The sequence below is a fragment of the Benincasa hispida genome, chromosome 10, assembly GCF_027475165.1.
Source record: "Benincasa hispida cultivar pf3 chromosome 10, pf3_genome.v1.1, whole genome shotgun sequence".
Lineage (NCBI taxonomy): Eukaryota > Viridiplantae > Streptophyta > Magnoliopsida > Cucurbitales > Cucurbitaceae > Benincasa > Benincasa hispida.
Window position 1 is genome coordinate 3,349,173 of NC_143487.1, and position 72,089 is coordinate 3,421,261.

General features: G+C 33.6%; 1 protein-coding gene across 2 annotated transcripts; it reads left to right on the plus strand.

Moving 5' to 3' along the window:
• Nucleotides 1-29,835: 29,835 nt before the first annotated feature.
• On the plus strand, nucleotides 29,836-34,337 carry BLH5 (BEL1-like homeodomain 5). Of its 2 annotated transcripts, none has more exons than XM_039044721.2 (5): nucleotides 29,836-29,972; nucleotides 30,395-31,491; nucleotides 32,084-32,463; nucleotides 32,585-32,645; nucleotides 33,362-34,337. In XM_039044721.2, the coding sequence occupies exons 2-5, from the start codon at nucleotides 30,697-30,699 to the stop codon at nucleotides 34,133-34,135; spliced, it is 2,010 nt and encodes a 669-aa protein (XP_038900649.1). In that variant the 5' UTR covers nucleotides 29,836-29,972; nucleotides 30,395-30,696; the 3' UTR covers nucleotides 34,136-34,337. The 2 variants fall into 2 exon arrangements, with proteins under 2 accessions (XP_038900649.1, XP_038900648.1); XM_039044720.2 differs by having other exon boundaries at nucleotides 29,943-30,092.
• The last annotated feature ends 37,752 nt before the right edge of the window (nucleotides 34,338-72,089 follow it).

Consider the following 72,089-nt stretch of genomic DNA (forward strand, 5'->3'; position numbering starts at 1 on the left):
ATATTAGAATGTTGTAAAGTAATTCAAATGTTTTTGTTGATTGGCGTACATATTTTGTGAGTAGTGGAATATCCATATTCCATATCTCACAATGCGTACAAGCCGCAGTGAAACAACAAAAAGGCCACATGCGCTTTGCCTCCTTACGGTTTCAGAATTCTGTGCTGTGTCTACTCCATGCCACGCTGGCACCTCTCTCTAGCATCCTCACATGCTTTTCTCCTATGCCCGCCCACGTGGCCCCACTCCCACCACTACACGACGTCGTTTCCAGGTCCCCAGGTTCCCCCCCAATTATCCCTTCTATAGGGCCACACCCTTAATAAAGTAACTTACAAGTACGAGTTGAAAATTTTTAGAATAAAAATGCACATTTTAAAAAACTTACAAACTAAATTGATGGAAATTTCATAAAAGAAAGTCAGTTTGTAGAATCAAGTATTTCAGTATTTTACGGATCGATTTGTGGTTCAATCAACCTAAAATTTTGACAATATATTCTTGACACGAGAATCTTCAATCTTGACAGTAGAGACTTCTTTTGAAGTTGCCAACGGTCAAATTACAGTGAGTATATAGTTGGTTGTCATTTCAAGTGAATATTTTTATAGTTTATTATTCTTTATTGTTGTCGTTTGTTGCCAAGATTTATTAATCTTGAGATATCTATTGTGTATACCTCTAATTGTGACTAAAGAGAATTCATTGTAACCTATTATTGATTATAGTGGAGATTTTGACTTCGATTTGTGTTTTATACTCCTCGCCTTGAAGGGATTTTTCTAGGTTGAAATTGCATGTTTGTATCCTTGATTGATTATTGCTATTGTTTCTAGTTGATTAATTTTCTATTAGATTCAAATAAAATAGGATAATCGATCCTAAAAACATAGTGTTTATCCCAACACAAAAATACTTATTCTTAAAAATTTAGAGACTCGAGATGTATATTTTGAAAACGTAAGGATCAAATATACTTATTATTTAAAATTTAGAGACAAACGATAAATTTCTCATCCATTTATTTTATAAACATCGTATTATTATTAAATGCTTCTCCATATCTATCATTGCAATGAATTTCACATAGAATTAAAAAATTTACTACAATAGCAAATTTGGAGAAAACGTGGAGGCCCACAATTGGTGGCCTGCCACCTGGATGCGCACATGGCTTTTCATAATTATCATTATTGTGATTATTATATTAATCCACTATCTAAGTTTCCTGTCCCCCTTAATTAAATCTTGGGTCAAAATGTATAACTCATTAGTCAATGTTACTCATTTCTGCACAGCTGGCCTAAATTTGCTTCATTACATTATTCATTAATTATTAACCTCAGAGTTTGGGACATACCCCCAACATAATTCATTTCAATTTGTCCACCTTTATTAGTGCAAAACACCCATTTCCTTTAATCTTCTTATTTGTAAGCATTATTCATTTAAACTACAGATTAATATGCGAGGAAAATTAATTGAGATTAGGAAAGGAACAGGATGGCCACTCACTAACAAAACTAAACCCTACAAGTCTTTTTATAGATACTATAATCTTTCAGTTCTGAAAATTTTATCAGGATGTAAATTAAAAATACAACTATCAAATCTTGATTTTTTTTTAATTTTTTTTTAAAAAAAATCCAATCTAAGACCAACAAAGAGGGAGACAATCGCTTATAACTTTTTTTTTTTTTTTTTTTTTTTTTTGTCTACCTTCTGATTTTTTCATAACAAAACATAATTTATTAAAACTTTTAAAAATATATTTTTTCTTAGGAAGTGATAGAGATCCTACCACATTGTATCTATTCAAAGGTAGAGATGTTTACGAGATATAGAAGAAATAGGTGTTGCATTTATAAAAATTTAAAATCTAAATTGATACATTGAGTAGCTCAGATTTTAAATTGATACAATTTTTAAAGTTTGGAACATAAATTTATATTTTTTCAAAACATTATATAATATTAGGTTCTGAAAAGAAATAGTAACACGACCTTTTAACAAACCTAATATAGGTTAGGTTTGACCTGAAATTAATTTATTTGGTCATTAAAAGAGAGTATTATTTTAATTTTAATTTTTTTTTTCATGATAAATTATTGCTTTGACGGCTAAATATCATTGGCAGTAGCTTGCCCATTTTCTTATCAAGTCCGTATCGACATACAAAAAAGTCGATATGAATATTGACAAAAGTCGATTATCTCAATAAATATTTGTGAATTTATAAAAATAAAAACTTCAGAAAATTTATTTGAATTATGAATAAACATGTTTCTTAACCATTAACATATTTATTATTTATATTATATTAATTATTTTTTAATCTTTTCTGATTTTTTTTTACGTCATGACAGGAGATGTTGATTCATTTGTGAAAATGTCATATGGAAATTTAATACTATGTAAAATTGTTTATTACTTAAATATATGGTTTTATTTGTATATATATTTAATTTGTGCTGGATAATGAGAAGGGGAGCACAATACAAAAGAGATATAATAACATTTGAATAGGACAAATCATAAGCGACATTATGGTAAAATAAAAGGCTTTGCAAGTGGGTCCATTCCACTTTCATTCTCAACCAAATTCAACACTCTGCTGATTAATTTTGAAAAAAGTTTAATTGCTGATTAATTTTGAAAAAAAGTTTAATATGATTGTAAACCCCAATTTTCCTATTGAATCTTGATTTGATTTGATTAGACCGATCATCAAGTGAAAATGACAATTTGACTTAAAACTATGAACTACAGATATGAACACAGATATAGATTCAAATATGATAGGATACGACAATACGTCCATTTCTAAAAAAAATTAGGATACTGATATGTTGGAGATACGTTTTTTCTCTTAAAAAGATTTAGGATATAGGTAAATTTAACATAAGATACTAAATATGATACATTAAATCCATGAAGATAAGAAAATGTCAAGTTAATGAAAATAGTACAAAATACAATACAAAAAACAATATCAGAGATATTGAAGTACAATAGTCAACATAATGCAATAGAAAAGGAACTCGTATTGATTAGAGAAGAAGAATGAGATTAGAGGAAGAGGTATGAAGATAAACGAAGATCTTAATTGTTAAATTGTTGAAGATAGTGAGTTATGTTTTGTTAGATTTTGTGGGGACTCAAATATGAAAATGAAGATTAGATGATTTTAGGGTTTGATCTTTTATTTATTTATTTTTCTTTAAGTTTTGGACTGGGGCGGTGAGCTTTTTAAACAGACTATTTGGTTTCGGGTTGGAAAATATTAGATGAATTGCTTATTTTTTTAAAAAAAAAATAATATCAACTTAAAAACAGATACACCAAATCGCGTGTCAAATATCATACGTATCTGATACGGATTTTTTATCTCACATGAAGTATTTATGTTTCATAGACTTAAAATAATGGAACAAACCCAATAAATGAACCAATGTCTGATTCATTAAAATGTTTTTTTTTAAAAAATTTTAAATTTGTACAAAATGAAATTCATGAACATTAATTAACCAAATTGATTATAGATTGAACCAATTTACTTTGACAGTTTTGTTCGATTTACGACATTGTCTATACCTTTACTTCTGGAACTTGGATAAATACTACATGAAATTGTGTATTCATATTATGGATTTGTAATTAAATTCTTATGATGTTAAAAATTAGAATGTACTCGTTATGATTCGATTAAAATCGTGTCATAAGTAATTTTTAAGATTTGATAAATAGTCATAAGTATTTTCTATATCTATAACATAGTATTTGAAAACGACAAAGTAAATTTGGAAGCAAAAATTCTTTAGCATTAGAGAATCTAAAGAGAAAGATGTTTACATAATAAATTAAATAAAGGCCCAATTAATGAAAATTATTGAATGGTTTGATGGAGTGAGTGTTGGAAACGAAACGGACATGGATTCAAAGGACAAGACGAGGAAGTTAACTGTTTGATAATCCAGAATTAGCCAAACCTCAAGCCTTCATAATTAAATATTTGTGTTTAATATATTGTTTGAGATGTGTTTTGATTTAATTTCCAAGGATGTTTTGATTTATAACATCGTGGTTCTCAATTATGATTGTATAAAGTAATCGAAATGGGATTAAATGATAAAATAGCAGCAAAAAATAAGATGAGAATATAAGGTTGGAAAGTTAAATAATTTGAATGAGAAGAGCAGACAAGTATTGGATGGCAACTCCCAACCTGACTCCGGCAGCCAATGCCAAACCCTAGTTGATGGCCCTCTCTTTCTCCTCTTTCATTCTATTCTATTACATTATTTCTCCAAATCCCTTGGTTTCCTTTTTTAAAACCAATTTATAAAGACTACTCATCTCCACAAATTTCACTTGCGTTTTAAACACTAAATAATCAATCACACCATTTTTAAAGTCAATTTCATCTAACTTAACCATAAATGAAATTAAGTGTTGTATTTTAACAATTTATTCATTTTTCATTCATTTGTTCACGGATTAAAATAATGCCCTAGAAATCTCATTCAACATATAACAGATATTTAGAATGAAAATTTATAGAGTTAAAATCCCAACACTTTTTAAGTTTTAAAATTGCTTTCTAACTTTGAGATGTAATTTTACTAAATTAAAAAATTATAATAAAAACCGGTATAACTTTACAAGTTTATGGTCAAAATTGATTTTTTTTTTTTTTTACTTTCTACGTAGAAGCCCTTAATTATAGGCCTATATTACATATTGTTTTCTACCCTCCATCTATTATTTACCATTAAGACCTCATCTACTATTTTTATAAAATAAAAAGCGAGAAGGTTTTGTGAATCTCCCCTATCCATGCATAGCTTAGGATTTCATGTATCTATGTACCCATTAATTGTTTGAATCCCTCATTTTTCTCCTTTTGCCCTAAAATTTCTCTTGTTTCTCACGTTTCTTCCTCTTCTTTTTCCCTTCTTCCCACTCCTTTTTTCTTCCACAGTCTTCACTACAAGAAATCGCCCTTCTCCCAAAGTCACAACTCGTCGGGAAAGGGTGGAAAATGCATCGGGAGAACCTCTCCCGACGAATAATGGATCATTGTGAGTTTGATGAGAAAAATCCGTCGAGAGGCATGAAACAAGGTGTCGAGAGTTAGTCGAAGAACTCCCAATGCCCTATATATGCGTCAAGAGTTCTTCAACTAACTCCTGATGCCTTGTTTCATGCAAACTCCCGACAGTTTGTTTTATTTGTCGGGAGTTATAGGAACTCCCATCCCAGTAAAATATGCGTGAGGAGTTTCTTCATTAGTTGAATATTGTCTTTTAAATTTTTTTAATTTATAATTTGTAATTTTTTTAAATTTGATCTAAATAACCTGTAAAACATAATTAACCAACTCAAACAGATTCACATAATAAATAAAACAAAGAAAACGAAGTCCATACTATGACAAATAAATGAAAAGTTACAATATCCAACAATGAAACAAAGTCGATACTAAATAAAACAAATTTGTTTTCACAAATATATAGAAGAAATAAAATGAAAACAACGTCAATAAATACAAAAAAGAAAACAACGTCTGGAACACAACATCTTGAACAATCGTCTAACCTCATTTCTGAACATCTTACAACAAAACAAAAACATTCAAATGTCATAATCTTTAAACATCCACAACACGTTCAAACTTCATAAATAAAACATCCACAAATATCATAATCGTCCAACCAAACTTCATAAATAAACAATCTAAACGAAACTTCATAAACAAGAACAAACACACATAAAACTCAATTTTCTCCTCAAAACAATCACAACCGAACTCGACCCACCCCCCACAACATATTCAAACTTCATAAACAAAAACGAACACACATAAAACTCAAACTTTCTCTCCAAAACAATCTCAACCAATCACAACCCACTATCTACAACACATTAGAACTTCATAAACATTCATAAACACACAAAAACTCCAAGTTCAATGACAAAACGAGTATAATCAAACTCTACCCACCCCATGACAAACATGAAACCTCCCGAACATAAAAAAAAACACAAAAATCTACAAATTTAACTCCAAAACGATTACAACCGAACTCTACGCACCCCCCACAACATATTCAAACTTCATAAACAAGAACGAACACATAAAACTCAAACTTTCCTTTGAGTTGATGCTGAGCTACTATCTGAGGAATAAAAAATTTAAAATAGTTTATGATGTATTTCAGTTAACATAATATATTTCAAAATATACTAACCTAAAGTGTCACCAACAAAAGATCCCGTGTTGCCTAGATATATCTCCTGGAATTCTTCATCAGCCTCCTGTTGCCTATTAGGGGTTGACATCGTATCTATACAAACACAAAAAAAAGATAAAACAATATTAAATTAATATGAAATACGTGTAAACAGAGAAAAAGAGAATTGAGTAGATATATGATTACTCATCATTGTAATCTAAATCAAATTATTCATCAACATTTAAACTGTTATTGGGAGATAATTGTTCTTCATCATCGTTTATGAAGTCATCATCGCCATGTCGAATAATTGGTTTTTCCACAACTATAGGATCAACGTCAACTCTGTATAAAGTAATCTCCTCAATGGTTTCATCCGCTCGGACTCCATCGACAATTTTTAGTAAATCTAGTTATGCATTTTCAACATCATCCACTTCTGATACATTCCATATTCGCTCATTTTAGACTACTTGAACAACTTTCCAATTGCTACCATATTTCATAAACTGGGATACTCATTTTCTATACTCCATTGATAACTTGTTCCTTAGTTTAATCCATTCTTTATTCATCCTTAAAAAAAAATATTTTCTGACCAACTTGTAATCCAAAACAATAACCTAGATTAGGACAAAGTACAAAGTCTTTAAGCATGAATTTTGATTAATTTAATAAACAATTCCAAGTTTGTTCGGAGAATTTAAAATTTTAAATAATTTCTAATAGGTGATTTGACTTTTTTTGTCCTAATGTTATTAATTTTTTTGCCCCTAAACTAAGTCCAAAATTAAGTAATAAGTAAAAGTGGTCCATTTTTTTCCCCTTGAAAACTAAAGTGTTTTTAGGGGTATAGAGTTTAGGGATACAAACATCATAGTAAATTAACAATAACATCCATAATATTAATTACATGTAACATCCATATTCCACAATTCACAATAACATCCACAATCCACCAAATTGCAGAAAATTGTACAGTAAAAACAATAAATGAGATGGATGCTAAATGACAATAATCCACCAAATTGCATAAATGGTAACATCCATAATAAATTGTAACATCCACAATTCACAATAATCCATAAAATTGCAGAAATTGTAACATCTATTATAGTAAATTAAGTAATCCCTAACCTTAAGAATTAAAGGGAAAAAAAAGACTCAATCCACAATAACATTCACAATCCATAATTTATAATTCACATTAGATTACCAACATGCTAGAAATTAAACATTACCAACATGCTAGAAATTAAATATTACCAACATTACCAACATTTTAGAAATTAAACATTACCAACATGGTAGAAATTAAACACAATAGCTTAAATTAATTCACAAAATAAGAGAAAATAAGTGAAATGGATGTGCGCGAACCTTAATGAAAGCTTGAAAATAAACAACAAATTCGCAAGCAATGAAGGGGGAAGGCGGCGGCGGACGACGGCACGAAGGGGGAAGGAGAAGGCGGCAGGCAGCAGCGTGGGCGAAGGGGGAGCGGCAGGGGAAGAGGGAGAAGGGGGAGCGGCGGGGGAAGAGGGAAAAAGGGGAAGGGAAGGAGAAGGCGACAGCGCGGGCAAAGGGGAAGAGAAGGGAGAGCGGCGGCTAGGGTTTTGATATTGAGAAGGGAAAAAAATGAAGGAGAAGGCCGCACGACGGGTGTCGGGAGATCTATCAAGAGTTTCTAAGGAACTCCCGACGATTAAATAAGGCGTTTGGAGTTCCTAAGGAACTTCCTACGATTAAAAGGAACTCCCAACGGGTAGCTTTAGGCCTCGGGAGTTCCGACGGGCCTTTACAACGTTGGGAGTTCCCTAGGAATTCTCGACGGTGCATTACAGCGTTGGGAGAGATTCTGTTTTCCGACGACCGATTTAGACATCGGGGAGCTCATTTTTCTTGTAGTGCTTCTTCATTCCCTCATTCAACTGGTCAACGACAAGATTTTCTTCCTTCAACAATTCTTCTACTTATTTCAAAATACGGAGAATCAGAAGCTTTAGTAATGATGCTTCCACGACCACTTCCTCCATCGTCTCAGACCAAAGCTCCACCGCCACCTCCTCATAAGTAAATCGATCATCCGTCTATTCTTTTATGCGTCTACTGGAACTTGCCCAAATTGCTGAAACGCTTCAACAAAAGTTGAAATCGCCAAAAAGCTTGGAGAATCAGTTATGAAGAATGAATATGGAGAAAATTTCGCTGGAAAGAAAAAAAAATTTGAAGCGTTTGCATGTGTCCGAGAAGGTATATGGAGAAGATGGAATGATTTTGGGCAATAATGTACTTCTTCAAATTTTTCGATATATATATATGTAATCTCTGTTTTATGATATATACACTAACATTGATTCCATTCATGATTTATATATAATTTTGTTTATTTAAAAATTATGTGATTTGAAAGTAAATTTGAAATTTTCACATTGATGGGGAATTAGCAAATTTCATTAGAGAGCTTACGTTAAATATTGATTTATTTGGGATTATGACTATTTAAATAGAATTTATGATATACACGGTTATATAAATGTAATTTATGATATATAGTGCGACTTATGTTGAACGTGTAATCAATCTTAATAGTATATTTCATATGTTGGTTGGAATATACTACAGACACAAGCGAAACCTAATTAGAACTTGAGATATATATACCAAATAATAAAGAATGAAATAGACATACATATTAGAACATCGGGAAATATATTATAGATACAAATGATTCCTAATTAGAAGTGCATACATATCAGAATACTTGAGATATATACACCAAATAAACAATGGAATATATTACAGACACAAACGCTATCTAATTATAATTACATACATATTAGAATACTTAGAGTATATATACCAAACAAACAATAAAACATATTACATGAAAACAAATAATACTCAAAACAAACAATGGAAAACATCACATAATATCAAAAATCAAACATGGAAAATGAGATGGAAGATAAAATTATATTGAATGGAATTTTTTCTCTCCAATTGAAAATGGAAAAAAATCATATTAAATGTATTTTCTCTCTCCAATTGAAAATAGAAAAAATTTCATATTGAATGCATTTTTTCTCTCCAAATAAATGTATATTCTCTCTCCAACGTTAAGGGAGCTTTTAGATATAGAAAAATGTATTAAAAAATGGATAAAAAATGATAAAATGATAAAATTGTCTAAAATTAATACTAAAAGTCTTCCCGGAAAAAATTCAAACTGGAAGGCATTCTTAAAAATATGGCTCAAAGATAAATTTTTATGTAAAAATCTTTTTTTCTTTTTTCAAAACTTGTAAAACATAAGAGAGAAAAAAAGTAAAAAAAGCATGAATTTGTTCCTAACAAACTTTTGAAAACATTTGGATCTTTTAAAGGGGGAGAAATATAAAATATTTAAGTTCTATTTGGAAAAATGGTAAAAATATTTTAAAATTATAAAAATCACAAATCGAATTTATATAATAGAAAATACTAATTAGTAAATGACAAAGTTACCCAAAAACAATAAAATTAAGTACAAACAAAGATGCAAAGATACATTGTTTCAAAAACAATACGAGTAACAAAAATACAGTCGATCTAGACATTCTAGAATCATAAATACATAGTATCTAAACATTCCAAAAGCAAAAATTAAAAATCACCCAATATGGTCCTTCCAGGTACCTATAGAAAGTGTGTATGGGAGGGAAGATGACAACCATGCGATGAGGGTCATTAGAAACTTATGAGTTTCTACAACAATGGACTTCCTCCAAGGTGAAAAAGAGCAAAGTTAATTTTACTAGTAAAGTTGTTGTTCACAAGTGAGTATTTGAAAGAATCGCAATTTTAGGATGATGTGATTATTGAAAATATGATTGTGTTTGACATTAAACCAATTTAGGGAGTTTCATCGTCTTCATTCCATGTGACCATTTTGCTCATAGGATCTTGAAAATCAACGTTAAACACCATCAGAATGTCATTGTTGAAAATGATATTAAAAGTATTGAAAACGATATTAAAAGTATAAACAAAAGCAGAAAACATGTGTGCAAGCAAAAAAATGTCGATGATCTGACAATGGTGGTCGTTAAAAGCTAAGCCAAGACAATGGAATTCAAGAAATGGTTGCAGAACCAATGATCGGAAACATGAGATTGAAGGAGAAAAAGAGATTTTGGGGGGCGACTAAGTAAATAACATGAAAAAAATGAGATTTAAGGTTTTTTTGTTATCTTACTTTAATAAATAATAAAGACGACGACGACGATGATGATATTAATATTAATATTAATAATAAACCGAGCTATATATATATATATATACATATATAAATTGGATAGAAAAATTACAAAGTTCTTTTTTATCGTGATTAATTCGATAAGTAGTTAAATAAAATTTGTTTTGATAATAAAATATAAATTTAAATATAATTTGGGGGAGAAGATTGAGTTCATTTGTTACTATTACACGGTAATCATAATTTCATTTACATTTAAGCTTTACACCGTATTTATAACTTTATCAACCATAAACCTACAAAAGAAACCTAACTCATTGTGGAGGCATAGCAAAAATAGTAAGACTGCAAAAGTAAATACTTATTTATTTGTAAATTAATGATATAATAATATAACACGATGATAATGAATAAAATATGGTTAAAAATACAAAAAAATGATAAAATTTAAATGAAATATACAGTTGGTTATGATAATATTTATAAGATATTAAGTAAAATCTTAATCCGAATTTTAAAAAACGAATAAAATAATGTAAAATCTAAAGATATATTATAAATTAAAATCAAAATGGTGATAAATAAATTAAAGATTGATTAATTCTGAATATGTTCTAAAAGTGGTTAAATCAAATAAAAACAAATAGCTAATTTGAATCTGAAATAGTTATCAAAATCTAATTTGAATATTAAAAATAAATTCAAATTCCAAAAGAGAGCGAAAATTATGGAGTGACGCTCATTTTCAATTTTGCAATTGGATCGGTTAGATTATGATATGATTAATTGGGTTATTAATTAAGCTCTCAAATTATATTTTATTTATATCCCAATTATTAATCAAGCTCTCCACCTACATCGTATTTATATCTTGGTTATTAATAAAGCTCTACACTTATACTGTATTTAATATTCCGGTCATACGAAGCAATTAATGACAAGTCAGATATTATCAAAATGTCAGCTAAAATAGTGACTAAATATGAAATATGTACAATTAAATCTAATAACATATATAAAACAATTTAAACTTTCAAAAATATGGAAAAGTATCAAGTTAATTTATTAAGAATATGTATAAAATAATGATATATATATATTGAAAGGTATTGTAACTAAAATGTGGAATGAGGGAATTAAACCTCAAACCTCAAGGTTAGTACAAGCATTATGCCAATTGAGCTACGCTCTTGTTGGTAATAAAAAACAATTTAAACATTTGAATAAATTTAAAATTTGATTAGATAAATGAATTATGATAATATTTGGATATTTAAAATATAAATTTGGTAGAAAAACTTGTATATTTAATAAGTGAGATTAATTAAAAAAAGTGGTTAAACAGAATCTAAAATAATAATAAAATTAGCATTGAAAAATCAAGAATGATGATTATTTTGAGAAAGGCGATTATGTTTAGTTTGATTAGAGGGAAAGTGGAAAAGTAAGACATCAACAAAAATTTGTGGCCAGGTCATGTGAGTTGCTATAAATTTTATTATTTGTCGATTTTGTCATTTTTCAAAACCAAACTCTAAAATATGTCTCCTGTTTTAAAACACAATAACCGGATAGAAACTAATGGGCCTGTCCAAGCTGAGTAGGCAACTGTTTGGGCTTCACTGGGCCGAATAGAATATGAAGGCCCGTTTGTAGGCTTCACGCATCCCGGTTCTCTTAAACAACAGCGAAAAGTAAAGGTGGTGGAAGTTTGAATCAATCTGCACGTTTCATTTTAGAAGGCAGAAAGAAAAAACAAAGAAACATTAAAAATATGTGTTAGAAGAAAGATAATAAAATAAAAAAGATAACATTGTATTGGACATAAAATGGTGTTTTTGACAAATGGTTTGTCGACACTTTTAGGAGCACATTAAGCTTTCCCTCTATTATTAAAAAAACATGTTACTACGAAAACCTTAGAGAGAACGAAAGTTGTTTACATATATATATATATGATTAATAAAATGAATTAATTTGTAATTGGGTGTGTCCGTTTTTTCCTCTCACACTTCAATTCCCTTAGTTAATCAATACAAGAGGTTCATGCATCTTCTTTCTTTGTTTCAAATCATTCATCCACCTCAACCTCTTTGGATTTATTCCTATGTTATGAATTCCCACCAAATTCTACTTTTGGGAATCATAATCATTTTAGATATATATGTTACCCAAAACACACTAAAATTTAATTTCAGCCCCTCATGTTAATTCCCCCCTTCCCCCCCCCCCCCCCCCCCCAAAAAAAAAAAAAAAAAAAAACTTTTTGTAATATACCCAATTTGCTATATGTGAGGTTTTAAATATGAATTTAGAAAATAGGAGGAAAATGAAATAGGGCCACGTTTATTCCTAAGTAAAATATAATAAATTAATGGTAATATAAAAGTAGCCCTATTTAATCAGGTTTGGTGTTATTTTGAAAGGGTAAGCGTGGCCTATATTTAAATGAAATCGAGTTTGGTTGGGGACGGCTACAGTGATATTTTTGGAAGATAATTTAAATGAATTTCACTTTCAGAGACTTTTTGAGGTATCATTCTATTTGAGTCTCTTGACAAAGATCAAAGGGCTATTTTAATGGGAGATAGAGAGAGATACAAAATTTTGACAGTGGTAGCTCTTTTTATTTGGGTAATTTTAGTGTTATGAAGAAAAAGCAATAAACTTTATTAAAATTTTCAAATCATCTTTATTAAAGTGGATTTGTATGCTTATGGACAAGTCTAAAAAGCTCTAATGAAGGGGTTAAACTATCGTTTTCCGATAGCGACACGACTAATTAGGGTTTTTGTGGTTCTGCAACGTGGACCAATAAAGTCTTGACAAGAAACTTGTAGGTCCCCACACCCTCCAGACATTGTTTTTTAATAATAATTTTATCTACAACAATACCAATTTTATCTATTTGCAAAATCACCCTGCTCGAAACCAATAATTAAATTTGGTTTTTATTTTTTTCCCCCACCCTCGGGTGACTCTGGTGGGCCCCACAGCCCCCTGAGATAAGCTCCTCGAATACGCCGAATCTTGAAGTGGGACCCACATTGGAGACACCATGCGCGACCCTCGACGCGTGTAAGAGCCGACGGATAACCCTGGTGGGACCCACAAGGGATAGTGGTTTCGTACGATGTGGGCCCGCTGATTTTCCGCAAAAGTCCAAGGCGAGTTGGCAAAAGTCGTACGGAGCACCTTGCGTGAAGAGAGTCACGTGAGCATGTCCTTGGGCCTACTTTTCAAGCAGCCCAATTAGGTCGCTTCTTGCTTTTATTTTTTTTTTTAATATGTTAAATTAGCCGAGTTCTTGAATGACGTGGCTGTTTATTAACTACTCGTGCATATTAAAATTTTCCTTTACATTTAAAAATTAATATCTACAATTCTCCCAACTAAAATTTTTTATTCTAATAAACCGTTGTGTCACGTTTGGGCATGGCTACCCTATTTTAGGTCAGGATCAATCATAATAATTTGACTTATGTATTCATCTCTTAAGTAAATATATATTTTTTCCCCTAAAATTTTTACTTTAGACTAAGATTATGTTGAAATAATTAGCAATGAAATAACTTGAGTTTCAAGGTTTTTTTTTTGTTGGGGAAGAAAACTTCGTAAAAGAATTAAAGAACTAGAGAGTGTTGGAACTGTAAAGCTACAATTAATTACATCAACCGAGATATTTGAAATACAAAAGCCACAAATATCTTTCAAACTAGAAGAGCCAAAACCATAAGATAAAATTATCTCAAAGCTAGCAGCAAATCGAGCAATAAGGTAAGTCACACTATTCTTGGTTTGAGGACAAAATAAGAAAGAGAAGATTCCCAAACTCTTCATAATATATACAATCTCATCAAGTGCATTTCACAATTTAGTTAAGTTTGAAAAGTAGTTGTTAATCAAATTTACCACCTCCTTGTGGATTCAACTAGTATGACAGGAGGGAGGGAAAGATTAAGAGAAGAAATGTTTTTTAGACCCTCAATGATGGCCTGGCCTCAAGCAATCTACCACTATTAAAACATCTTCTTGAACCTAGCACCATAAGAGATCTAAGGGAGCAATAGATGACCCAATTCAACCCACATTACTGCTTATAAGAGTTTAAAAAAACGTCGACATTCAACTTCTATTCGTTCGAACTGGGAGCACCATGAACCTTGACTCATCAGGCTCTTCACTTGGGTAGCCAACAACTCCACAACTTGTGTTATTAAATCGATAAATGAAGATAAATAATAAAGCATAAACAGTAAAGTATCAATACAGAGATTCATGTGGTTCATTAACAGTGTATCAATTATGTCGATGAACAGGATGAGAGAATAGTTTTTACTATTAGAAAGAATAGTATATATTACATGACAAATGTGCTTCTCATGCTCAAGAGTTTATATATCATACTTCTTTAGACTCTACGGTCAAAATCATAAATAGCGTAAATAACATGAATATGAATACAATTGAAATTCAAGAATCCGTACTTGGTAATTTGAAGTGTCAGATAATAGGTTCAAAACATGTCAACAACTTGCATATGAGATGTATTTTTTATTTTTGAAAAAAAATAAAAGAAAGAAAAAAAAAGTGAATTTCATCTCGAAGACTATATTATAATTTTTTTTCATACATATTTATGGATAAAATCTAGAAAAGAAATATTAACTGTAATCTTTATCTTAAACTTTTCTAATGATGCATCGATTTGTGCCTTGACGTTTAATGAAAAAAATAACAAATATTTGTTTGAAAATCACACATTTTGATATGTTGTCGTTTTCTTTCAAATTTCAAAATGTTTTTATTTGGTGTTCCCTCCTTTACTCAAAAGTGAAGGAAATGGAGAAGCACCCAATAAATATCTACGATTCCTATCTGAATTTTCATCTATATTAATTACAAAAAAATAAAGTAATAAATAATAATAAAAGAGTACCTATTACATCATTGAAATTACTTACACTTATCCGTTACCATAGATAATATCTTGAATTTCCATGTCCTTGAGAAGGTAGCTAGTATTTTTTTTTAAAGTACTATGTGGGGGTAGGAATTAATATTTTAACTAATTAAATTATACATTAAAAAAAACAAAACAAAAATTAGTTGAGCTACGGTGAAGTTAGTGGTTTATGAAAATGTATTTTTTTTTTTCAAAAAATAATGTCCAAGAACATGGGAGGAGAGTCAAATTCTATCCTTTTAGTAAAGAAGCTATGATTTATCTTATTAAACTATGTTAAAATTATAGATACTTGGTATCTAAGACTTCATTTGATAAATATACTTTTAATTTTTTTTTTTTTAAAATTGAGTTTGTAGACATTAATTTCACCTTTAAATTTTTTTGTTTTGTTATCTATTTTTATCAATATTTTAAAAAATCAAGTCAATTTTAAAAATTAAAAGAATAGTTTTAATTTTTTTTTTTTAGTTTGGTCTAGAATTCAACTTTTTAAGAAATATGCAAACCACGATAAAAAAATTGAAAGAAAATAAACTTAATTTTCTGATTATCAAACGCAGTCTAAATTTTTCTTTAATTCAACGATGAGATAGAACCATATCAATCTTTGAAATATAATGGACGTCTTACCTATTGAAGAGTAGGCGAGAATTTAAATTCAAATAATTGAAAATTTAAATCGGCTAAACTTTGTAAGTGGTCATTAATGATGCGTAAATGTAAGTAGGGGTTTTAATAGGTAGTCAAATAATTGAATGGTTTATTAACTCATCTTCGGGAAATGTTGGAATTCTTGAAGTACAAGTATTTCTATAATCTAATTTCTGAGACGTAATTAAAATTTCTCACGAAATTATACAAAACAAATTTTGGAAAAAGGAGAGAGAGAATTTTTCTTCTCAACAAATGGAGAGATATGAAAGAGTGAACTTTAAACTTGAGGTAATATATATATATATTTTTTTTGTTTTTAAGTAAAATGAGTGAGATATGTATATTTGAATCTCCGATCTGAAAAGAAAAAATATATGTCAATTAGTATTGGATGATCTTTACTTTGATTTATTTACTAATCCATATTAAAATTGGTATAATGACTCCCGAAATAGATATACTTTCCCTAAAATTTATAATGATGTATCTATATCTAGAGGTAGATGACCTACGTTCTCTCATGCATGGTTTTTGAGCTACTCTAGGATGATCTTTCATTTCATCGTGTGGGGAGAGATGTGAGGGGCATGCCTTCCTAATCGCCCTGTTGCCGAGCATGTTGACTTGGGCCTTGACCCATGTTAACTCTAGGCCCATTATGGTCTTGAGGAGCTATCTCTTTCTTGATTCATGTTATTTTATAGGTTCATTGCTCCGGTATATATCTCATGTGTCAATCATGTTCTTTGGTCCAAAATTGTCCATAACATGAATATTAATATATATGTGAGAGTTTTGAACCTAACTTAAATGGCCAAATAGAACGCAAACAATCAGCAGAATTAGTCGAAAGCAATAAAGAGCGAACAACAAGATATATAGTGGTTCGACCAATCTGGTCTACATCCACTTTGAGAACCAGCTTGAATCAGTTTTATTACGAGCAATGAAGAATTTACAATTACAGATAATCAACAATAATCACCAATCTGTAATTTTGATACCCACTGATACCGAGAGATCCGCACACGACGTCGTCTCTGAAATCGAGAACAACCCGCTGAAAAACAGCCCAAGTTGAGTGTACTGTTGCCCACCTCTGATCGGCGAACATACGTGCAGCCTCACTGTCGAACACAACCTACTGGACGTTGGAACACAATTGTCGCCGCCGGACGAAAACGGAAAACCACGCCAAACCCACGTTGGACAATACCACATCATAGAAACTAGTCTTGTTATAAAAGAGACTAGCATCATAAAATCATACAATTATATATTTACTGTCGATGAAATTAATCGTATATGCTAAATAAATAAAATTAGTGGTCCATTATTATTTAAGAGCAATGATTAGATGCCGTCTAATTCTATGCTCTTTATTTTTACCCACGACGAAAAAAAATTATTTTTTAAAAAAATAAAAAACAACCACATGACAATTTTTTATTTGACAACTACATAGATGCAACTTTCTTATTATTTAATTTTATATGATTGATTCATATAAGCTAACTTTTATTAAGTAGACAACGCATTTGAAATTAAAAAGAGAGTTGACAAAGATAGATGAGAGTAATCTCAAACATATGGATTGATTGTTCATGATGATGCTTGTGGTCCTTTTAAGTTTGTGTGATAAAAAGATTGTAAATAGCAATGGTTGAAGTGGTTAAAAGCAGATCGAAGTACTTTTTTTGATTTACATTATTTTGAATAGACTCCCAAATAAATTTAAATGAAAAAGAAAAAAACATTTTATCCCAACATTAATCATTAATTTAGACACAGTTGAAAATAACAAGGGACAAAATAACATTATTCACATAGTAGTACTTTGATCCATTTATTATTTGACCTCAACACATACCAAATATAATTACCAACACATACTACGTTCTTAGTCGTATATAATTAATAGTTTGTAACAAAACTGTTCATGAAACTTCACCATGCATTAAATCTATTGACTGTGACATTTTCCCCCTTCTCAACAGCAAATGGTAAAATGAACCATTGAATAATATATCTACATATATAACAACATGTATTCCGTGGTCCAATATAGCCCCTTGATGTTGGTAGCTATCAAGTTGTAACACTAGACAACTTCCCAACAAATCATCATAAAAACGGGATGGTTGAATTATGTAAAACCATCTAAAACACAACCAAAGTTCCATTCATCCCTTCGACTATAATTATAATGTTGTGCGGTCCAAAAATCTAACTAGTATTGTTTATGCATGTATATCAATAAATACATTTTCAAAACTCTTCCTTCTTTCATATATATATATAGATATTGACTTTATTTTTATCGTAGTTGATGTAGACTACAAAAAGATGAATATTGCCTTAAGTATTGTACTTATTGTATGGATTGGTTCAAGACTTGTCCTTTTTTTTTCTACAACGGCGAGAATTGTACTATATTGACCATAGAGTGGAATCTTAAACTCCATTTTTCATTTTTTTTTTAATTTTAAGATAAAGTTTGAATCTTTATTCAATGAAATTGTCACAATATGTCTACTAGCATGCATGTATATTCTAAAATTTGTATCTTCTAATAAATATTGAATATAAATTCGAGACAAAATTTTATAATCTCTCATAATTTAAATAGTGTAAAATGGACAACTATATCAGATGCAATCATACAAATATTAATACGTTGAAATCCATCAAAATTCTAACGTTAAACGTATTTGAACGAAAATAATATTAAATTAGATGACCTCTTTATAAAATTATCGTATTAGACGCGTTTTTAAAAGAAACAAGCATATCATGGTAGAAACAAAGGAAAAGGGAGGGAATGGAGTGGAGTTAGAGGCGAAGGGCATATAATATGCACTATGAAAAGGGAAAGAGAGAAAGTGGAATTGGATTGGCTTTTTTTTAATATATAGAAGAGAGAATTTAAAGAAAAAAAGAAAAAAAAAAAAAAAAACAAACCCAAGTGTATTTAAACTAGAAGTTGGGCACCACTTTTTGAAGGCAACAACTTTAAAGCTTTGAAAATTTTACGTGTTGTGTGGGTGTGTTTTGGAGTAGAAAAAGGAAATGTCCTCAATTCCATTAATTGAATTTTTTTTAAAAAAAATAATAAAAATAAAAAAAACCCAACGAACCAAAACTTTAGCATCAACACTCGAGACTTTCCCATTAGCAAAACGACATAAAATTTAAGACCCCCAATGTTCTCTTTTCCCTACCTCTCCAAATTAATAATAATGCCCATCATAACCCACTTTCTTCTCAGCCCCTCTTCTATCTCTCGTTATTATTTACGTGATTGGTATTAATACATCTATAAATAAAGAGAAAATAATTGAGATTATCGAATTAGAGACGTTAGTTAATAAAATTGGAGAGTTCACTCTATTTCAACATAATTCTTTATTAGAAACCAATGTTGTATATATATATATACACATATATAATAATGAGTTGACCCAATAATAAAACTTTATAATATACGCTACTTTTATTAGCAAGACATTTTGTGAAAGTCTATGATTATGCTCGGGTAGCTCACAAAACAGAGCCTATAACGGGTGAGCCTACAACAACTTTGGTATTATTATTTATTTATTTATTTATGTATACTTCTTTTTAAATTTCTCCATTTTGCAACTTGCCGCTACCCTCCTACCTAGCTACCAACTTTCTTATAGGGAATTCTTCTTCTTTCTCTCCCTACATATCTATAATTATTGCACCATGGAAAAATATGTCTTCTATGATTTAGATATGTTCTAAACACAAAAAACCCTTAATATTCATAAATGATTTTGTAAAAATAAATCTCTAACGCTCTTCTTCAAAGTATAAAACATTACTTTCAAAATATAATGTAAATGGGTTTTGTTTAGGTTAAGTTTTGAAGAGATTTATAGTGCAAATTGAAAAGCATAGATATAATGCAACTCAATTTAGATATAATGTAGATGGTCATTTCGTTGGTTATCTGTAATTTGTAAAATTTCTTTATTACTCATTCATAAATTAATTCAAGCTAGTTCTCAAAGTAGATGTAAACCAAACTGGTCAAACCACTATATATCTTAGTGTTCTTTACTGTTTTCGATTTATTTTTGTTGATTGTTTGCATTCTGTTTGGTCATCTAAGTTAGGTTATAAGAGCTCCAGTTGATCCAATGAGGGTGTGTGATAGTGTGTGCTGGCATATTCTTTGTTCAGGATTTTTGTTGGAATTAATTTGACAAATGGATTTGATGTCTACACGGTTCGAAGTTGTTAAATTTGATGGGAAAGGTGATTTCGGGTTATGGAGGAAAAAGATTAAGGCTATTCTGGTACAACAAAAAGTAGCCAAAATCTTAGACGATCATAACATTCCACCAACAATTATAGAAGCTGAAAAAAGGGATATGGAGGAGATGGCCTATTCGACGATAATTTTATATCTGTCAGATGGAGTGCTTAGGCTAGTAGATGAGGCTACTACTACAGCGGAGTTGTGGAAGAAACTGGAAAGTCTTTATTTGACTAAGTCCTTGCCAAATAAATTATTTCTAAAGGAGAAATTCTTTGGATATAAGATGGACTCAAGTAAAGGCTTAGAAGAGAACCTAGATGAATTCCAAAAGATTATAATTAATCTCAATAACATCGGTGAGAAGATGTCGGATGAAAATCAAGCAGTCATTCTTCTGAATTCTTTGCCAGAATCATATCGAGAAGTTAAGGTAGCTATTAAATATGGACGGGATTCATTGTCCATGGATATAGTGTTGAATGTCTTGAGAACGAGAGATCTCGAGATTAAAAAGGAACGCAAGGATGGAGAGTTACTCATGGCCAAAGGCAGAAATGAGAAAAAGAACGGAAAAGGAAAAGAGTCGAGATCCAGGTCGAAATCAAAGGGGAAAAGCAAAAAATGTTTCCTATGTCATAAAGAAGGACACTTTAGAAAAAATTACCCTTTGAATAAGAGCAAGAAAGCATCAAGTAGCAAGCATGTAGGAGATTCTAGTGCAACAAATATTACTGATGGGTATGATTCAGCAGAGGTTTTGATGGTGTCTAGTAGGGACATTCAGAATGCTTGGATCATGGATTCAGGGTGCACGTTTCACATGACTTCTAATCGGGATTTCTTGATTGACTTTCAGGAAAATGATGGGGGATTAGTTCTGCTCGGTGATAATGGTTCTTGTGATGTAAAAGGAATTGGGTCAGTTTGAATTACAACACATGATGGTATGATCAGAATTCTTACAAATGTAAGGTATGTTCCAGAACTCAAACGAAATCTAATTTCTCTGGGCGAATTAGATAGAGCAGGTTATTCTTATAAATCTGAGAATGGAGTTCTGAAGGTTATCAAGGGCTCTTTGGTTAAGCTGAAGGGGATCTTGAGGAATGGTCTTTATGTATTGGAGGGTACTGCAGTTTCAGGTAGTGCTGCTGTTGCATCTGGGAAAGAAACAGATAAATCTATGTTATGGCATAACAGACTAGCGCATGTCAGTGAAAGAGGTCTTCAAGCTCTTTCAGAACAAGGTTTGCTTAGAGGAGTTAAAGACATTGAACTCCCATTTTGTGAACATTGCATAATAGGAAAGTCTACTAGAGTGAAGTTTGGGAAAGGGAAGCATTCTACCAAAGGAATTTTGGATTATATTCATTAGATTTGTAGGGTTCTACACAGGTACCTTCTATGGGAGGTTCGAGATACTTTATGTCGATCATTGATGACTTTTCAAGGAAAGTGTGGATGTATCCACTGAAACAGAAGGATAAAGCTTTTGGGAAGTTTCTTGAATGGAAAAAGTAGGTTGAGAACCAGACAGGCAGAAAGGTAAAGTATCTGAGGACAGACAATGGTTTGGAATTTGTGAATCACAAATTTGATAAATTTTACAAATCTGAGGGAATTACGAGGCATTTCACTGTTACGTACACTTCACAGCAGAATGGTTTAGCTGAGAGGTTCAACAGAACAATTATAGAGCAAACAAGATATCTCTTGACAAATGCTTCAATTACCTTTGAAGTTTTGGTGGGAAGCTACCCAAACAGCCTGTTATCTTATTAATAGAAGTCCTCTTCTGCTTTAGGCGTAAAGACTCCTCAGGAGATATGGACAGGAAAAGCTCCAAACTTGGATCATCTCAGAGTGTTTGGATATTCAGCTTATGCTCATGTTAAGGAAGGGAAGCTGAATAAGAGGGCACTGAAATGTATGTTTATTGGTTATTCTCAGGGTGTTAAAGGATATAAACTTTGGTGCTTGGAAGAGGGCAGAAATAAATGCATTATCAGCAGAGATGTGGCATTTAATGAAACAGAGATGCCATTTCATGTCAAAGAGCAGCAGAAACAATAGATAATTGATCAAGTTGAGGTAGAAGTTAGAATTGATTCTAAAGCACAACCATCAGTTAGTTCAGGTGATTCCAGTGATCAGTCATCCAGTTCTGATGGTAGACAACCTCAACTGTAGAGGACTTTGATTGATGAGGGAGCTTTTAGTGAAGAAAGCTCAAGTAGTAGTGACCTACAGAACTATCAACTTACACGTGACAGGCCTCAGCGGGTGAGGCAAGCTCCTACGAGGTATGGTTATGCTGATTTAGTTGCTTATGCTCTTACTTGTGCAGCTGACATTATTGAAGCAAAGCCTCGTACTTTTGAGGAGGCTATTGTATCTGATTCGAAGGAACAGTGGAAGGATGCTATGGAAGCAGAATTGTTCTCATTGCAGAAGAATCAAACATTGTCATTGGTTCCAAGGCCTCTTAATTAGAAACTCATTCAGTCAAAGTGGATTTATAAAATCAAGCCAGGTACAGGAGGTGACAACAAGCTTAGGTATAAGGCTAGACTGGTAGCCAAGGGTTACACTCAAAAGAAGGAAGTTGACTTTCATGAGATTTTCTCTCCGGTGGTGAGACATTCGTCCATTCGATTAATTTTATCTATTGCTGTTCACTTTGATATATTTGTTGAACAGATGGACGTCGCCACAACTTTCCTTCATGGTGAATTGGAGGAAGTGATCTACATGGCTTAACCTATGGGCTATGAGGTGAAAGGAAAGAAAGACATGGTTTGTCGTCTTCACAGGTCCATATATGGACTGAAGCAATCGCCGAGACAATGGTATATCAGGTTTGACACCTTTATTCTGAAACAGGGGTTTCACAGGAGCTCATATGATGCCTACGTGTACTGGAAACTATCTTAGAAAGGTACATATACTTATCTACTTCTGTATGTAGATGATATGATTCTGGTGTCTAAGGATTATTCTGAAATCTGTGATCTCAAGAAACGATTGAGTAGTGAATTTGAGAAGAAAGATTTAGGTGAACTGAAAAGGATCCTAGGCATGGATGTGAAAAGAGATAGGGAGAAAGGTTTGTTAACCATTTCGCAGGAGAGTTATGTGCATAAACTGCTTGAGAAGTATAATATGTCTGGTTGTAAGATAGTTTCGACACCCTTAGCATATCATTTTAGGCTTTCTTCGTCTCAGTGTCCTGTTATTGAACAAGAAAGGTTAGAGATGGCTAATATTCCCTATTGTAATGCTGTTGGAAGTATTATGTATTTGATGATTTGTACTAGGCCTGACTTGGGTTATGCTATGAGTATGAGAAGTAGGTTTATGTCAAATCCTGGGAAGGAGCATTGGAATGCAGTTAAATGGGTGCTTCGATATTTGAAAGGTAGTGCCAGTGTATCATTGTGTTTTAGCATGGATTATGATAAATCAACACTATTGGAAGGCTTCATAGATGCAAATTATGCTGCAGACCTTGACAAAAGAAGGTCTCTATCAGGTCACATTTTTCGTTTGTTTGGTAATATAGTCAGTTGGAAAGTTGCTCTTCACTAAGTTGTTGCCTTGTCTGCTACTAGTCAGAGTATATTTCAGTGGGTGAAGCTGTGAAAGAGGCAGTGTGGTTGAAAAGGATAGTTGGTGAGTTGTTGTCGTAGGAGTTCATTCCTATCGTCCGTTGTGATAGCCAGAGTGCTATTCATCTTGCGAAGAATCCATCTCATCACGAATGATCTAAGCATATCGATGTCAAATTTCATTTTATCAGAGAAGTTGTGGCCTAGAAAGATGTTGAACTAGTCAAAGTTCATACAGTTGAGAATTTGTCAGATATGTTAACCAAGGTTCTTCCAGCCCATAGGTTTAAATGCCTATTAGATAGGCTGAATATTAAATCTAGATGATAGAAAGATTGGGGAATCAACTTGGCACTTAAATATTCTTGTTATGAGGGAGATTTGTAGAAAATAACAAGTTTTTTAAGTGGTTTTTTATTGGGTTTTTGGAAATTTAAAGGCCCAATGGCATTATCGTAATTATAGAGTAGTGGTATTTTTGCAATTATCTCTTCTTCTTCAAAAATAGGGCAGTATTTGTGTAACTCTTTTTTGGACAGAGCAGGGCAACCGCAAGGGAGAAGAAATAGCCGCCTGGGATTCTTTTCTTGCGAAGGAGCAGCCGCTGAAGACGATAGAAGAGCCGCTCGTTATTGAATCGCCGCAGCTGGAGAGAGGCGGCCGACTGTGTCTGTAGAAGAGTCGCGGCCGGTCAGTTCTTGCGTGAAGGAGCAGCGGCCGATTTGAGCTTGGTTGGACTTCGCCGATCTGAGCAGCGGCGTGGGCTTGGATCCGACGGTTCGGCGGTTCGCCGTGGAGGCTGAGTCCTGCAACGGTTGTCGGCGGTGAGAGAGAGGCGCGGGTCTACGCGTGGTTCGCCGGTCAGAGGCGGGTAGCACATTGTTTTGGGCTATTTTGCAGCGGGTTGTTCTCAGTTTTCAAAGGCGACATTGTGTGCAGATCTCTCGGTATCAGTGGATACAAAAATTACATATTGGTGATTTCGTTGATTATCTGTAATTTGTAAAATTTCTTTATTGCTCATTAGTAAATTAATTCAAGTTGGTTCTCAAAGTGAATGTGAACCAAACTGGTCGAATCACTATATATCTTGGTGTTTTTTACTGTTTTCGATTTATTTCTGCTGATTGTTTGCGTTCCGTTTGGCTATCTAAGTTAGGTTCAGAAACTCTCACAAGGATGTTGAATGAGTGAGTGATTTCAGTCTTCTGTGGACCATTTTATTCATCATTGTCTCTCCCACTATCTCTACTAAAAAAAAACCTATCTACTCCTTAAATAGATAAAAAGAGGTAACCAAAATGTGGTCCTTTGTATTTATATATACCCTTCTTCATCTACCATTTTTTTCTTTTTTCCACCCAAATTATCATTACACTTTTTAATATCCCTCCAATTTGTCTACCTTCATTCATTTATTCTTTATTGTTCTAAATCATCATGCTTTTATAAGTGGTTTGCTTTTCACAGTCATATTGTTAGGTTGATTTTAAAAGACTAAAACTTACAAATATCCACTTCTTTTTATTATAAATGTTACGAAATCGACAATTAAAGAATACAAAAAGGAACGTAGAGATAGAGAAGCGATACACAGATATACGTGGTTCACTAACGATGTGTTAGCTACATCCATGGACAAAGGAAAAACAGTATTATTAGGGAGAATGTTTTTAGAAAATTACATAAAAAATAGCACCTCTAGGGTTAGAGAGTTTATATAGCGCACTACTTTAGACCTTAGGGTCATAATCGTAAATAACTACAAATAAATAAATATGTTAAATATGAATTTTGAATAGGTTTCGGGGGTGTTGCCCCCGAATCCCCACCAGGGCGCGCTACCCCTGGACCCCGGCTCGCTGATTGGACAACAAACAAATTATTTATGCATTGACCTATAAAAAAATGATAAGAGATTAATGTAAAGTTATATATAAACCATGTTTTTTTACGTTCAACGTGTGAGGTGGACAATTATTTGGTTGACATTTGTTGTGCTTTTAACAAAATTGAGCAACATTCAAATTGACGATTATTCACAAGTCAATGTTGCATTTGAACTTCTCTACTTTGTAATTTATGCATAGTTTTTGTTATTGTTCTATTTGATGTTTAACATTAATTTTAAAGCAATACTTGAGTGTAATCCATTATCGCTATCTCTTGTAATGCACTTCAATCATATGATATAAAAGAAGATAATTTTTTTTTTTTTTTTACAAAAAGAAAGAAAAGTTCTCATGTAGTAAACAATCATTGGACAAGTAGATTGCCTAAAAAAATGAGTGCAATCCACGATACAACTAGATATTTTTATTAATTTATCAGAATGAGTATAGATCAACTAATATAAAGTTTATAATATCAACCTTGAAGTCAAAGGTTTGACTTCTCTCCCACATATATGGTAAAAACAGTCTCTTTCTTTTTTCAATATAGATAGGCTGTAATTGTTTAAAAATTCTTTTTCATCCTCAAATATTGTCGTATTAGAACTGAAAATAAAAGAAATTAGGTTCAAATTCTTGTTAGTTCCAAAAATATTAAAACAGCATCTTTTAAGATGATTTTTCTTTTCTAAAAAAAGAACTATAATTCTAAAACTTTATATAAAAATATTTTAATATGAGCAATATTAGATGCACCAATCTTGATGTATTTCGATTTCACAATTCACATAAAAATGAATTTATATATTTCAAACAAGAAGTAAGAAAAATTTGTCATGTGTCAAATTATGATTAGACATATCGTTTGATATATAAAAATAGGTGTAACCCAGAATGCACCTAAAATTTTTCCCCTTAATATTGGTTATAATAATCCTTATTTATCATTTTATTGAAAAATATATTGAAACCACTTGGAAATCTTAACACCTTACCGACTACTTACATCTTTAAATTTGAAGCCCACCATACAGGTCTACTACTTATTATGCAAATGAATGAAAAAAAAAAAACAAATGTGATTATGATTAAGAACTAATTAACTAATAACTCTCCACACATTCAGTTTTATTTTAATAAAACATCGAGCTTTCTTCAAATAGGCTTATTTGACATCTTCATAAGTTCATATACAAAATTGAAAGTTGAAAAAAAAACTATTTGCCAACTTTACATAGTTCAATGACATATCAAACACAGACATGAAAATTTTTAAATTAAAGTACTTAAAAGAAGTTAAGAAACAATTTTTGAATACCAAATAATTAGTATAAACAAACAAAAAAAAAAATGGTGTCACATACGAATTTGTTTATTAATAAAAGAAAGTGGCTACACTTTTTTGGAGAAAATCATATGGCTGTGACATTTGACAATGTGATATGAAAATATATGTAATCTCGAAAAAGAGAGATTGTAGGATGTTTGATCAGTCATTCACAAAATCAAACTCAAAAACGGTAATATTATGAACATGCAGTGTTTGTAGTTTTGGAACAGCCGTCAGATCTTCCGACCACTAATATTCCGACCATATTCTTTCATCATCACTGCCGTGTGATCCTACAAAGTACTAGGTGAGGTTAAAAATATTATTATTTTTTTAATCAGCCGACCGACAACATAATTAACTTTTCAAACTAAGTCCTTTTCACTTAATCTTCTTTTTATCTAATAATATTCTATTATTATTAATGATACAGATTAATTATAAAATACACTATCATAATGCATACTTGTCATTCTTAATTATATCATTTCTTTTAGGCTACTGTTCATACATATTTTAATACATCAGTTTACATGGGATTGGGTCCTCTTGTGATCACATCTTTCTTAATAACCTCAATTATATTATTAATTAATATATAAGCTTTTTTGGAAGTACTGAAATTATAATAAATAATTAGTTGAAATTTGAGATAAGATAACCTAATTAATAATAATCATTTAGCTTCAGCCACTCCACGCACAATTTAACAACTAATTATTAACGCGTCAAAAAGGTAAAAACTTTAATTTAATTTCTTTTTGGAGTGTTTGGAAAGAAAATATTTTGTCTATAAGCAAATAGGGCTAATAATCTATGAGAGAAAGGAAATTAAAGAAAATTAATTAAAACAACCACTTTTTTTGTCTGATTTTTAAGAATTTGGTCAATTAATAAATAGGCCTAATCTAGCTTATCCTTTAACACCTTTCTTTCAGTTGGATTTGTTTCCAACCATAAAAAAAGGCCTTTAAAAAAGGCATATCCATTAAAGATTCTTGCACTAGCTAAAGCCAAAATATTGTTTTGGCCATGTCAAGTAACTCAATTATGGATATTATTATTGAGTTAAATCATAAATTTAATCTTTAAATTAAACCCCCCCCTTAAAAATAATCATCCTCCTCCCTTCCTTACATAATTTTTCAATATTACCTTAAAAAAACATTTTTAATACATGAACATATCACTACAAACGACTGTGTGTAACTCTTTCCAATCCAAAAATCACATTCTCACTGTAATTTATTCAAGATCAAAATTAAGAAAAATAGAAGGCATTAAAATCCCAAAAAGCATTTAAAAAAAAAAAAAAACTCTATAAGATCATGGTAAAAGACAGCAGCTTTTGAAATTATAAGAAAAAGGGTGATGAGTTATGATAGTGAAAATTGAAAAAAATCATGAGGGGCTGACACATAACATAGCATAACATATAACAGTCTTTCCTAATATTAAGATATGGTTAACTGTTGACCGTTAGTCTCTGTCGGATGGAAAAGTCTTCAAACGTTGTTGTAAAAATAATGTAATTGAAAAAGAGAGAGACATACACATGAGAATGATTTTAAATTTACAAAGTCCAACCATAGTCAGACCTTAGAATCCAAACCCTATCAACAGAGCTTATATTATTTCATGTTTTTTCATTTTCATTTGGTTGAGTTTCAGTACATAGTACAATTTTGGAAACCCCCATTGCCTGTTTTGGGTAAAAATAGTATTTTTTTTTCCATCTCATTTTTTTTTTTTTTAAAAATTGTGGGAGAAGCTAGGCTAGTAGGCATAAACTTTTAGTTTATTCAAATTATTGGACTGTCTTAAATCATTATGGATTCATCTAGTGGTAAAGAGCTAAGAGATCATAGATTCGACAGTTTCTTTGACATCCAAATATTGTAAGGTCACCGAAGAAGATTATTCTTAATGTTATAACATACCCATAAGATCAGGTTTTATTTTGAGAGGTAAAGATTAAGAATAACAATGTAATTAATGTTTGAGTACAAGGGTAGTTGGTATTAAGAGTTATAATAATAATAAAAGGGTTTTTGTAAGAGTGGCTGTGGCCGCCTGTTTCCAGTGGTATATCTCAGGGCCACCTCTTAGCATTTGTCCAACCACACAATTTATTTTTAAAATAAAAAAAAAATGAATGAGTGAAAGAGATATCTTTAAGTTGTTTAAAGCCAAGAGGACCTCTTTTCTTTTTTATCTCCATGATTAGGCCTTAGTGGAAATTGACATTTCCTCGTTTCTCTGTTACTATTCTTTTTTTCCCCCTTTCTCTCTCTTAATACCCAAATTTCTTTATACTTTTACATCAAACGTGCTTGCATCAAATCAATTGAGAAATGGAGGTCAAGTCACCTGGACTCTCTCTTTCTTTCTCTCTCTCTCTCTCAAAAAAAAAAATAAAAAATAAAAAATATCTATGGTTAAGATTAAGAACATATCCATAATCAAGATTAGTGAATAATAACCCCATATAAATATATATTGATAATGATATATATATCATTAATTTTGTTATCTTAATTTCTTAACGATCACTACTTTATGGTGGGTGTGGGGCTTAGCAAAAGAACCCCATGTATCTGTCTTCACATATAAATTAATTAAAAAGATGTAATAGTATATAAAAATTAAGATATATAGTGTCATCGTTTTCATAAAGGAGGAAAAAAAAAAAATTAAATATAGAAAAATTAAAGCAGAGAGAAAGATTGAGTTCTGACAAGAGAGTTTGAATATATAAGTAGGTTTCATTTTTTTTATTTTTTATTTTTTTATTATTATTATTTCCAAAGGGTAAGGAGAGAAGATACATATTATTGTATTTGTATGATGGCTTTGGAATTTCCAATTTCTCTCTTATGTAATTTCTCTTAATTCCTCTTTTAAATTTAATTTAATTTCTTGTCTATATATAATCAGATAACATTAGGCTATATATTCTTCTTTCTTTCTTTCTTTCCTTCCTTCTTTTCTCTTTGAATGAAAGACTTGCTTTTTTGAAGAATAATATTAGATCCGTTTCTTCTTCTTATAACCATATATTGATCTGCTTTTTCTTTTTATTGATTGAAATTCATGGGTGTTATGTTAATGAAAATGTTTTGGGGGATTATTAATTATGATATATTTTGTGTTATTGATTTAACTAATTTCGTTTTCCAGGACTGTTACAACTCATCCATTGGAACCCAATTTGTAAAGAAGCAACGTGGGGTAAAGCCCATCAAAGTCAATTATATTCTCTGATACTCACAACCCCCACTCCAAAAAAAAAAAAAAAAAAAAGACGATTTTTCTCTATTTCTTTGTGTTTTTTGGTTGATTGGTCTTTGTTTCTGTTCTGGGTTTTTTATTTTAGAAAGAAAGAAAGAAAAAAATTGTTTTTTTTCCACTTGTGTACGGAGAAAGAACTGACAAATTCTCTGAAAACGCCGCCGACAGCGCCGCCGCAGCTTTTGATTAAGATGGCGACGTACTTTCACGGTGGTTCAGAAATCCAAGCGAATTCTGACGGAATTCACACTCTTTACCTTATGAACCCAAATTACGTACCTTACTCTGACACCCACTCTCAAACGCCTCCCAATATGCTTTTTCTCAATCCTTCAACTCACGCGCTTAACCCTTCAACTCTTTCCCACGCGCCGCCTTCCAACAACCACTTCGTCGGAATTCCCCTCCCCACCACCGACGCTCCCCGTCCATCCTACCACTACAATCTATGGACTCCTATGGACCAACAAACCGCCCACCACGGAATTTCCGCCGATTCTGCCGATTTGACCTTCCGCCGCCCCACCACGCAACAAGGTTTGTCCTTAAGCCTCTCCTCCCAACAGTCGTTGTACCGGACACTATCGGCTGAGCAGGATATTCAAGGCGGCGGCGGAGGTGGCGGTGGGGGTGGTGCTCTGAGTGGGGATGAAATTCGGGTATCAGGAAATTCGCCGACGTCGGTGTCGGTGGTGTCAAGTGGAATAACGGGGGTTCAAAGTGTGATATTGGGGTCTAAGTACTTGAAAGCGGCTCAAGAACTTTTGGATGAAGTGGTTCATGTTGGTAAAGGAAATTTTAAAACCGACAAAGGGGAGGGGACAAAGGACAAGATGAAGATGAAGAAAGAATCAACGGCCACGATTGGTGGAGACCCTTCCGGCGGCGGCAGTGAAACTACTTCCAAGGCTGCTTCTGAGCTCAGTACTGCTCAAAGACAAGACCTTCAGATGAAAAAAGCTAAGCTTATTGGCATGCTTGATGAGGTAGAAAAATTAAACATTGTTTTGTTTTTTTTTCTTAAGCACAATGATAGGATGTCAATTATTATGAAATTAAGCTTATTTTGATTTCATTTCTTCTTCATTACTTTCTCATATTTATTTGTAGTCCTTCATGTTTATGAATTAAACATTATATTCCTATATTCATGTTCAACAACTAATTTCTCTCATGCATCCAATTACATCCCGAACAACAAACCATTCATGTCATAGTTTCAATTTATTAAACTATGTTCATTCTCATCTTCAATTTTTACACAGGTGAATATTCAAACCACATAGTGTTCGATATTATTATACCAAAAAATTAAAGTAATTGAAAAGAAAATCTCTCTTTTCAACTTGATTAATGATTAAAATTAATTGAAGAGAGTACTAAAATGTAGTTGTCTCATTAAATAACATTTTACTGCTAGTTGCTATTACAATTCCACAAAATATCTAGTTTTCGGGCCTTTTTCTTAGTCATGTCACTATACAAGTGAATTTTTTTTATGATTTTTTCCCTCAATTTAAATGATCGGTATTTCGATGTGATGGTTTATTTCTCACATTACCAATTGATTTTGATCAGGTAGAACAAAAGTACAGACAGTACCACCAACAAATGCAAGGAGTGGTGAGTTGTTTTGAGCAGGCGGCAGGTTTAGGGTCAGCCAAGTCGTATGCTTCACTTGCACTTGCAACTATTTCGAAGCAATTCCGTTGCTTAAAAGATGCAATTTGTGCACAAATTAAAGCCACAGGGAAAAGCTTAGGAGAAGAAGATAATTGGTTGGGTTCAAAAATTGAAGGCTCTTCAAGATTGAGATACGTTGATCATCATCTAAGGCAGCAAAGAGCTTTGCAACAATTGGGAATGATTCAACATAATACTTGGAGACCACAAAGAGGTTTGCCTGAACGTGCTGTTTCTGTTCTTCGTGCTTGGCTCTTTGAGCATTTCCTTCACCCGTAAGTCCTTTCTCTCTCTCTCTCTTTTTTTTTTTTTTCATTTTAATTATTTAACATACTTTCTTTCATATATATATTTGCATTTCACAATTCTAATTAACCAACTATTTTCTTTGTTTAGCTATCCCAAAGATTCAGACAAGATTATTCTCGCTAAACAAACTGGACTCACTAGGAGTCAGGTATGTATGTCCAATTTTTGTTTTTGTTTTTATTCTTTTCAATTGTTCACCGATTCACAAAGAATTAGTACGGGTTTTTATAAACATTAAGCAAATCTTGGTCTGTCGAAGATCCTTACTACATTTTGGAAATTAAGTAAGATCTCAAAATCTCTAACCGATACACAAATTACCTTTTATCATTGTCAATTGAGTGTGAATCATGTTTATTTATACGGTCAAAGATACAGGAGAGAAATTACATGTTTTGTAGTTATATATCCTTCCATGCACGACAAATATCTTGCAAAACATAGAAAGAAATGTTGCACCCATCTCCGTGTAGCTTAGATTACAAACTAATAAAAATTCATCACGGGTAAAAAAATTGGATTTTTTTTACTGTATGAGAAAATGGGATGCTTAGGCAATACCTAATCATTGTTTCAAAACATATTTCAGATTGAGGGCTGCACCTCTTCATACATCTCATTTGTTCACAAATGGAAAAGTATTTCTTTTAGAGAAAAGTTTGACACGTTGTATCTTGTGATTGAAAATTTGAATGAACTATACTAAGATAGATGCAACTAATGATGCACTCATAAGTATTTTTTAGTTGTTCTATCCATGGATAATTAGAAAGCAAGATTTAATAAATTTTTGAACGTGTATATATATATATATATATATATATATATGTGTGTGTGTGTGTGTGTATTAATTGTTTTTGGCAGGTATCAAATTGGTTTATAAATGCAAGAGTTCGTCTATGGAAGCCAATGGTTGAGGAAATGTACTTGGAGGAAATCAAAGAGCAAGAACAAAACGGGGACTCCCAAGACATGATTAGAGGATCAGGAGATAATCATCATCATCAGAACAATAACAACAATAATAGTAATAATGATCCACAATATTCCAAGACAGAAAATTTGATGAACAACCACCCTTCCCATTCTTCAATCTCATCATCCTCAATCTTAGGAATAGGATCAACAACAACCGGCGGCTTCAACCTCGTACCGCCATCCTCCGGCAACAACATCCTCTCAAGTCCCAAAAAACCAAGAACCACCACCGCGGCCACCACCACCAGTACAGCCACAAACAACAACAGCAATGCTGTTCATGATCATCATAGGGGTAGTTTTGGTAATTCAAACACATACCCAGTTGGTGAAATTGGCTCAACCTTCAATTCTGAGCTTTTGACTCCAAGGTTTCATGCAAATGGAGTCTCTCTTACTCTTGCCCTTCCTCATAATAATAATTCAGATCATCTCTCTCTTTCAGCCAACCAACCAAATTACCATCACCTATCCTCCAACCCAAATCTTCACTTGGGCAGATCATCAAGGCTTGATATCACCAATCATCATCATCCCGGACCACCTGATTTCTCCGATGTCAATCCCGCTGCCCCGCCGCCTCATTCCGCTTATGATCACGTCGAAATGCAAACCACCAAAAGGTTCGCCGCCCAATTGTTGCCGGATTTTGTCGCCTGAACAACCCAAAGGTTCGCTGCAAATATATATAAAAGCATATACTTGTCAGTATAGGACCATATATTTTTATGTGTATGTATTTATATATATATATATACTTAATTGCTTACTTTCATATTTCATATGGGAACTTAATTTGTATCATATATAAATTTTCGCACACATCTCCAGTAATAATTTAAGTAGATATTGGAAGAACAAATATTAGTGTGAAAAAACCATTATATTTAATTCAATTATTTGTTGGTTGATTTATATCATTTCTTGGGAGTGAAAAAAAGGGAAGTTTTGAGGAAGAGTATGCACATGCATATGTATGAAACCATGCAACGTCCAATGCTAAAAGCTACTACTCATCATATGATAATTATGAAATCATACGGGTTATCACTTTTATGAAAACTAATCATCAATCGAATGTTTAATTCAAACTTTTATAAATGTAATAAATATATATTATTTTATCGTTTTGTTGTCATAAATTTTTAAAGGTAGTATAGTAAAATAAACAACTTATAATTATATCGAAATTACACACAAATATATTTTACTAGGTAAAAAATTTTAAGATATAATTGAGCCTATAGACTATATGTCTATTTCTATTTATTATTTATCTCAAAATTATATGTCTCATGTCTCTAACTCATCTCTCCATAAAATTTGCTCATATTGCAATCTTTTGTTGTCTCCCTAATCTATCTCAACCACCCTTTTTTTTTTTTTTTTTTTTATAAATTTAAATTTTATTTTAAAATTTGTGTACCATCCTTAATTAACTTTTTTTTTCTTTTTTTTTTTTTATTTCTCTCTAGATACATTCTCTTTTTCTTATTAAATTATTCTCTCTTACAAAATTCCATAGCATTTTCCTGTTCTTTTCTTGTTATTATTTTTTTTAGTGTACCTTTCAAAGATATCATCAAAATCACTACTGATTTATGCAAAGAATTGAATTCCATCTATTAGATTTTTTATATAATATTAAATTTATCGTAATTCATAAACAAAAGTTTTTAGGTTAATTATGATGATTTAACATAATACCACAACAAGAGGTCACGAGTTCAAACCTCCGTAAAGTTATTTCCTCCCTAATTAATATTGAATATTTTTTCATTTATTATGCCTTCAACAAAATTTCTAGCCCACAAGTGAGGTGGACTATCAGATTATTAGTAATTCGTAATTGCAAATGATAGCACTTTTAGAGCTAATAATTATGTGTATAACACCATTTTTAAAGAATTATAAATATAACAAAATCTATTAGTGATAGACTCTATCGTCGATCTAAATTTTGCTATATTTGCAAATTCTTTTGCATTATTCTATATCTGCTGATACTTTGAATTTGATTGTTATATTTGTAACTACCTTTTAGATTATTGATATAACATTAAATTTGCCATAACTCATATGCGAATAGATGTACTAGTTTTATGTGAAACTACCTTATCTTGAACAAGTGTATTCAATCTACATAAATTATTGCACCTATTAAATTTAAAAGATCTTTACATTCGAAAAAGTGTATCCTTAAAAGAACAAAATAGACCTTTACTAAAAATCTAGAAGCAAAATAAGTTTGTAAAGATTTTTTTCTACAAAACTCCTTTTATATAAGTATGAAGTCTATGTAGCAACTTTTCGACACCATTAAGAGTAGTTTTTTAATTTAATCTAATGTGGGTCTTAATTTAATATTAGCATATCAGTGATGTAAAAAACAAGGAAATTAAGGGGTTTAAAGTACACAAATAAATGAACGTACGACATGTGTGATTAACTTCGTTGCTGTAATTAATTTTGGTTTAAAACAATTTTAATTCCATCATTCCAAAATTGTAGTTGGGGTAAGGTTTGAACAAAGATTCATGAGGTAAGCAAATTGAGCCTAGCTTAAATGATATACGTGTTGGATTTTGACAAAATATGAGAAATGCAGTTTGTCCCACATCGATTATATTGAAGAACGAGGATGGACTTCAAACCTATAAAAGGAGCATAAGTCTCTAGTTTCAAGTCATCATAGTTAGAAATACTTTAAGCTTGAGTTTTGCTAACTCTATCTAAATTCCCTTTATGTATTTTTTAGTTTGAGAGTGAGAAAAGTATGTGAGTAGTATAAAAGTTTTGAGAGAGTACTCTTGTAACTGAGATCGAGAGAGAGAATCGCTCCATGTGATTGTAACAATATCGTGATTTTTCTCCGAGTTGGGAGTTTTCCACGTAAATTCTTGTGTTTCCAATTATAGTGTTTTCTTTTAATTTCTTTGTTATTTTTCTGCTTAGGTAGAAGTGAAAGATTTTTCTCAACAAGTGGTATCAAGTCATCAAGTTTGTAGTTTCTTGAATTTCTAAGTATGCTCTGTGGTTGCAACATCTTGCACATTAAAAAATAATTCTTGAAACAGGTTTGTGGTATTTGTGAATAGTGTTAATTGTTCACTATTTGCTGTTTTGCTAGGAAGAGAAGCAGATGTGTCAATATTTATGAGTTTAGTAAAGTTTTATGTCGAGAAACTTGATGAAAAGATCAACTTCAACTTGTGGCAAATTTAAATCAAGGATGTGCTGATACAAATTGGGTTACACAAGTGCAAGTTAAGTGGTGATGTACTCCAATATATATCAAATACGATAGCATTAAAAAAACGCTATCGTAGACTTTCCATAACGTTTTTCGAAATGTTATCGTAGCCCATGTTATTGAAAGTTCTTAACTTTCCATAGCGTTTTTGTAATGCTATAAAAATTGCTATAAAAAATAATTTTGGATAGCATGAGTTTAATTATAAAAACTTTTTTATAGCATTAGCAAAAATGCTATAGAAGATCTTTTATAGAGGTTAGAAAATGCTATAAAAAACTTTCTATAACATTTTTAGGTATGCTATCGTAACCGATGTTATTGAAAAGGGCTAGTTGCATAAATATAATTCAAGCCCAAAATAATAGAATATATAGTACAAGGATAAAATAATTGCATATATAGATAAAAAACTGGTAAAAGACTAAAAAACCCATGCCTAACCACCATTTTGTTTGCTTCTTTCCGATTTTCTCAAATTTAAAGCTATCACCGATAGAAGTTATTAGTGATAACCACTGATAGCTGCTATCAGCTACTATCGCTGATAGCTGTTATCAGCTACTATCAATTGCTATCGATGATAGTTGCTATCAACAATAACTTTCAATTTTAAAAAAATAATTACAATCTTGAAATATTAGCTTTTAATTTGCCATCAATTATTAATAGTTATCATTGATTCACTTTCATCATTTGGAATCAACGTTGAAATATTACTACTTAAGGTTATCAGCGACTATCAATGATAGATTTATAAATAGTGATCAACTTTGAAAGAAGACCAACAACTTTGATTACTATAGTAGGTATCACTAATAATCTTTTATCATGGCTATTACTGATAGCAGCTATCGGTCGTTATCACTGATAGACTTTCATCAATTTGAATCAACCTTGAAATATTAACACTTAAGGCTATCAATGATAGACTTCTATAACTGGTTATCACCTTTGAAAGAAACTCAATATATGGATATCACCTAATTTTTATTACCGATATCACTAACATCACTCATATTGTGGTTATCAGTGATAGCTTCTTTCACTGATAACATCACTAATAAGATGCTATCAATGATCTCATTGATATCATGCTATCAGTGATAGTTCTCTATCATCGATAACGTACTATCAGTGGTAGCTTCTATCATCGATAACATGCTATTAGTATTAGCTTCTATCATCGGTAACATGTTATCAGTAGTAGCTTCTACCAATCATAGCCACTGAACATCTTTTTGTCCCATTCTCTTTCTTCCCAAACATTTATAAGTCCCTTTTCTTTTCAAGGATAGTTTCTACCACTGATAAACATGCTATTAGTGATAACTTCTAGGCATTCCACTTATATTTTAGTTCGAGATTCAACTTTATTAATTAAATTCACTAAGTTGGCCATCAATGGTAGAATTCTATAAGTGTCTATTAACTACGAAAATATAATAAAAGATTAAGCTATCAATGATAGACTTTCATTTGCTATTTATATTTATTATTTGTTATAATAATCAAACTTGATGATTGGCTTGTTGGTGTTAAGTCACTTATGAATTGAGTACTTTCATAAGCAAAAATTGGATAAGGAAAAGAATAAAATAAAAAAAAAGGAAGAAGCAAAAACTGAAAAAAAAATAAAATGAAAAAAATGAAAAAGTGGAGGGAAGAAAGCAAAAATCAAAGAAGAGAAAGGAAATAAAAAGACTAAAAATGTGTACAACAAGATAAGACAAGGGCGGACGAAATTGAAAATTAAAAAAATTTCAAATATTGACTAGTCAACTCATCTATATTTGCAAATATTTTGAAGATGTAATATATTTTTTGATTTTTTCTCTTATTCTACTACGTATTACAAATATCATATTGAAAATCCCTGACGTTTTATAGCATTGTTTTTAGTGCTATAAAGAAAAGCTATAAAAATTTCATTTTCGGTTGCATAATATTGAAAACATTTTCCAGCATTTTAAAAATACTATGGTTTACTTTTAATAGCATCTTTTTATAATAGTAAAAAAAAATAATATTATAATTGACTTCTAATAGCAATTTCTTAGTAGTAAAAGATGCTATGAAAACATATATCAGTTTTAATCTTGTTGTGATAGCCAATTGTAATCCCGTGCATATCACATTTATATAACATGTTATACGAGTAACAAATTTCTAAAAATGTAATAATAAAATTAACTTCAATTATATAAACATTTAAGGCAATCAAGTGGATTTATATCAAAATAAATTTTCAAGATCTAAATGTATACATCACTCTTGATGTACTATTTCATCAGTTACAAGAGAACTTCAATAGACACAAATAAATATATATTTTTTTATGGGATCATCATGGTTTTCAAATTACATTATGGAAATAAAAAAAGCAAAGTAACCTCGGCTTTCTAGTTTCCTTAAGATAAATTTGTATCATTTAATCTTCACTATTCAAATGTGATGCATCCTGTCGTCTTCTAATCAAAATATCGTATGCTTGACTCCTGTAAAAATAATATACATTTATGACCACCAAATTCACCTCAAACTCATTTATCAAATGTGGCCGAGGTTTTCAAGAACAGATTGAAAATAATTAAATATCACATAGATTAGAAAAAGTAAGATGTAAACCAAAAGGAACATGATGCAAGTCCCAAAATTCTTTACCTCTAAGAAGTGAAGTTTATAGATTATAAAGATTAAATTTGATCCAAACTCGATTTTGTTTGGCTTATTTTATACTAGCACATAACTTGTTGGCCTCTCGATGTAGAATAAACATGATTATCATATGTCATTGTTAACATATGTCTAGGTAAATTAATATGGTGAAAAGTCATCGATTATATAAACTCTTAAAGGGAATGATTTTTTTTTTTTTTAAAAAAAACACAAAATAAGGAACCTAGAGACAAAATCTTATAGAAAATGTTAAACATTTCAACCATGAAAGCAATAAAGCTTGTAAAGATTAAAAAAAAAAAAAATCTCCAAAATCCATTTCTAAATTGAACAACAAAAGATGTCCCAGTTTCAAACTAATACAATAATGCTAAGGGCATATGCTCTTACCTTAACAACGTCTTAAAAATTAACTTGAAGGCTCCTAATTAGTTTCAGAGTACAAATAGAGATTTTCCAAAGTTTATAACTAATACGCAATGCCTTAATTAATTGATCTAACAAAGTTTTAACACATAAAACTTATAAAAAATGACTTGAATCCTAGCTGAAAAATGTTCGAAGGAGTCGGAAATTGCAAAAGAATCATAACACTCCAACACAAAAAACTTTTGTACCATCTCAAAGTTGGGTGAAAGGATTAAATAGACATACATTGTATTAATATAGCATACCAATGTCCAACATGATAAGATAAGTAGCTAGATTGAATAGTGAAACCGTAAATATAAACATGACTAAACAAAATCACTTCCAAACATACCGTTAGAATATCAATTTAATAAAAAAAAACAGATATGAAAAGCTACCTAGAATTATGAGTTGATTTAATAGCAGCAATACCATCTGCATGTTTAGCAAGCCCAATATTTTGCAATTGAATACTCAAATAACTTACTAGACTAAAAGTACATGATATCATTTCAGCTATCAAATCAGTCTAACTTGCTAAATCAAACATTGAAAATGTATGGTATGATTAAACATAGACCTCTAACTCCATGCATATATTATAGAAGGAAAAAAGGTTGCTGATTAAAGTAGAGAACATAAAATTAGTAATTAAATTTGGGAAAATGCAATTGGGTGTTTTGCTTGCTGAATCAAAATACAAAATAGTAAGGGTGTGAATTGAATTCACAGCCCCGTATTAAGCTTACCCAGAAGACAAATCAAGCCATGAAAGGCCAGATTGCAATAAATAAAAGAAAAAATGTGTTGAATTAAGTTGAAAGTATAATTAAATGGTTACATGTAATAGAAATCAACTAATAAAGAGCAGACGGGAGAAAGGGGAACTTTTCTTTTGCTGTTTGTTATATATATATATATATATTATATTATATTATGAACTTAGATTGCTAATATGTGGATGTTGTCATATTGTTTTCAAGGACTCAATTTTGCTAATAACATGTAGAATAAGAAGACAGATCCATATCGTTAATGTCATCTATACCATAACAATCAATGAATTGAGAATTGAAAGACAAAGAAGACCCGGTTCGCTTGTTTAAATCAGAGACTCCTTGTCTTTGTAATAGTTAGCTTTACTTTTGTGATTTTAAGGCAATTTTACCTAGTTCATCAACATTGGTTTATTTACATGTGATGTATGGTGCTTGTATGCCAAATTGTTTGACATATAGTTTAAAACTCACCTTAGGTTGTGCAATTATTCATGCATCATGTATTCTAAATGTTATAATCGAGCATGAAGAAATTACTTGAAAGCATGCACATGCATCATGAAATATAAGAGTTATATTTTGCATGCAGTGAGCATTATCATGCATCATCCTTTTATTACAAGTGTTATAGTCTAAGGGTGAATGGAAGCATGTTGTGCTTGTTTCATTGCTGTTTTTATATAAGTGTTATATGAAAGAAATAGCCATGAATGGACAATGCATTCAGCATGACACTTAGGTTGTTTATAAACGTTATGAATGCCTTGCATGTGTTAGCTTAGCATTGTGGTTTTGGTTTCTGTTTATAAGTGTTATAAAGGAAATTAGACCTAACATCAATAAGAAAGAGTTGCATGCGGACTTAGGGTAAACTCAAGTTTTTTAAAAGGGTTTTATAATTGAATTGAGATAGACCTAAGTTCAAGTGGTTCTAAAGAGTTTAGTAACCTAGATTAATCTTTTAAAATTGGTTTAATAGGATTAAATTGATTGGAATAAAAGATTAAATTCTTTTTAAATCTATCTATAAGGGCTCTTTTGTCTAAGGCGGGTTCTGGCTAGGCTGGGGTTCTTAAGTTGACAGAAATGTAACACCCTTACCTGGGAACTTACCTGGAAAGCTGAATTTGGTCAAGGACTCCGTTAAAGAGTTTAATGGATGATGATCAAAAGTTTTTTAATTATCCAAGATAAAAGTTACTCTTGGGAAAACCTAAAAGTCACTTAGTTAAAATCCTTAGCCGTGTTTTTTCTAAGTAAGCTAAACTCTAGGTTATAAAATACTCAGTGGGAGGAAGAGATGTATTTGATATGTCTATGATTCCACTCATGTTTCTCCCTGTATGTTCACATCGTGAGATTCATGCCTGGCTTCGTGGTGCCATGGGAGCATTCCCTTTCGGATGGTGTTTGCATGAGTCAATATCAAGGTGGACGGAGAGAGTGTTTATAGTAAGTGGGTGAAGGGTGTGTGTCAACACGTCCTATGGTCTCTGTCATTGGTTCACACCGTGAGATCATTCTGTACTCTCTTGTGGCGCCCTGGGAGCATCCCTCTTCGGATGGGTTTTGTGCAGTTGATGAAGATCAAGGTGAACTCTAGAAATGGATAGGGTCGTTTTAGGTTTTGCCCCAATTGGATTTTTTTCCCTTTGGATTGGCCTTTTGGGACGGACCTCTAGGGCCTAAAATGACGGGTCACACTTACGGGAGATTGTTAAGTAAGTTAATGATCTCTTGGTCAAATCAATGATGGCTAGTCGTTATAGAAGCAAGAGTTGTTTTAGTATTAATGACTGGTTGAGAATTTCTCAATTCAGAGGAGGGATAACTGACCTCCCTTCGGTGGCTTTTGTCCTAAACCTTTGAAGCGTCATTGCGAAACTAGATGTCACACGGAGTTCATATAAGTTTTACTAAAACCTTATTGGATGTTGTTTTGTTTTACAACAGGTATTTGCTTAAAACCTAACGTAGGTCAATGTGGTTTTCTTTTCAGCAACTCATTAGTATTTCCATTTAGTACTTTTAAAATGACCGACTACTTACAATGGAAAGAATTGTGTAAACAAATTTCGTGGCAAACGACCTCGATCTCACTACTCTCCAAAAGAGGAGACAAGACATTAAATATGATTTATTGGTGAGATGTGTTTGGTTGAGAATGATGATTCTGCCTGGATCCTTAATTCAGGTGCTATCAATCATGTCAGTTTCTCTTACCAAGGATATAGTTCCTGGCAAACGTTGTCGCAGGGAGAGATGACTCTTCGAGTTGGTACTGGTGAGGTTGTTTCAGTTGTTGCTCTAGGTAGGCTGTGAAGGAAATCGAACTCGAGATTTTCATGAGCAGCGGAAATAAGATTATTCCAAACTACAACCATGAATAAACATTAAAAATTGCAGTCGTACAGAAACATACAGTTATGCAATGTATATAGAAATTGTAGCATGAATAAAGAGAAAACTCTACGAACATTTGCAGACGCGTCTCCACTCTCCTTGCTCACGAACACTCAAACAACAATAACCTCGAATGCTCGAACACCACGACCGCAACTCAGCATGAACACTTCGTACTCGTCCTCAACGATTGCCTCAGTCACGAACTCTTTAGCAACACGAACAACCTCCATAGAACCTTAACGGTGTCAAGTTGAGTATGACACCACTAAGAAAGCTACCTTGGTATTTTCGTTTTGAAAATGCAGAGGGTGGGCTCTGTTCGGACTTGGTATGAGGACGGCGAAGGAAAAAACATCGATCGTGTACACGACTAGGTAGGTGGGAGATGGCGGAGACCTATCGTATAGGTCGATCCCCAATCGTTTAGTTAAAGCTATGCGATTGTCTAGCAAAAGCTATGCGATCATTTAGCTCATCGTTTAGCTCGGTGTTTTTCGTCTACAAACACTACACGATTTTTTACTTTGGACAAGCGATCGTCTAGCAAAAGCTATGCGATCGTTAGTAAATATTGTAGGATCGTTTAGCTCGCCACTGCACGATCGTTAAGCTCGCCCAAGCTGTTGTTTAGTAAATCTATATTTACTTGGCAACTCCATGAGATTCTTTTGCCGAGAGAAATCTCAAAAAACTTTTATGAAAAACTTACTAAAATTAGGAAAACCATTTTTCTTTTATCTCATGGTTACCATGAAAATCCAATAACCATCCACTCAATTGGTTATTAAAGAAAAAGAATTAATTATCCAATAATTAATATTATTATAAATATAAATGATAACCAACTTATCATACTATATTTATAAACTATAGTTCTTTTTCTATTCCATGGTTCATAATGTAAATCTCATTTACATAAATCCTCCACTAGATGTATCTCATACATCATATCGATTATATCATATATAATCAAAATACCTTTTGTCAATTTGAACATTTCAAATCAACACCAAAAACTGATCCTCAACTGAATCCATTGAGGTACCAAGGGGACCTTATGGACCTGTAGCTTGAAGTTCCAACGGTACGTGAATAACTAACTAAACTCTTTAGTCACGGGATCCACCATCTGTTAACTACCATGCACTCCACTAAAGACCGACAGTTGAACTCTCCTTACCACAGATATATTATGTATCCATCTTAACCAATCAGCAGTGCGACAACCCTTCACAGATCGCTCGTAAGTACAACTGGACCAATAACCTTTATGCCCCTGTAGTTACATCTGTCTCCTTAAGTACCACTGATCCCACTAATGAACATAAGTCATAGTCCTACTATGACTGAGTCCTCTCTTCCAAAGAGAAGTTGTGGCCACTATGTTCAAGCCCCGAAATCAGTTCTTAAGGGAGCAATCTCTCTACTTATCCCTGCTTCGGGAAAGAAGTGAATTCCATTTTGTGGATTGAGTTCCAAACTCCCAGATCAGACAAGTCCCCAAAAAGGTAGGCATGTTGCTTTGGCAATCTGGTCACTCTTACCCATACTAATCAAAGGACCGCCCTCAAAGGCAAGAGTTCCCAAAACACTCAGGATTAAGGTCATGTCACCTATGGTCGTTTAGGTGAGATGTAAGTCTCTAGTATCAACGGAGTTATATACTGAGTCTAGTCATCTCATGGTCCAGGTCTTATACAAATTCTTTGTATAGGACACCCCTACTCGCACGTCTCTACATGAATGTTCAGGATCAACCATTTGCAATAGTTTACAATACTTGTAAACATCTACAAAGTGGGCCATATCCGTAGTATCACCACGATCAGGTATCTCACCTTAATCCTTATACTACAGACTTATGTAGGTTATCACTTAAGGTATGATCCACTTGTATATCACATATACATGCTTAAGTTCACATAAGATAACCAAGGAGCTTTGTTTATAGAATATGAATAAATGTCAGAATTAAATAACACTTATTTTATTCATTAAACAATGTGTATCTTTACAAAACAACGAGACTCCGGGAGAATTAGGACACCAATCCCAACAGGCTGAAGTTATTATTGACAAGAAACATTATCTGTTACTGGATAATGTTTTTGTAGTTCCTTATATTAAGGGGAACTTAATCTCGATTTCTTGTCTCATTGAACAAGGGTATACCGTCTCCTTTTCCGAGAATAAAGTGTTTATTTTCAAGAATGGAATGGAGATTGGTTATGGTTCAATGGAAAGTAACTTATATGTACTAAGGCTGTTAGTCATAAAAGCCTTGTTTAACACTGAAATGTTCATTACGGTGACAACAGCTAAAAGACCAAAGATTTCTCCTAAGGAAAACGACCATCTTTGACATCTAAGGTTAGGTCACATCAACCTCAATAGGATTGAGAAGTTGGTGAAAAGTGGACTTCTAAAGAGTTTAGAAGAAAACTCATTACCGATATGTGAATCATGCCTCGAAGGTAAGATGACCAAACAACCTTTTACTAGAAAAGGTTACAGAGCCAAAGAATCCTTGGAGCTTGTACATTCAGACCTCTATGGTCTGATGAATGTTAGAGCTCGAGGTGGGTATGAATATTTCATCTCTTTCATAAATGATTATTCAAGGTTCGGGTATCTCTACCTAATGCAATGTAAGTCTGAAACTTTTCACAAGTTCAAGAAGTATAAGGCTGAAATTGAAAACTTGTTAGGTAAAAAGATAAAAACACTACGATCTGATCGTGTTGGAGAGTATATGGACCTCAAATTCCAGAATTATATGATAGAACATGAAATTACATCTCAAATCTCGGCCCCTGGTACACCTCAGTAGAATGGTATATCTGAAAGAAGAAACAAAACCTTGTTGGACATGGTTCGGTCTATGATGAGTTATGCTCATCTTCCAGACTCGTTTTAGGGTTTTGTAGTGGAGACTGCATGCTATATCCTAAACAACGTTCCCTCGAAAAATGTTTCTAAAATACCTTTTGATTTATGGAGAGGTCATAAGGTAGTTTATACCACTTCAGGATTTGAGGTCCTCCGACACATGTGCTGGTGACTAACCCAAAGAAATTGGAACCGCGTTCGAAGGTTTGCCTCTTTGTAGGCTACCCTAAGGAAACAAGAGGTGGATATTTCTATGATCCAAGTGAGAACAAAGTATTTGTTTCTACAAATGCTATCTTCTTGGAAGAAGACCACATGAGGGATCATAAGCCACGGAGTAAGCTCGTTTTACGTGAGATCTCTAGTGAGACTAAGACTACTGAGGGTTCAACAAGAGTTGTTGAACAGGCCGACAGATCAACAAAAGTTGTTGAGGTCGGAACATCTAGTCAACCAATTCAAGAGTTAAGACTGCCTCGACATAGTGGAAGGTTATGAACCCACTGAATCGCTACGTAAGTTTGACTAAAGCCCAAGACGTCATTACGAATGATGGGGTCAAAGATCTGTTGTCTTTTAAGAAAGCAATGAAGGATGTTGACAAAGATGAATGAGTTAAAGCCATGAACCAGGAAATGGAGTCTATGTACTTCAATGACGTCTGGGAGCTTGTTGATCCACCCGATGGGGTAAGACCTATTGGGTGTAAGTGGATCTATAAGCGAAAGAGAGATGTAGATAGAAAGGTAAAAACCTTTAAGGCTAGACTCGTGGCAAAGGGTTATACCCAGGTTGAGGGAGTTGACTATGAGGAAACTTTCTCATCTGTTGTCATGTTCAAATCTATCCAGATTCTCCTGTCCATAACCACATTTTATGATTATGAAATATGGAAAATGGACGTCAAAACTGTCTTTCTTAATGGTAATCTTGAGAAGACCATCTATATGACTCAATCAGAGGGGTTCATAGTTCCAGATCAAGAGTAAAGAGTTTGCAAGCTAAATAGGTCCATTTATGGGCTGAAACAAGCATCTAGATCTTAGAATATTAGAGTTGACACTGCTGTCAATTCGTTTGGCATTGATCAGAACGTTGATGAGCCTTGTGTATAGAAGAAGATCATCAACAACTCAGTAGCTTTTTTGGTATTGTATGTGGATGATATCCTACTCATTGGGAATGATGTAGGATATCTGACTGACATTAAGAATTGGCTAGTTGCCCAATTCCAAATGAAAGATTTGGGTGAGGCACAGTACGTTTTAGGGATCCAGATCATTCGAGATCGTAAGAACAAACGGTTAGCCCTGTCTCAGGCATCGTACATTGATCAAATGTTGATCAGGTACAGGATGCAGGATTCCAATAGGGGTTTATTACCCTTAAGGCATGGAATCGTTTTGTCTAAGGATCAATATCCTAAGACACCTCAAGAGGTTGAGGAGATGAGACAGATTCCCTATGCTTCAGCTGTAGGAAGTTTGATGTATGCAATGTTGTGTACTCAACCTGACATTTTCTATGCAGTAGGGATTGTCAGTCAATTAGTTCAATCCAACATTTGATCACTGAACATCGGTCAAGATGATCCTCAAGTATTTTTGGAGAATGAAGGACTACATACTCGTGTATGGAGATAAGGATCTGATCCTTACAGGATACACAGACTCTGGCTTTTAGACTAATCAAAATTCTTGTAAATCGAAATCGGGGTCAGTTTTCACTCTGAATGAAGGGGCTGTAGTATGAAGAAACATCAAGCAAGGATGCATCGCGGACTCCACTATGGAAGCTGAATACGTAGCCGCTTGTGAAGCAGCTAAGAAGGCTCTTTGGTTGAGAAAATTCCTTTCAGATTTGGAAGTTTTTCCAAATATGGATTTGCATATCACTCTTTATTGTGATAACAACGGTGCTGTGGCAAATTCAAAGGAGCCTCGGAGTCATCGTCGGGGTAAGCACATCAAACGAAAATATCACCTGATCAGGGAGATTGTGCATCGCGGTGATGTGATAGTCACAAAGATCGCATCGAAGCACAATGTTATTGATCCCTTTACAAAAGCCCTCACGGCCAAAGTGTTCGAGGGTCACTTGGAGAGTCTGGGTCTGTGGGACATGCAACATCTTGTCTAGGACAAGTGAGAGATGATACTGGGGTAGGCCCTAGTTTATTGTATATTGTACATTTTTATATTGTATTATTCATTAGTCTCCCGAGTCATTAGGACAAGTGGGAGATTATTGGGATTGGTGTCCTAATTCTCCCGGAGTCTCATTGTTTTGTAAAGATACATATTGTTTGATGAATAAAATAAATGTTACTTCATTCTGGCATTTACTCATAGCCAATAAACAAAGCTCCTTGGTTATCTTATGTGAACTTAAGCATGTATATATGATATACAAGTAGATCATGCCTTAAGTGATTACCTAAATAGGTCTGTAGTATAAGGATTAAGGTGGGATATCTGATCCTAGTGACACTATGGATACGACCCGATTTGTAGAGATTTGCAAGTGTTGTAAACTACTACGGATGGTAGATCCTGACCATTCACGTGGAGACGTGCAAATGGGGGTGTCCTATACAAAGAGTTTGTATAAGACTGGACCACGAAATGATTAGACTCTGTATATAACGCCGTTGATACTAGAGACTTTCATCTCACCTAAATGACCATAGATGACATGACCTCAATCCTGAATGTTTTGGGAACTCTTGCCATTGAAGGCGGTCCTTTGATTAGTATGAGTGAGAGTGGCTAGATTGCCAACTCAACATGGCTATCTTTTTGGGGACTTGTCTGATCTGGGAGCTGGGAACTCAATCCACAAGATGGAATTCACTCCTTTTACGAAACAAGGATAAGTAGAGAGATTGCTCCCTTAAGAGTTGATTCTAGGGCTTGAACATAGTGACCACAACTTCTCTTTGGAAGAGAAGACTCAGTCATAGTAGAACTATGACTTATATTCATTAGTGGGATTAGTAGTACTTAAGGAGACATATGTAACTATATGGGCATAATGGTTATTGGCTCAGCTGTACTTACGAGCGATTTGTGAAGGGTTGTCGCACTACTGATTGGTTAAGATGGACACATAATATATCTGTGGTAAGGAGAGTTCAATTGTCGGTCTTTAGTGGAGTACCTGACAGTTAACGAATGGTGGATCCCATGACTAAAGAGTTTAGTCAGTTATTCATGTATCGTTGGAGCTTCGAGCTACAGGTCCATATGGTCCCCATGATAGCTCAATGGATTCAGCTGAGGAACAGTTCTTGGTGTTGATTTGAAATGTTCAAATTGACAAGAGGTAATTCAATTATATATGATATGATTGGTATGATGTATGAGATACATCTAGAGGAAGATTGATGTAAATGAGATTTACATTAAGTACCATGGAATAGAAAAAGAACTACGATTTATATGTTTCATAAGATGAAATATTAAAATTATAGGTTATATATATAGTATGATATGTTAGTTATCATTTATATTTATAATAATATTAATTATTGGATAATTAAATCTTTTTCTCTAATAACCAATTGAGTGGGAGGTTATTGGTGGTTTCATGGTAACCGTGAGATAAAAGGAAAATTGTTTTCCTAATTTTTGTAAGTTTTTGTCAAAAATTGTTTTGGAGATTTTTTCTAAATCGGAATCTCATGAAACAAAAGTTATCAAGTAAATACGAATTTACTAAGCGATAGCTCGATTTAGTAAACGATCATGTAGTGTTTGTAGGCGATAGACACGTTGCTAAGCGATGAGCTAAACGATCGCTTTGCTTTTGCTAGACGATTGCTTAGCTTTTGCTAAACGATTGGGCATCGACCTATGCGATAGGTTTCAGCCATCTCCCACTTGCTCAATCGTTTACACGATTGGTGTTTCCTCCTTCGTCTACCTCAAACCAAGTCCAAACAGAGCCCACCCTCTGGATTCTCACACCGAGAATACCAAGGTAGCCTTCTTGGTGGTGTTATACTCAACTCAACACCGTCGAGGTTCTGTGGAGGTCGTTCGTGACCGAGGCGATCACTGAGGAGAGTGCGTGGTGTTCGTGCAGTGTTGCGGTCGTGTTGTTTGAGCGTTTGAGGTTGTTGTGTTCGAGCGTTCGTGAGTAAGGAGCGTGGAGACAAGTCTACAAATGTTCGTAACATTTTCCTTGTTCATTTGTAGTTATCATGCTGTAATTTCTATAATGAAAGCATAACCATTTCACTTTGTTTATGACTGTAATTGTAATGTTCATACATGATTGTAATTTGGAATGATCTATTCCGCTGCTCATGAAAATCTTCGTGATCGATTTCCTTCAATGAGACGTTAAGTTGAGACATAGCTTGACCCAAGGGTTGTTATGCGCTATGTGCTAAGGACATCCGAGGGCATGTGGGTGCATAGGACAAAGCTTGAGTAAATAGTATGCGTTGGAAGAATGTTGGTCATAATCCTAGTTGAGCGCATGGGACAAGGTACGCCATGCGAGAGAGAAGGATATACGGCCAAGGACTTACGATGTCTTGAGTTTAGTATGGCTCAAGTGATGCGTTGATAAGGAAGTCGTGGGCTGATGATGGCTAACCGAGAAAGGGTTAAGTTTAAGTTAGTAGGAGGTGGACTTCATGCAAAGGAATTGTGCATAAGGAGGACAACTCAAAGTAGAAGGTGGATGCACTAAGAAGTTTGCAAACCGATTAGATTGAGCTGGATGAAGGAGAAGCTAACATTTCAAGCTGGAGGTGGCAAGGAACTGCGTTGGCAAAAGGAAGAAAGGACACCTGGACATGCAGCCAAGTAGGAGGTGATGGCCTTGAAGGGACTTTAGACGTTTATAAATAGGGCCAAGGATTTCTCTATAGATCATAACTTGAATTCTCTTCAAAGGACATTAGAAAGAGTGTATGAAGGCTGATGGGGAGGATACTATGTGTTGATAAAGGAATGCATCCATTGGTAGCAAGACCATGCATTGGTCAAGTGATTCCAAGAGAAGGAGATGCTGGCGAACAGTGAAGTCTGGAAGTAACATTAAATTGGGACGAGGAGTTCTCCCAAACTACTCGTGTGTTTGGAGTAATTTTAAAGCCACTGGAAATCTGAGAGAGTCTAGCTTTCAAGGTAGGGCTTCTGGAGAAGGAACTCCAAGGAATCAATCTGTAGAGTTAGGAAAAGACAGAATGGTCGAGCTCTCAGGTATGCTTGGGCTAGTCTTCATGATTTGAGGATTTCGGCCAAACCATGAGGATTATGAGCTAAGATTTTAAGGTAAGCTTTCTGAGACAATTTAGAACATGTTTACAGAAGAAAGTATCTTGAAATAAGGTTGGAAAATATGAGTAATCTAAGCTTATAATTGAATCTGGAATTTAGGATCCAAATTAAAGGGAAACCATGGAAATCTAAGGAATTTTGGAGAGGAAAGTTTCTAACAACCAAGGTGAGTGGTTATTCTATTGTTTGTATGATTGATTTCTATGTATATATGTGAATATATATATATATATATATATATATATATATATATATAGGTTATATTCGAAATATTGACATGATTGAGAAATATGTTTTTCCTAGATTTGATTGTTGTTGGTTTGTTGTCATAGCGTGTGTCATTGTGTTGGAACGAGATTTGTACCCGGAATATTGTTAGCATGCCTTGTGGACGCTTGGCTGGAATTGTCAAGGTACTTGACTTGAATTGTCAACGTACTCAAGCATGTCTAACAGGAACTAATAATGTACTCAACGAACTATAGGATTGTGTCCACGTTGGTCATCGCGGGTTATTCGCGGAGAATACCCGGGGAAGATACATGATTGGCTTGAAGTTTACTGAGTATAGTAAAGAATTTTAGATGGACGGTAGGTATCACAAAAAGGTGGCATCTGCGGTCCTTCACGCCTCTCTTGGGACTCAGGAGGCGGGTTCGGGGCGGGGTGTGACATCAAGTTCTTGATTTAGGCTTAAGATTTCACTTTGATACTTTTTAATAAAAGATTTTTCATCTATAATCTATAAACATTTACAAGTAAGCAATTTGATTTCTATATGAACCACATTAAAGATCCTAATATTGCAATATACTAATATTACGTGAGGCAAATATTTCTATTTGTTTTGCCATGTTTGCAAATTTTATTGTGTTTTGAGTTTCTTCCCTATTATTGGATTGAATAACTTGTCATTAATGAAAGTGGTTTGCCAAAACAACGATAACATATAGAAATATAAGTCTAGAAATTCAACTTTTAACATTCATTTGTAAGTAATATAAAAGTAATTTGCTAGATTACCAAGCCCACAGTCATACCTCAATGAAGACTTCAAAAAATGATCACCAAGTTAAGCCTTTTGGACCTCATGCCTCAAAACTTGAATACTAGCAGCCAATTATAACATAATAAAGTAATTAGATTGTTGTGAAATACAATAATCCTACATAGCAGCCATAAAAAAAGAGTAAATGGGGAACAATAATGCTCTACCATTCATCTTTCCAATCACGCGCTTATATCAACTATAAAACATGAACTCTTGTTGTCATTATCCTAAATTATAGAATTAATTAGTAGAGAAAAAGTAACCTATACGAGATTCAAGTATGTATTCCTCATTCTCCGAAATAAATTTTTGAACAAAATTCCAACAACATGACAAACATTAAAATGAAATTCCAACCATGATAATTGAGAAACTAAGTTTTGTGATATACAATCATCAACCTTCCAGCTATTTCAATCTGTAAATAAAAGCTAAATGCACAATGTTATTTTTTTTCATACCCAAAACAAAAATCGAAAGTCATTAAAGGAGAGGAGATTCCCAACAACCAAAACACAATGATTGAAACAAAAACAAAAATTGAAATAGAACTTCATACCATAATAAAATTTAGAATAACATCACATATAAAATAGACATACAATCATGAATTGAAAATTTTCATTTGAAGAGATTTAGCAAAGTCAAATTAAACGCCCATTCACTTTTCACTTTTCTTTACGATGCATATTCAACTTCTTCAGATTCTACAACGGTGATCAAGTATTCCATTGATGATGCATGGCATAAACATAGTCTTCATTGATCTCTTTTCTAGCATTTTCATCTTCTTCACTTTCACCGTTCACTGCCTATTAAAGGATTGTAAACTGATTGTACAATTGGCATATAGTTGGAACTTTTCGTTTCAACTTCCGTTGTGGAGGTGAGCAAGCACTCATCCTCCTCCTCCAACAAAACAACAATGTCATCTCTTCTAACCAGAGGAAAAATGGAGGTCCTAATGGTGAAGGAACATTGCTAAGACCAACGATATTTGCTCGTACGAAAAAGGTATTTTTAACCAAATACCCAACCTTCTTCCCACAAAAGAATATAGAAAAGTAATTAGAGAAGACAAAGCTAGAGGGGGGGGGGGGGGTGGGTGGGTTAATGGTGAAGAGGCACTGAAGCTTCTGATAAGGCTAGAAAATAAACCTACAGAAATTTAGGGCTCGACTGATCGTAGTTTTGTTGGTGATAGACATTGGCGTCTCGACTTTCTCTTTAGGTTTGGATGCCTTTCTCAGAGGTTTAATTCTTTTGTTGTGCTACAGGGCTTTGGACGTGTGAAAATGGGAAATTAGAGAGAGCAAAGAAAATGGGAGAAAGGTAAAAGAGGAAAGGAAAAATGGAACAGAGGAAGAGAAGAAAGGAAAGGATAGGGCATGCCACTGATTTTTTTTTTTTGAAATGTCACCAGACCCTTTGCAAAATTGACAAGTGCGAGATGAAAAAATTTTAAAAATAACCTTCCGCCTTTTTTCACCTTTTTTTCATAGCGGTTTTTATAAACTGCTATAGTAAAATGCTATAAAAGGTGATATTTGTTGTAGTGATGGTGCTCTAGTACAGTCTAAGAGTGATTCCAGTAGAGGTTCAAAGAAGATAGTCTTCGAGTAAAAGATAGGTTGTTGGGAATGTGGACAATTTGAGTATATGAAAAATAGAGCAGGTTTGTCAAAGGGCTCTGGATCGGATGCTGACGATGTCTTTCTCGTCAAGAGAGACAGTGACTTCCTCTAAAGAAGACACAATTCATCCTCGTGGTATGTTTGCTTTACCATGATAGAGGATGTGATATTAGCGGTTCCACAAGTTTGCACACGGGCATTGACTTGGCAGATATGCAAGGTGTGTGGTGGAAATTGTGTTGATGGCTAAAGGAATTATGGTGAAGTAGGTTATAATTCTATGAGATGAGAATTATGATTTTCGGTGAAAATAATGGATGTTGCAGAAGTTATGGACTCTTCAAATATCTTGTCAAGGTGGAATTTGTTAGGTTTTGGCAAAATATTAGAAGCGTAGTTTGTCCCCACATCAATTAAATTGAAGAAGGAGGATGAGCTCCAAGCCTATAAAAGAAGCCTAGACTCTAGTTTCAAGTCGTCCCAGTTAGAAACACGTTAAACTTGAGTGTGCTAACATTACCTAAGTTTCCTTCATGTATTCTCTAGTTTGAGAGTGGAAAAAGAATGTGAGTAGTATAAAATCTTTGAGAGAGTGCTCTTGTAATTGGAATCGGGAGAGAGAATTCTTCTATGTGATGGTAACAATTTTTCACATAGTGAATTTCTTTCTGGTAGGTTGTGGTTTTTTTTTCTGAGTTGGGAGTTTTCCACGTAAATTCTTGTATTACCAGTATTATTGCTATCTTTTTATTTCTTTTTTATTTTTCTGCTTATACCTTAGCAGAAGCGGGAGATTTTTTTTTCCAACAATACGAGTGTGCTAGATTACAAGATCTGTAGTTCAAATGTCCCTACACCCAATTGTTCTAAAAGAATATTTATGATGTAAATTAGTTAAGACTTGATTACATTACTGCTACTACAATGTCAAGTATTTTGCATCGTAACTATGTTATATTGTAGAAATACAAGTTATTTTACCTTTTTTTATTTAAAACAATTAGGAAAAATCATAGAAAATACGTTAGCTTGACAAGAAATCATGCAAATAGTTACATTATGCGATCACAAGCATGCAAAATTCATAATCCTTGAAAGTTATAAAAATTGCGCTTTTTGAATGCAGAATTCTACTTAAAATAAAGCGATGAAGCAAGCTATAGCCGCGTGAATGCATCGAAAAATCTAGATGCCTAACTTGGAATCACATAGTTCTATGTGATAAGAGGAGACATGATATTAAATGCAATTGACGCATGGGCGGTGGAGGTCAAATAAAAAAGATCAAGTTGGTAGTTGACGTGAAAGGTTTGCGACGAGCCAATGAACTTTTGACGCATGGCAGTCGATGCAAAAGGGCATGGAATTTAATGCACAATGTCAGCATAATCATTAGTTAGAGACGCAGAAGACTTCTTATTGTCACCTATAAATAGCCCTCAAGATTTCTATCTGAATAGACATACAAGAGACTTAACCGAGAAATTGGCCAAGCTCTAAAAAAAATCTCCATTCCTTATCCATAAATACTTTCTTCCAAGCATTCCTTTTGAGAAATCTTGAGTGAGAGCTCAAGATTTCTATCTGTAGAGGAGGAAGAAAGACATCACCACCCTCACAACCACCATGAAACAGTCATCTAAGGAGCCGGATGGCACAAGAGCTTGCAACCTACAACTTGATTCTCTATCCTTATCTCTTTGTTTCACACTTTCATTAATATTTATATTGTTGTGTAAAGTTGTAAAACTTCCATTATCAATATGAATGCCATCATATTTTCTTTATCTATCCATCTTCTTACCATCAAGCATGAGCAACTAATTTCATGATGGGTTGAGGAAAATGAAACTAACATGTACTAAGTAAGGAATAAACTTGCATTCAACTTGTTTAATACGTGCTTCATAAACTATTTTGATCAAGTCAAAAGACTACTTTATATAGAACCAATCACCATGTGAAAATGCCAGGAAGTGTGCTTATTCACTTGAACCCGACAAAGTCATATTATGGGATCAAGTTGTGGAAAAATTTATGAAGAAATGTTTTTCACCTATAGAGAATGAAAAACGAAGAAGGGAAATCTCTAACTTCCAACAAGGAGAAAATTCAAAAGATTAGTGAGAAATTGTCCACATAATGGACTACCCGACTGTTTGCAAATGGAAATCTTCTATGATGGCTTGAATGAAGCATCTCAGACCGTTGCAAATGCTGCCATAGTAGGAGGACTATTGAATAAAACTTATATTGAAGCCAAAAATATCCTTGATCGCATTTCAAGAAATCACGAAGATTTGAAAGGAGAATGAATACGGATCAAGATCAAGCAAAAGAGGAAGAAAAGAAAGTTCACATGGTAACGATGCCATCGTTCAATACAGATACAGTTGAATGCATGATAAATTTGTTGCAAGCAATGTCAATGAAAAAAACAGGCGTTAGAAATGGACAAGTGAATGTGGCGACTCAGGTGACTAATGAAAGTTTCATTATATGCGAAGAAACACATCATTTTAGATGTGCTCGCATAATCTGCAATCTGTTTGCTTTATCAAGAACAATCCGTTTTCAAACACTTAAAACCCTAATTAGAAAAATCACCCAAATTTCTCTTGGGGTGGAAATTAGCAAATACACACCAACCATCTTGACGTTCCAAATATAACTAAAGATGGACCGCTTGGGTTCCATCAAGGATAGAGCAGACACCAACAGATGTCGAGCACATCGCAACTACCATCAACTTCCTTGCCCTTGGAGAATCTTTGGAAGGAATACATTTAGAAAAACGATGTAGTTTTGTAGAGCCAAGCATCAACCATTTGAAATATTGAACTTCAAATGGGATAAATCGCTGGAGAATTAAAAAATAGACCACAAGGAATGCTGTCGAGCAATATTGAAGTGCCTCACAATGCGGGAAACTCAAGAAAAGAACAATATCATGCAGTGACATTAAGAAGTGATCAAACAATGAAGGAGGATCAGAAAAGAGAAAAATCAATCAACAAGTCAACCAATAAAGTACTTGGACTTGAGTGGCGAAACTCCAATTAGAGTGAATTTGTGAAGGGTGTTTGTGTAGGTTTTTGGTGAAGATGAATTTCTGCAGCAGTCTTCTAAAGAACTCAGAAATTCTCTCTACCAATCTCTAATTTTTAGAGCTTTTATTCACCAAGTGCATGCAAGCATTAAAACTCAGCTTAATGCCCATAGCAAGGAAGTGGGTTTTGTGTGTCAATTTGGGAAGAACACCTCCTACCTGGTGTAAATGTGGGAAAAACCCACTCAAAACCATGAAACCCACTCAAAACCATGTTTTCATATTTTTGTATTTTTCAATTTCAAATTTTAATTAATACCAAAATTAACTAAAATTTGATTTATCTAATTCATAATTAATTAAATCTAAAACATCAAAATTGAATTTCTTAAATCGAATTGAAATTGAAAATTAATTTGATTTTTAATTAATTAAACATACTTAATTAATTAAATAATTTAATATCAAATATTAAATTAATCCACATCCAATTTGAATCATGAATCTTATTCATGTAATTAATATTTAAATCATTATTTAAATATTATAAACTCTCTAGTTTCATTTAATTTCAATAAATTAAATGTTAATTATATCAAATATAATGATTCAAACTCTAATTTGAATTTTGAACTACAAATTCAAACCCTAATTTCAATTTGAACATTTTCAAACTGAAATTCAATTTGAACAATTCAAATTGATATCATTTCAAATTCACTCAATTTCTTAATTCAAGATGTTCATATTTTACGAGCTAGTAGAGGGACCTTATGGACCTACAGATCATGAGCTCTAACGATTTAAGATTAATTGGCTAAAACTCTTTAGACCAAATTAGTCAATATTCGTTAACTATCAAGTCACACCACTATAGTTTGATAGTTGCACTCTCCTCATTGTAGATATATTTGTGTCCACTTGATTTAACTATAATCAATAAGTTGACCCTTCACAGGTTGTTCATAATACCGGCTGGGTTAATATTGTTTTTTACCCCCGATATTACATCTTGCTCCTTCAATTCCATTGATCCTCTACTGAACAATTGGTTTGTGATCCAATCACTAAATCGGATCCCTCTCGAGTCAATGAGAGGGTGGGGTCTCTTGTTCAAGACCTGGATTCCGTACTTAAGAGAACAACCTTTATTTCTATCCCTGAATTGGGTAGGCGTGAATTCCATATTCCACCCTATATCCTCAGCTATCTACCCGATCTTACCCTTGATGTGAGAGGCTTATTGAGCCAGCACTGTTGAGCCAACCCTCACCTATGCAAATCTAAGGATAATCCTAAATAAACAGAAGTTCATAGTTAGCTCAGGATTAAGATCGAGTTACCTAGGTCATTTAAGTGAAATAGTCAGTCTTAAACAGTAAACAATGTTATAAAGTAAAAATGACTTATTTCTTGGTCCGATCTTACTCAAACCCATTGCATAGGACGCTCCCATTCCTTATGTCAATACATGAATGAATTAGGATCACTTCGTTTGTAGTACCTTTACAACAACTTGTAACAACTATAGAGTGGGCCACATCCAATAGTGTTATCAAAATAAGGTACCTATTTTTATTCGTATACTATAGACCGTTTTGGCTATTTACTCGAACCTGACCCACTTTTATGTCTCTACATAAAGTTCAAGTATTCATATAATAACCATGGATCTTAGTTTCTTGGATTTAGGCCTTATAAGTGCAATTTATAGATTCAATAACAACTTTATAGATTCAATAACAACTTTATTAAAGTAATGTCGAATAATATCTTTATTGATAATAGAATATGTTTAACTTTACAAATTGCTAGTTTCATGACATACAACCTAATAATACTCTCACTTGGACTAAAACTCTAATGGACAAATGTATACAAATAATGTTGAGTACAATGAGAGAATAAAAAGTATAAATACAATAAACTAGGGTATCAGATACTCATAAATTCTCCTACTTTCCCTAGTGATAAGTATCTCGTAGACCTAGTCCTATTAGGTGACCCTCGAACACTTTAGCGAGAAGGCCTTTGTAAATGGATTAGCTAAGTTGTCTTGTGAAGTTATCTGTGTGACAATCACGTCTCCCTTGTGTACAATCTCCCTGATGAGATGGTACTTCTGCTCGATGTGCTTTCCACATTTATGGCTTTGAGTTTCCTTTTGTTGAGGTTGATGCCCTAAATCTCGTAGGGTTCTATAGTTTCTAAACATTGTATGAACAAACTCTTATGTGATTAATAATATATGATATTTTTATTCACTTTGTCTATAAAATATGTGATATTTTAGTTGCATTAACCACAAACCAATAAACTAACATCAATGGTTATCGTTGTAACTTAAAAATGCATGTGGAGACATAAAGATGGATCATGTTTAAGTGATAGCCTAAATAGTCTGTAGTATATGAATAAGGCTAGGCACCTTATCCTGGTGACACTACGAGTATGGCCCACTTTGTAGGTATTACAATTTTTGTAAAATGCTACAAATGATCTGATCCTGATCATTCATGTATTATACATGCGATCGGGGATATTTTATATAAAGAAGTTTGTATAAGATCGGACCACGAAATATTTAGTCTCATTATACAACACTGTTTGTAATAGAGACTTTCATTTCACTAGGATGACCACATGTAACATGACCTTAATTCTGAGTGAGTTATGAACTCCTGCCTATGAAAGCGGTCATTTGATTTGTATGGTTAAGAGTGGCCAGATCGCTGACTCAACAAGCCTACCATTTTGGGGATTCGTCTGATTAAGGAGCTGGGAACACAACTACAGAAGATGGAATTCACTCCTATCCATATACTAATGGACACAGAAATATATCACGTACTGTCTGATTGTGAAGTGTCATCTTACTGTTGATTGATTATATCTAATGACACAGAAATATATCTGTAGTGCGAAGAGTGCAGCTGTCGGCCTTTAGTGGAGTGCTTGACAGTTAGTGGATGGTGGATAATGTAATTAAAAAGTTTAATTAATTATTCACGTACCGTTGGAGCTTCAAGCTATAGGTCCATAAGGTCCTCTTAGTAGCTCAAAAGGATTTAATTGAGAATCAGTTTTTGGGTTAATTTGAATTATTCAAATTAATAAGTGGGAATTTAATTTTATATAATATAATTATTATAATATATTTTATACATTATAGTTTAATTGGAGGAAATAAATATTTGAATAAGATTCAAATATATTTTCTATGAATGTGATTCATAGTTGCTAAATTTAATATAAATATGATTTATATTAAATGCCATAAAATAGATGATACAATGCGAGCAAAAGTTCCGTCATTCATGGAGGAACCAACCCTAGTATGAGAGGACTAGGTTGGGCTAACCTATTGTGGGTCTTGCTTTGATGATGAGTAGGCTTGTTGTGAAAAGGAACTATACTACTATAGTTTATATTGTATATGATACAATATTAAAGTATAGCTTATGTGTTATATTTGATATAACATATAGTTTAATATAAATAAGATATAATAAGTTAGTTATCATATTTATTTATATTTTTTTTGGATAATAATTCCTAATTTCTCTCCGATTACTTTAGTGAGTGGTTAATTGGTTTTATTGCAAAAGGAATAAAAGAAATTATTTTCTTTTCTTTCTAACAGTTGTTACATGATTGAGAGTTTGGCTATACGATAGAGAATATCATAGAATCGTTATGTGTCTTTGTTCAATCTCCTTCCTCCTCAAAACTCAAACAGTCCCTCCAAACTAAAATAGTTAGAGCCCACCACTCCTGGACTCTCACCCTGAGTATACCAAAGGCTCCCTGTGGTAGTGTCTTCTTAATTTTGGTTCGTGAAGTTCTTGAAAAGGGTCTTCAAGTTTGTTGCTGTGTTCGAGGTTCGTGATTACGAGAAGGATTTATAAGAAGAAAAGTTCTTTAAAGGTAGTATCCCTTGAACCCTTTTTCTTTATAATAAGCATGTTGTAATTTGTTTAAAATGCATATCTTGTATATTTACTGTAAATTTGTTTTTTCAATCAAAATGGAATTTAGACGATCCACTTCCGGTCAAGGATCTTTGTAAAATGAGTTCCTTCACCTTTGAGTTTGCAACTGTTCCACTGTTATCACAATACAGGGTGACTGGCAGGTGCATATTTGGAACTACTTTCAAATAAATTAGGAACTTTCTGAGTCATACTGCTTCTTTTGCCACTTCACTTGCAACTACATACTCAACTTCCATTGTGGAGTCAGCAATACAACTTTGCTTAATACTTCTCTATACTACTGCTCCTCCATTCAGAGTGAATACTGACCCTGAAGTTGATTTCCTTGAATCAATATCGGTCTAGAAGTCAGAATCAGTGTATCTAGTAAGGATCAGATCCTTAGCACCATACACGAGCATATAATCCCTCGTTCTCCAAAGATACTTGAGGATGTTCTTAACGACAGTCCAATGATCATATGTTGGATTGGATTGAAATCTGCAGACTATTTCAACTGCATAGTATATGTCGGGATGCATTAAACTCCCTAATGCTAATGCATACAAAATTCATTTCATAACCTCAACATCTTGAGGTGTCTTAGGACTTTGTTCTTTAGACAGATGAATTCCATATTTGAAAAGCAACATTCCTTTCTTGTAATATTAGATATCTGAGATAATGCTAAAGTTCTGTTCTTTCGGTTCCAAACTATTTGGATCCCAAGAACATACTGCGCTTCACATAAATCTTTCATTTGGAATTGCGTAACAAGCCATCTCTTGACGTCAGCCAAAAATTCTACTTTATTTTCTATGAGTAGAATATCATCAACATACAACACCAGAAAAGTTAAATAATTTTCTTGTAAACACAAGGTTCGTCAACATTTTGTTCAAAGTCATAAGATTTGATTGCAATGTTAAATCTCATATTCCAGGATCGGTAGTGCAACAGCCTTCTTACTTCGTCATTTGATTGATTTAGCTCCTAACTTCGTCATTTTTGGCACCTTTTAGTCCCAAACGCTTAATCTAACTGCGTGTACACTCGAGTCCTACAAATACAAATTACTTTCCAGAATTATTAAGTAGCGAAATAATATAGAATTAAGCAGAGGAAAATAGCACATTTTAGGTGCTATCAACAAACTTAACGCATACAAATTATTTTCTAGTTGAGCTGAACATACATCAACACCATTTTTCGAAATAAACACTTTATTAACTGGAAAATGTATTTGATAATTACATTCAAGCAACAACTTACAAAAATTAAGTTCCTCTTTAACTTGGGAATTATATATACATCATTCAGAATGATAAACCTATTCTGTAAAGTCAACAGGAGACCTCCCACTGCCACAGCTGAGATGACGTGTCCGGTTCCAACTCGCATCGTCATCTCACTAGCACTAAGCTGCCGCCAGGAACTAGTTCCCTGAAATGAAGAATAAACATGGTTAGTGGCCCCATAGACAATAATCCAGGCAGAATCATCATTCTCCACTAAACAAGTTTCCAAAACTAGCAAAATCGCATTTACCTTGTTTGGTCTTTTTCTTCTCAGCCAAATATCTTGGGCAGTTTCGCTTCCAATGCCTGTCTTAGTTGCAATGGAAACATTTTCCTTTGTCAACCCTCACTGGTTGCCTGCCCCTTGTAGCAGCAGGTTGTGGGTTAGCAGGCGGCTTCCCCTTACTACCTTTCTTCTTCTTCCACTTTATGGTGCCGGAAGAAAAAAGTCCAGACTTAGTTCCAGAGGTCGAATCTTTATGGAACTTTTTGGAAGATGAGGTAACATTTGCCTCACCAACCTTTTTCTCTTTGCTTCTTAAAAAATATTGGAAAGTCTGCAACTCATTGAGTAGAGTTGTAAGGTTGTTGTCAACCCTGTTCAGAACAGCGTTGCTAACAAAATGAAGGAAGCTTTCTAGTAACGACTCCAAAATAATTCTAACCTGGCTGGCCTTATCGATGCTCGACCCATTCATCTCCGCCACATTGAAGTGGACCATCATATTGAGAACATGTTCCCTAACAGATGTTTCTTTCTTCATGCATGAGTTGAAGATGTACTTTAGAGCGTCGTGCCTGAGTTGCACGGACGATTGTCGTAACATTCCCCTTAGGGACTCCATGATCTCACATGCAGTGATCATGGGCTCATGCTTTTTGGCCAAAACGTGGTTAAGGCTGGCCAAGATATATGCCCGTGGCCTTTTCGTTCACCCGTGTCCAATGCTCATAAGCGTCTCGAACGTTTCGAGTAGCGGTAGGAGGTGGAATAGGAGGACACTTCTTCATAACGATGAACCTTAGATCATCGATGATAGAAATCATATTAATAGTGTTTTTCCAACTAGCATAATTCTCGCTAGTCACCATTGCTAAAAAATGAACAAACTTAATAAGTCTACTTGCATTAAACCACTTTTAAAACCAATCAAATTTTAGCGAAATAGTCCTAGTGTACCCTAAGTGACATCTATTTTACAATGATGCTCCAGTGAGCAGGACAAAAGTCACCGTAGGGTGATCTAGTGCCCCTTCAGTGGAATGAGATAATTTCAACCATTAGATAGAAACAACTTCTTGTAACTAAATCTAACAGTCACCATTGTTTGGTCCAGAATTTGTTAACATCATTAACAATTCTGTGTAAGTGTAACCCCTCATTTTAAGCTCTAGAGTCCTACCCTAATGAGCCAACCTTAGGGAAAATCCGATTAGGACAAGAGACTAAAGCAACCCTATCCATTTCTAGAGATCAAATAAAGAGTTGTGCAAAACTGCCATCCTTTAGGGGGACACTCTCAGGGTGCCATGAGGCAATGCACTAAAACTTTATCCAACCTAATGAGAGAGACCGAGGGATATGTTGTCACACGTCTCGCTCCCACTTACTATGAACATTCTCTCCATTCACCTTGATATTGACCTTCCAAATGCCACCCGTAGGGGGACATTCCAGAGGTGCTTCGAGGCTAAGGATAGATCTCATGGTGTGAATTTTAAGGAGAAACATGTAGAAGTAAAGTGAAGTATCATATACCCTATTTACCTCCCACTGAATGTTCTACCTAGGGTTCATTAACATAGAAAATCTACCTACTGATTTTGACTAAGTGGTTTGTTTAATTTTCTAAAAGACAACACTTGATTTTGATGATTAAACAAGTTTGATTCAAGTCTTATTAAACACTTTAACATACTTTCATCAAATTTGCATGCATGTAAAAAATCTATCTAATTCATCTTTCCAGGTAGGTTCCTAGGTTGGGGTGTGACGTATCTATTGACTTAAGTATCCCAGCCTAGCAAGAACCATCCTTAGTTAAAAGGTCCCTTATAGATACATTTGTTACATATTTAATCTTTTATTAGTCAATTTAATCCTATTAAACTGTGTTAAAAGATTAAACTTAGATTTCTAATCTTATTAGAAGTGCAATCTTAGGTCTATCTCAATCGAATTTTAAAACACTTTTAAAAGTGATTAAAGCCTAAGGTTTGCATGCAACTCTTTATTATTGATTTTAATTATATTTTCATTAATTATAACTCTTATAAAAAAAATGAAACAACTAAAATCATTCCACATTGCTAGCTAGACATCTATAAGCCATTTATAACATTTATAAATAAACCTAAGTGTCATACTTCATGCAATGTTCATTCATTACTAATATATATTTTTTATATAACAAAGTAATGAACTAAGCATACATTACATGCTAACATACAACCTTATATTATAACATTTATAATATAAATGATGCATGGATATGCTATAATGCATGCATATATTATAACTCTTATATTATATAATGCATGAGCCTGCTTTAAGTAATTTAATCATGCATACTAATATAGTATAACATTTATAATATAAGATGATGCATGGAAAAATGCATAACCTATGGTGGGTTTTAAAACATTATGACATACATTATGGCATATAATATAAACATACATCACATGCACATTTAATAGAAGTTGATGGACCGGGATAGTGATTCTCAAAAATCGGAAAGGAAATGTTAAACTATTACAAAATTTTGAGTCATCTGGTTCAAACAGGTGAACCGGGTCTTGAACCGCCCGCCGTGAAGCCTCTTCACTTGATTGTGTACCAATCCTTCTGATTGTCAGCAATGAGCGCCGAGTGTAAATGACTATGTAGCAACAATCGTGTAGCTTAGGACTATACGATGAGCATGAAAGTCCACGCAATCGTGTAACACGCTTCGAGTAACGCATGCCATGCAATCGTGTAGCTAACGACTATGCGATGAGCATGATAGTCTACATGATCGAGTAGCAAGCGTCGAGTATCGTATACCTTACGATCATGTATCTTCTGACTATGCAATGAGCATGATAGTCTACACGATCGTTTAGGGCGCATGCCTTGCATCGGGTATCAAATACCCCACGATCATTTACCCTTGATCGCTTACGTGATCATGCAGCCAACGCAATACATTCGAGTAAACACTTTACATGATCACATAGCATTAACTATGCGATCGTTTAGCAAATGTTACACGAGCGAGTAGAAAAATTCTACACGAACACATAGTCAAATCTAAACGATCGTCTAGCATAAGCTACACGATGCGACCATCGTTTCATCTTCTCCATTGAAGGGAATTATAAGTCTTGCGTTTGAAGCTTTTTCATGAATAACTCAAAAAACTCAAATGAATACAGATTGATTGCAAGAAATTATGCCCAAAATGTAGGGGGCCCTTACAATTAACTTTTGTAAAAGTAAACAGAAAGCAATAAACAGAGACAACTATCCCGAAACATTCATAAAAAACATCTATAAACTTTTAATAGTTAAACGTGAAGGATTTCTTACCGAAGAGTTCCATGAGCATGTTTGGACCACTCCAATCTCACCGTGACCGAAATACACATTATACATTCAAAACATACAGTTATACAAACAAACACTAATTATCGGCATGCTATGAACAACAAAGTAACAAGGGAAAGAGTGCCATACCAGATGAAGATGTTCTTCAAACTTCAGCACTCAAAGCAGCGAAAAACGTCCACGCGATCTACCAACGTCCAGCGGCAGCGTCGACTGCAATAACACGAAAAATCATGAACATAAACGCCGTGGGGACGACACCACCAGTAAAGAGCCCCGGGTATTCTCAGAGTGAGAACCCAAAGTGTGGTCTTTGGTGAATTTGGAAGAGGGAGGAAGAAACACGAATTGTGTAGGCAATAAGCAAGTGGGAGGGAAAAAGGACGCTATCGCATAGCAGAATACTTATCATTTAGGAGAAGCTACATGATCGTGTAGGTTTAACTGAATGATCATTTAGGAAAAGGTATATGATCGTTTAGCAAAAAACGGCACACTATACGATCCTTTAGAGAAGCTATCTGATCGTGTAGAAAATAGCGTGTGATCGTTTAGGTGGAGAGTGCTATCGTATAGGCTCTCAATTTTCTTAAGCGGTCGTTTTCTATTCTCAACAACGCACTCTCTCAAATTCTTTGGGCGATTACAACGAACGATTCAAAAATGAAAAGATTTTTCATTTTAATTTATCGGTTACAATAACCGACGCTACCCCACTAACCCACGTCCAAACATGCTTTTTGGATTAATTATCATATAATTAATCAACTAATTAATTAATAAATATAATCATATTATATTGTTATCATATAGTTTGATATCACATATCTACTATAATATTTTCTCCTGTACTTGATATAAATTATATTTATATCTAATTTCCTCCAAAATAATATATCTCATACATTTAGTCAATTATATCATATATAATTAACCTGTCCAATTATATAATCGAACTTCCTCTTCTCAATTTTAACATTTCAAATTGATCCAAACATTGGTTCTTGACTTTATCCAAGCTACCCAGGGGACCTAATGAACCTGTGGCTCGAAGCTCCAACGGTCCATGAATAGCTGACTAAACTCTTTAGCCACGAGATCCACCATCTGTTAACTGTCAGGCATTCCATTAAAGACCAATAGCTGAACTTTTCTTATCATAGATATATTTCTGTGTTCATCAGATATAACCAATCATTAGTACGATGACCCTTCACAGATGCTCGTGAGTACAACTGGGCCAAATTACCATTTTGCCCCTGTAGTTACATCTCACTCCTTAAGTAAACATTTCGTGGACTGGTCTTATACAAACTCCTTTGTATAGAATATCCCCGCTCGCATGTCTAATACATGAATGATCAGGATCAGAACATTTGTAGCACTTTACAACATTTATAACACCTACAATGTGGGTCATACTCATAGTGTCACTACGATAAGGTATCCGACTTTATCCATATACTACAGAGAATCTAGATTATCACTTAAACATGATCCGCCTATATGTCTCTACATACATGTTTAAGTTACAATGATAACCATAGATGTTAGTTTATTGGTTTGTCGTTAGTGCAACTAAAATATCAAATATTTCATAGACAGAAATGAAGAGTTCTCTTAACGAAGATCTCTTAACGAAGAGTTCCATGAGTGCGGTGGGATCGCTCCAATTTCACAGTGACCGAAATACATAAAATACATTCAAATGCACAGTTATGCAAACAACAAGTCATCTAACAGCATGCTTTGAACAAAAAATAACAAGGGAGAGAGTTCACAAACCAGTCGAAGACGGTCTTCAAACTTTGGAACTCAACGCAGCGGATGACCTCTACCCGATCAACCAACGCCCAGCAGATGCGTTGACTACAGCAACATGAACAATCGCAAAAACACGAAACAACGAGGAGGACACCACTAGAAAAGAGCCCCAGGTATTCTCAAAGTGAGAACCCAAAACGTGGTCTTTGGTGAAGTTGAAAGAGATAAGAGGAATAACAGATCGTGTAGGCGATAACCAAGTGGAAGGAAATGAGAAGCTATCGTATAGCAAGATGCTTATCATTTAGGAGAAACTACCCGATCATGTAGATTTTACTGAACAATTGTTTAGAAAACAAAAGGTAATCGTTTAGCAAACACGACATACTATACGATCGTTTAAGTTAGCTAACTGATCGTTTAGGACTTAGTGTGCGATCGTTTAGGCACTAGGTAGACGATCGTTTAGGTATTGAGTGACTATCGTATAGGCTCTCGATTTTAAGCGATCGATTATTTTTCACACCAACGCGCTCCTTCGATATTTTTTTGGACCAATGATTCAAAATGAAACAAATTTCATTTTAATTCATCGGTTATAATAACCAATGCAGTTCCCACTAACTCACGTCCGAACGTGATTTTGGGTTAATTATCATATAATTAACCAATTAAAATATTAATAAATATAATAATATTATATATTTAACCTATAATTTGATATCACATATCTATTATAGTAATTTCTCCTCTACTTGATATAAATCATATTTATATTTAATTTTCTCCAAAATAATGTATCTCATACATTTAGCCAATTATATCATATATAATTAACTAGCCCAATTATATCATATATAATCGAACTTCCTCTTGTCAATTTGAACATTTCAAATTAACCCAAACACTGATTCTCGACTTTATCCAAGCTACCTAGGGGACCTAATGGACCTGTGGGTCGAAGCTCCAACGATCTGTGAATAGCTGACTAAACTCTTTAGCCACGAGATCCACCATCCGTTAACTATCAGGCAGTCCACTAAAGACCAACAGCTGAACTCTTCTTACCATAGATATATTTCTGTGTCCATCAGATATAACCAATCATGAGTACGATGACCTTTCACAGATGCGTGTAAGTACAACTGGGCCAAATTACTATTTTGCCCCTGAAGTTACATCTCACTCCTTAAGTACCACTGATTCTTCTAATGAACAATACAACATAGTCTAACTATGTGTGAACACCTCTATGGCCAAGAGAAGGTGTGTGGCACCACATCGTTCAAGCACTGGAATTAGCCCTTAAAGAAGCTATCTATCTACTTACCCCTGCCTCGGGGAAGGAGAAAATTCCATCTTGTGTAGCTGAGTTTCCAGCTCCCAAATCAGACGAATCCCCAAAATAGTAGGTTTGAATCGGCGACCTGACCATTCGTACCCATATAGATCAAAGAACAACCCTCAATGGAAAGAGTTCCCAACTCTTAGGTCAGGTTACCTAAGAGTTCCCAACTCTTAGGTCAGGTTACCTAAGAGTTCCCAAGTCTCTGTCATAAATGGTTTTATATAACAAGACGTTAACACTTCGTGTTCAGGTCTTATGCAAAATCTTTGTATAGGACGCCTTCGCTCGCATGTCCCAACACGAATGATTAGGATCAGATCATCTGCGATAAGTCACAACACTTGTGACCATTCCACAAAGCGGGACTGCATCCGTAGCGTTACCAGGATAAGGTTTTCCTTCTATATCCATATACTACAGACCATTTTGGTTATCACTCAAAACATGATCCACTTGTATGTCACCACATACATGTTTGAGTCACATACAGATAACCAGGGATTTTAAATTTATTGGTTTGTGGTAAAGCAAATAAAACAAGCAACTTAGTAAAATACAATATGTGAAGTAAAATATTATATATTATACAACACAATCATTCGTACAAACTGTTTACAAATTACAGAACATGAGACTTTAGGGCATCAACCCCAACAGTTCAAGACTTGGATTTAGTACTTAAGAGAACAACCTTTATTCTATCCCTGAATCGGGTAGGCGCGAATTGCATATTGCACCATATGTTCCAAGCTATTTACCCGATCTTACCCTTGAAATGGGAGGCTTATTGAGTCCGCTGTTGAGCCAACCCTCACCTATGCAAATCTAAGGATACTCCTGAATAAACAGGAGTTCATAATTAGCTCAGGATTAAGATCGAGTTACCTAGGTCATCTGAGCGAAATAGTCAGTATTAAATAGTAAACAACGTTATAAAGTAAGAGTGACTTATTTCTTGGTCTGAACTTACATAAACTCATTATATAGGACGCCCCTACTCCTTATGTCAATACATGAACGAATTAGGATCACTTCGTTTGCAGCACCTTTACAACAACTTGTACAACTACAGAGTGGATCACATCCGATAGTGTTACCAGAATAAGGTACCCAACCTTATTCGTATACTATAGACCGTTTTGGCTATTTACTCGAACCTGATCCACTTTTATGTCTCCACATGAAGTTGAAGTATTCATATAATAGCCATGGATCTTAGTTTATTGGATTTAGACTTTATAAGTGCAATTTATAGATTCAATAACAACTTTATAAATTCAATAATAACTTTATACTTTCAATAACAACTTTATTAAAGTAATATAGAATAATATCTTTATTGATAATAGAATATGTTTAACTTAACAAACTACGAGTATCAGGACATACAACCTAACAGTCATCTTATGCAAAACTTTAAAGGAAATTCTCTCAAAGAAAAGAAAAATGGGAAGCTATGAAACTGTAGTGCTGACGCAAAAGTGTAGTGCCATCATACAGGAAAATGTCCCACCTACGATGAAAGAAGTAGGAAGTTTTACTATTCCTTGTTTGATTGGAGGAGTCTATATAGGGCAAGCCTTATGTGATTTGGGAGCTAGTATCTATCTAATGCCATTATTAGTCTTTAAATGATTAGGAATAGGAGAGCCTGTGCCCACACTGATTACTCCGCAATTGGCAAACCGTTCATTGGTGCACCTGGAGGGGAAAATGGAGGATGTGCTTGTGAAGGTGGACAAATTTATCCTATCGGCTGATTTCATAATTTTGGATCATGTACCTGATAAAGATGTACCCATTATTTTGGGAAAAACCTCTTATCCACGGGAAGGACGCAAATCGATGTGTACAAAAGAGAAATCACAATGCAGGTAAATGGACAGAAGATGAAGTTTAATATTCTCAAAGCGATGGAGTATCCCGATGAAGCCAACACATGTCATGCAATTGATTGGAAGAAGATTGGCCTTATAGGCTTGAGTTTAAAATTAATAAAATTATTGAAGATGTGTGAGGTGAACGCTCAATAGCTTGAATCATGCTATGCGATAAAAGAATTTCAGAAGAATTTTGAGCCTCTGGGCTTAGAAAGCTGAGAAAGAAAGATCAAGCCTTTGCTCAAGTAATCACCTATTGTGGAATTGAAGGTGCTCCTATTAATTCAAAGTATACGTTTCTCGATGAAAATGACACTCTGCGTGTAATCATTTTAGAACCATTCTCTGAAGAAAATGAAGATTCTCTTTTAAAAATTCTAAAAATGTATATTAAGGCGATAGGATGGACTTTAGCGGATACGAGGGGAATCAACCCCTTCTACTGCATGCATAAAATCCGACTCAAAGATGGGAAAGAAGGATCTCTTGAACATCAACGTAGGCTCAATCCTGTGATGAAGAAGGTTGTAAAGAAAGAAATCATTAAGTGGTTGGACGCAATGGTTATTGTTCCTATTTTAGATAGTAAATGGCTAAGCCATGTATAATGCGTTCCCAAGAAAGGCGGGATTACTGTAGTATCCAACAAAAACAATGAACTCATCGCTACACTTACGATCACAAGGTGGAGAATCTGTATGGACTGCAAAAAAACTCAATGCAACGACAAAGAAGGACCACTTTCCCTTGCCTTTTATTGACCAGATGTTGGATAGATTCACAGGGAATGACTTTTTTTTGCTTTTGGAGGACTATGCAGGCTACAATCAAATCATGATTGCTCCTGAAGATCAAGAGAAAGCAAAATCTACTTGCCTATATGGGACATTTGCCTTTCGACGCATGCCTTTTGGGTTATGCAACACACCCAACACCTTTCAGAGGTGCTTGATGGCTATCTTCTCTGATTATCTAGAAGAATCAGTAGAAATTTTATGGATAATTTTTTAGTTTATGGCGAAACATATGATGTATGTTTGGCCAATCTTGAAAAAATATTGAGAAGATGTAAAGTCACCAATCTCGTCTTAAATTGGGAAAAATCTCATTTCATGGTAACAGAAGAAGTTGTGCTTGGGCACAAGGTGTCTAAGATGGGGCTAGAGGTTAACAAAGCAAAAATAGAAGCCATGGAAAAGCTGCCACCGCCTACAAATGTGAAACCCTACGAAGCTTTCTTGGACATGTCGGGTTCTATCGTCGGTTTGTCAAGGACTTCTCAAAGATCGCACGTCCTCGATTATTCTGTTCAA

Bases quoted from the DNA above. Each gene is read 5' to 3' on its own strand.
- BLH5 (XM_039044721.2), top strand. From the start codon at position 30,697: ATGGCGACGTACTTTCACGGTGGTTCAGAAATCCAAGCGAATTCTGAC. The intron at 32,464-32,584 runs GTAAGTCCTTTC...TTCTTTGTTTAG, and splicing joins TTTGAGCATTTCCTTCACCC to CTATCCCAAAGATTCAGACA. The intron at 32,646-33,361 runs GTATGTATGTCC...TGTTTTTGGCAG, and splicing joins CTGGACTCACTAGGAGTCAG to GTATCAAATTGGTTTATAAA.